The sequence below is a fragment of the Pinus tabuliformis genome, chromosome 8 (genome assembly GCF_031772625.1).
Source record: "Pinus tabuliformis cultivar Carrire ecotype Pingquan chromosome 8, CPIR1, whole genome shotgun sequence".
Lineage (NCBI taxonomy): Eukaryota > Viridiplantae > Streptophyta > Pinopsida > Pinales > Pinaceae > Pinus > Pinus tabuliformis.
In genome coordinates this window covers 1875550370-1875622458 of record NC_142294.1, presented here as the reverse complement: position 1 = coordinate 1875622458, position 72089 = coordinate 1875550370, and the positions used below count along the sequence as shown (strand labels likewise).

General features: G+C 38.4%; 1 long non-coding RNA gene and 2 pseudogenes across 1 annotated transcript; 2 read left to right on the top strand and 1 right to left on the bottom strand.

Annotated features, from left to right (window-relative positions):
- Positions 1-18863: 18863 nt before the first annotated feature.
- Positions 18864-21583, bottom strand: LOC149243862 (cinnamoyl-CoA reductase-like SNL6; annotated as a pseudogene).
- A 240-nt stretch (positions 21584-21823) lies between these two features.
- LOC149243861 (GTP-binding nuclear protein Ran1B-like) lies at positions 21824-29444 on the top strand (annotated as a pseudogene).
- A 7171-nt stretch (positions 29445-36615) lies between these two features.
- On the top strand, positions 36616-38060 carry LOC149243860 (uncharacterized). Its single transcript, XR_016245811.1, has 4 exons — positions 36616-36977; positions 37205-37276; positions 37395-37463; positions 37988-38060. It is a non-coding gene; the product is annotated as an uncharacterized LOC149243860 (long non-coding RNA).
- The last annotated feature ends 34029 nt before the right edge of the window (positions 38061-72089 follow it).

The following is a 72089-nucleotide window of genomic DNA, read 5'->3' as shown; positions in this document are numbered from 1 at the left end:
ATAAGCAAATGTCCCCCATGGACAAATGAATGCCGTTTTTGGTTGGTCGGCAGGTAGAATATTGATTTGATTATAGCCCGAAAAACCATCCATGAAGGAAAACATTTCACTTCCGGCACAATCATCAATAATTTGATCGATATAAGGCGTAGGATAGTTGTCTTTTGGACAAGCTCGATTGATATCCCTATAGTCGATACAGATTCTTATTGTTCCTTGTTTCTTGTTGACCGGAACAATATTCGATACCCAATCCGTTAACGGGATCGGATAAATGAAACCTGCTTTCAACAGCTTTTCGACTTCTGCTTTAATCGCAGCCGCTTTTCGAGGGTGAATCTGACGCAACCGTTGCCGGATGGGTTTAGCATCCGGGTAGGTTTTTATTTCATGAACAACAATGGCAGGATCGATTCCCGGCATTTCCTCGTAAGACCAGGCAAACACATCGCGGAATTCTTGGAATAGGGCCTTGTAAGTTTGGATTTCTTCTTCTGTACATGCGGCACCTATATGAATGTTCTCCTCAATTCCGGGCTTCACTGAAATATCAATGGGAATAGTACGAGAAATATTCCCTAAATTCAACTCTGAATCAGAATGTTTCGTTGGATCCTGAGCGTCTTTGACATATTCAGCGGTAAAGATAGATGAAAAATCATTTTCAAATGCATCATCCTTAGGTAAAAACGAAGATCTGTGATGGAGATCTTCCCATGGTAGATCGTCTACACTTAGGATTTCGCGAAGTTGTTCGTCAGATGACACGACTTCGGGAAACGCTATCCGTTCTAAGGTTGAGGTGAAAAGTGATTCTTCACTGACCACATTCATTTGGTCGACCTCGGTTGAATGAAAGTCGGTAAAAGACATGAGAGCTTCATAAGCAATTTCATATGGACTCAAGGGCATAGCATTACCGAATGAGTCTATCTCAGAGTCAGATGGGACATACCAAGGATCATCATAAATAATGTTTTCTGATGTAATCATATGAATTGTTGCAAATGAAGGTTCTACGCTGAGTGGAGGGAGAGGAAAAGTTCCCAGTAAACCGGAATCCTTAACTAAACCTACACCAACGTCCCTATAAGGGATTGTCGTCTTACCGACATGCTGGATACTCTCTGAAGAGGCTGGGTCGGATGAAAAGTATGTCAGCTGATCAATAGTCACGATCTTACCGTTATGTGGAAACTTAATTACTCTGAAGACCGATGAAACGACCGCTGTCATAGCATATGACCAACTTCGACCCAAAAGAAGGTTGTAGTCTAGAGGGGCATCAACCACTTCCACATCCAGACTAACGGTTTTACCTTCTACCCCTATAGGCAATTCCTGTAGAATACCAAACGGACGGAACCCACGGCCATCAAAGGCCTTAAGGATGGTGGGGGATTGGTTCAACGAAGGAGAACCAAGGGATCTCCAACATTGAATCGACATAATACACGTAGAAGCTCCCTCATCAATCACAGTTCTATGAATAGGCCTGTTTTTTACTATCACTGGAATTTGGAAAGCCATTTGATGGGGGAGACGTGGTGTACTATTTTCTAGATCGAAGATCATTAGATTCGGATCCTGAACATCAACAGCTCCTATAGCCGACAAAAGCAATTTTCGTTGTGCTGGGCATGATTGCAGCACTTCTAACGCCGACATTGCTGAGGGTGAAACAGCTAAGTCCTCAACAATGTTGTAATTCTGGGCCGCTCTCGCATGTGGATTGAAAGCAGACCTTCGAAGTACACCCTTGGCGGGCGGTTTAATTACTAAGTCTGGGTTAGGTTTCTCGATCTGTAGTGGATCGGAACCAGGAGCTGAGGTTGATGGGTTAGAGTGAGAAGATTCTGCTTCCTTACCATCAACAGGATTCTTACTACCATAATCTTGCGATCGAGTCGCAATCCTCACATGAGACATCATCAAAATGGGTTCTTCACTGGCATTCGAGGAAGAACCTATCATCTTATTCTCCTGCTCCGGAAATGGATTTTTTAACACAGCAGGAGTGGGAGAACCTTTGACTATTTTCACTACCTCGGCCCGATGAGGGCAATCTCTCGTAAAATGATCCTCTTCACAAATAAGACAAGGATATCGAGGTTTGCGCTTTTCGTCATTGGTTTCCGACTTTTCAGTTTTCTCCTTCGGAGCCTTGTCTGCTTTAGCCTTCTTCTTTCCTTTCTTCTTTCCACCGTTTTTTGATTTGGCCGTAGATGACTCTACAGCGTGAATATCGGCGGTAAGTTCAGGAGAAGACTCTCCTGTCGGGGAATCGGGCAAAGTGATAATAGGAGTAGTTGAAGCCTTGGAAGACTTCTTCTTGCTCTTTGTATTCACGATACCAATCATACCATCAGCGGCATGAGATCCCGAAGGAGCAGCAGCGATTTGATTCGACTTTGGAAGATCCGGAATCTTCTCGTGTAATGTACCCGACTGAGTGTAAACTAAGTCAAGGTATTGCGCCTGAGCAATGACTTGCTCCTCAGTAACTACTCCGGCCTTAGCTACATCTTCAGTAATCCTTGGTAATAATGATTTAACAAACCATTCAGCTAAGATTTGGTCCGGGATAAAAACTTTCACTAGCCTTCTTCGACGTCTCCACTCATGAATGTGATCTGAAATATACGTGGAGGTTGATTGTTTTAGTGAAGTTAATAACTCCGTACCGTTATCGTATCTGACCGGTAACTGAAAGTGAGTTAAGAACGAGGTAGCTAACTGGCTAAAATTGTAAAAAGAGGCCCGTGGTAACTCAATGTACCACTTGGCCGCGAGACCAATGAGTGTACGCTGGAAAAGACGTAAGCGGATCGAATCATCCGAGATAGAATTTGAAGCACACCAGAGGTGGTAAGTCATCACGTGATTGGACGGATCCTCTCCAGACTTACCTTCGAACTTGGGTATATCGCTGGGCAACTTATTTGGCATTGGCGGCCAGAACGGAAGATATTGAATTGGATCGTTCGTTAGGCGCGTCAAGTCTGGTAAATCCAAAGTTGCGATAAACGGTAACTGCCGGTTAGGATCTCTAAAACTCTGGGTCACAATACCGGCCCCAGGAGGAGGATATCCAGGATAACTAGGAACAGGAGTTGCATTTGGGATATTATATCCTCCTGGAAAACCAGGATTAACCGGACCGTACTGGGGTTGCTGAGGTTGTTGATAAGTGTACCCAGGATACGGTTGATACTGGTAAACCGGTTGTTGGACAGCTTGCCCAGGTTGATACTGTCCCTGGTACGGAGGTTGAACAAATTGAGGTTGAGTAGTGACAACCGTACTTATACCAGGCTGGCCTACAGGCATCTGGACTGTGGTTTGAATCGTAGATCCAGACAACGGTACAGATGTCTGAGGAGTGGTTACAGAGACAGTAGAAACCGGAGCCGTCGATACTCCAGAAGTAAGTATGGTAGATGTGGCGGTAGTTGCAGCAGCCGTTTGAGATGGAGTACTAGGTGCAATTGGCGGCTGAGTAACTACCGAAGTTACAGAGGTTTGAACACTTGACTGGACAGGTTGCGGTTGCTGGGGTGGACCAGAAACTACAGGTTGTCCCGCTTGAGGTACCGACTGTATACTTGGCTGCAACATCTGTTGACCCTGTGACGGATCCCACACTAACATTCCAGGGTATTGACCCATAACAGGTTGAGGGTACTGAGATCCATAGCCGGATTGAGGATAGGATTGATAACTGTAAGGTGCAGTTCCCATACCTTGACCATATGATTGACCTTGAGGTGGTTGATAACCTTGACCTGAGTATTGACCTTGAGGTTGATAACCTTGAGGTAAATACGAGTACTGGGGTTGACCTTGGGGTACATATTGAGGCTGGGGTTGACCCTGAGGTATGTATTGCCCTATAGGAGCGTACTGACCTTGAGGTTGCCCCCCAGACACGAATGAAGTACCTTGAGGTTGCCCCCCAGGCATTAACGGAGGCTGCCCCCCAGGCGGTAATTGGCCACCTTGAGGTTGGGAAACGGGAACTGAACCTGACATCATGTAAATGTCTCCTACACCCAATGGTACATTACCACTGTTTCCAACTAATAACCCATGATCAATGGGTTGAGGAGATGCTCCCGCAAAGGTACCAGAAAGAGATTGATACCCAGTAGGAACAGAAGGACCGCCATGTAAAAAAGATTCAGGACTTTGTGTAAACACAGACGACTGACCAGACATATTTACAGGAGTATGAATACCTCCAGGTGGAAAAGGAGTACGAGGTGTGGAAAAACCTAGCCCAAAGTTGTCTAAATAATTGGTTAACGAAAGGTACCAAGTAGTACTTCTAGGAGGACTGTAAAAGATAGATTCACGCTCCCTTAGATCAAGGGTAATTTGATCTTCAGGATCAGAGACGCCTATTTCTTCCTCTGGAACAAGTTCTTCAATAGCAATCAAACCAACAGGAAGATTTTCGGTGATAATTCTTTCTATTCTCGGTGAATCAGGAACACTAGGAGTCGGAGTAACAGGTTCAGATATTTCTGGTTCTTCGCCTGTATCACTAGCAGACGAAAAACTACCAACAAGCTCAGAAACTGTAACAGCTTCGGGATTATAACCTGTCTCTAAACTTTGGTAATCTGGATGGACTACCAAGGAAGATTCTCCTTCTTCAGGTGAACCTACTCTACTGCCACTAGGAGGAGTTACAAGGACCTTTAAACCTTCTAAATGACTGGACTCGTCTTGAGGAGGTTCACCCCTAAGTCTACGGGATCTTCTCAACAATTCGGCCACAGAAACAACTTCAGGAGACTGGCCCCGAAGTCTACGGGACTGTCTCGGTAATTCCGCCACAGCTAAAAACTTTTAACTACTACACACGAAAACAAAATAAAATTTCAAATCAAACCACCTAAAGTCTCTAAAGAACCAAACAAATTTGAATCACACGCCTAAAGAATCTAGGGCGTCAAACCAAACACAAACAGTATTCTTCCAGACCAAAAGCGCTAGTTGGTGATGAAGCCCAACCTCGCTGGATTCAGTACAGAAATGGCGGGTGGAACAGTTACCCCGACAACCTGCTTAATGAATAGACTGGACCAAGTTCCTCCACTTTAACCGTCTCGAGTGAAGTGAACCCCCCAGAAAATCCAAGTGAGTATAGCCGACGTCTGCTCCAGGTACAGTGGGACCTTCCCTCCACCGTCACCTTGGTAGAATCCTAAAGATAATGGCCACTAAGGTTACCAACCGCAACAAATGCACCTGGGGGAACAGTCTAAACTCCGACAGCACGCAAGGGCAGAGTAGCAAGCTCAATCCCCTTGCCGGCTCCTTGACAATAATCCAAGGTTTACCGACAAGTGACCCCTGGCTCCTCGACAATGGTTAATCCGAGGTTTACTGTTTGTAATACGTGCATGTCTGGCGTCGTTCCCAACGAGGGGGGAATGATCCCCTCACTGGTTCGGACACGAGCTCGTGCTTCTCCTTTAAGAGGAGCTTTCCCAGAGTACAAGTGAGACAATTGGATTTATTCTATCACAAGATAAGCTACTTGTTTGGTTTTGTTGTCTTGGAGAGTTAATTACTCACCTACTCCAAGACACTAGCCTGATCTAAATTGGTGCTTCAGAGCCCTAGTAAATAAAAGTTACTATTTCAATTTTACTTTAAGCGTTACTTTTATGGTTGTTCTTTAAAGTCACAAGGTAGTGGAAGTGAAACCAATGGTGTGTAGACTCGACTCCAACCACTACAAAGATGCACCTAAGATGATTTATGCTACTTTGCTTTTTCAATGAAATTCTTAACTAAGAGAGTTGAGAGAATGCAAATTTTAGAGAAAACAACTTCCTTAGAAAAGACAATCAAAGAAACAATTCTCTTTTTCTTTTCAAGCACACAAACATGACCACTCTTTACTTGCACGAAAAACTCTTTTTCTTTCAAAACTTTCAAAGCTACTTGAAACAAAACTTTTCAAAGGAGATGTTTTTGTATTTTCTCTTTTTAATAAAGCATATAAACCTATCTTAACAAAAAACAATCTCAAAAGCTACAAAACTATGAAAACTTGACTCACAAGCAAATCAAAAGAGAGATTACTCTAAGCAAACCTAACAAGGCAAAAGCTCACAAAGGTGATTCTAGGTTGTTTTACTTGATCAAAATCAAATCAAGGACCAGCTAATGCAGAATCAAAAGACTAGTCAAAACAAAACTCAAATCTTTTTGTTCTTTTGTAAAATGGAATTCAAGACTTAAACAACAAGCACTTCGAAATTGGCCCAAAAGACAACTCGATGGTAAGTTGCTCTCACAGGTAGACTTTATGACAGGTCTGACTTCTTAGAATGTTGACAAAACCAGAGATATCTAAGGCTTGACAACTCCTACCGCCAAAGTCACTACAAGACCTACTTAAAATCAAACCCTAGGGTTTACACTTCGATGAAATCCACTAAAACACTCAATGCTATCGAAACAAGTTCAGGTGAAGATTCTGGGCAAGAGACTAATGAATCTGGGCAAAAAAAACTAAGAAAAAACAAAATCTAAGAGCAAAAAAGGCAAAAAATGGAAATTTCTCAAATTTTGGCAGGGGACGCAGGCAACCCGTTAGCACAGGTGCGGGCCCGCTCTGTGCACACAGCAAAAGTGCGTCCAAGGACGCACTGTGCAGCACTCAGAGGGTGCGTCCTACTGAAAAACTCAAGAAAAACCAAAATAAAACTGATCCTAAGCTAACCCACCCAGAGACAAGGTCACAAAGCCAAAACCAGAAAAATAAACCAATTTTCTCAAAGCAAAGTTCACACAAAAGAAAAGACTCTTCTCATCAATGGAATCTATCCCCAGTGGAGTCGCCAATTTGTCACACGGAATCAGTCAAAAGTGCGGACACAACCGACCTTCCTAGAAGTCTAAGACGTTCTAATGACAAACAAAACAAACTGGAGCTATCCTTCTCTAAACATACATTATGATATGAGAAATCAAGTGTTTCGTTCTTACCTTTGTCCAAACGCTGTTGTAGAAGTCCAAGCTTTGTTGATCTAGATGAGCTCCTCCTTTTCTCCAAAACCTGCAATCACCAACAGTCAAACAATTAAATAGCACCTAATTATAACATAAAACAAAGCATTTTCAACATATAGACCAAGGAGTACATGAAATAACCCATAAACAACAAGTTATTGAGAAGAATGGACCAATTTGCATTAAAGGTAATCAAAAGGAACCATTACAACCTGAGCCTTGGTGTTGTGCAAGCTCCTTCCAGGGTCCACAAGAATCTTCCTCTACTTTGACAAAGCTCACCCACTTCCAAATAGAACAAGCAAAGATGACAATCTCTCCTCACAAGCTTCCAAATGGGAGTCCTAATTCCTGCAGCATTTACCCTTAGAAATCTATAGCTTTCAACCTCCCTCCTTCTGGCCCAATGCCTGTATTTATAGTGCTCAAGAGGAAGTTAATCAGGTCCACCATCAATGAGATAGTCCCCTCTTTGGATGGGATCACTCCCTTATTGATGGGATAAGTTCCTCTTTGGTAGGAGTGCATGAACCATCTGGAGGCGCTCAATACACGTCAAACAACCTTCTAGAATGCTCTAGAAATGACCACAAGTAAGTTTTTGAAGATAAAACTTGTGCATTTTAACCTTTTCAGAGGGACGCACCTGCCCCTTTAGATACAGAGCGTCCTTGGACGCAGACCTTATGAACAATAGGTGCGTACCCGCAGGCAAGGTTTGAGAGAACCTGCGTACCCAGAGATAAACATATTTATAAAGACTTTCTCTCTTTCTTGGAGTTTGACATGGATAGCAGAGGCATAAGACTTGCTTAAGAGGGTAGTATGACTGTTGATAGAGCCATACCAACTGTAAATAGCCATGGTGACATTTTTTAGTGTAACAGAGAGAGAGATTATACCAAACTGTGATGCACTCTATGTTCTTCCTCTCACACATGATGATGTTGCTTTTTGGATGTGGGTTGTGATATATGGTAATCATTGGTATAATATATACTGGCGCATAACACTTTAAATTCTTGTCTTTTACCATGTTGTACCATGGTTTGTTCATAATTTACCTCTAGATAATGTATCACCTTATGAATCAAGTTGAACTACTAGAAACCAAGGTAGGTGTTTTACATCATTTTCCCTACTCATTTTGCACATCCCATCACTTCATCAACATTTTCATGCATTATCATCACTTCTCCTTCCATGCTTGAGTTATCATATGTATTGTAGCAAGGTTCAAAATAAAAAGGAAAATTATTAGGTATAAGAATGTCTAAATAAAAATCAAAGAGCTAAAAAAATGCTCAAGGTAGAAGCAACTAAAGTCACATCATGCACATGAGACATGCTGCCTTGCTATAAAACCCAGGTTCTCCCAACCCCATTCTCAGATTAAAAAGTAGGAAAGAAAGAACTAAGCATATAAAAAGAGAAAAAGAAAAATAATGTCTAGCTCTTGAAACATCATTTCCCTTGTACCACATTCACCATCATCACTTGCACCCTATTTAGAATCCTAAGAAATACATCTTGTCTTAAGGGTTTTCACATGTAATTAAGGTTAACGATGTCCACACGATGGTCAAGTTAGGAAAGAGTTAAAGATTAAATTAGTCATGAGTATTAAGAGATTTCACTTTATTGTAATGAATCGAATTTATGAAGGGAACGATACATATTTATAACCAAAACACAGAGATATAGTGAAATTAAACTTCTATTAATAAATGGAAAATGTTGAAATTGTATCAATGGTATCTCTATCTTTGAATGAAAATTGATGCAAGTAAAAGGAAGTAATAGTTATGGCCCTGTTGTGGCCAACAACAACCCCTTTTTTATTTAGTTTTAGAAATAAAGCTAAATAAATGGGGACCCTTCTAAAAAATAAAAACTAGTGCTTATCTTTCCCTTAGTTTATTTTCAAGATATATGTGAAAAAATTAATCAATCCTATAAAAAAATATTTAACAAAGTAATATTTTCTTATATAGTTGAGATGTGAAATGTGAATTAGTTACTTTATGTAAATTTAATATTCTTGAAATTTAAAAGTTCAAATTTATGGAGAGATATTTGAAATTAAAAACTACTTATAGAAAGCAAGTAGACTCAATTAGTTTTTAAAAAAGTGAATTTATTTATATATTTAAAAATATATTTTTAAATATAATAAATTATTTAAAATATTGATAAATATAAAATAAAAATTAATAACTTTAAAATTATAAAAAAAAAAAAGTGAGAATGTTTGTAGAGTTTGTTTTAATCCCAACAAAAATTATTCATAAGATATATAAATAGTTTGTTTTTTATTTAATTAACAAGCTTTTCTTTCATGTTATAAAATATATTAATGAACCAAAACCCAAATATATTAGAAAAAGAAATGGAAATCTACCTTCCATTAGCTCCAAAAACCGAATCCATTCCATACTTTAAATAATAAAAAATTAAAAATAAAAGTTCGATCTTCCAAGGCAGAGCAGTATTCTATTTTTTATCTTGTAATTGAAGAATTTACCATCCCAATATATAAATATGGTATCAATTTATAAGAAAATATAGAGACAGACAAAAAAACAGCCCTTCTGTAACAAAATTACCACATATAAGCGAACATTACACACTCCATAAAATAGAAAAAGTGTAACTTCCCATTCCATTCATAACATAGCTGATGCTTAAAAAGTGTAACTACCCATAATGGTAAAACAAATCCAGAGTGTGAGGTATCCACTTTTTATTCACACACAAAACAGCCCATCAACAAAGCTTGCTTTCACTTTTCCTTGCAAGGAATCATGATTTTGATTTTACTTCAGAAATTAACCAAAAAAAATGCATATGGTAGAGAACCTTAGTCACATCCTTAAACTTCAATTCTGGTCGTTATGGAAATCAACTTAGGGCTATTTCCAACTATAAAATGAAGGCTGGTGCTCGCAGTGAAGGAAATCGACTTATTGCCAACTATCCAACAAACCTTGAAGTGAAAATTACATTACATTATGTACAAAAATGGATATAGTTTGAACATGTAAACTCCCCAAGTTTTCTTATGCCCCTCATTGATGGTTGTTGTTAAGTTATAACATGGGGAAAAGCTCCCCCGTTTGTTGTTGGGAAAAGTATCCGATACGGAATGGCCCTATCCCACTCTAAGGGTGATAGTACCTCAGCAACAACCGAATGCAAAGCTATTCAAGATTACTTCTTTATGAGATGTAAGAGAGAGGAGAAAGAGATCCACTAATCGTTATCTTCCGCTAATGATTGATCCAATCTTCCCTCTTTGCTGCTTGCTCCCAACTCCTTGCTCTTTCACTAGCCCAGCTACACAAAGATCCTGCAAAAGCACAAGAAAGGGAAACTACAAGAAGCATACATCCATAATTGATTCAAGGATTAGAATAAATCAAATATACAAGTATCAATACGCCACAAAGACACATGCATATAGAAGAACCTCAAACGCTTTATTAATGGAAGAAGTAAAGTTCTGAGAGTGTTACAACCATAAGAGGCCCAATCCAGCAACACCTCCCAGCAGAAAGAAATCTCCTCTTCACCTCCTTCAAAGCAATCACCCAATAGTTCTATACTCGAACCAACAGCACTTCCTTACTTGCACAAAATTCCAGCCTCCTTAGACCTCATGAGAGAGCTCTATATATAGGAGTTTTGGAGAAAGGATGAGTCAGCTTGAGGCTGGCATGAAGCTGACTAGTGTCCTCTCCCACTTCAGTTATACTTCAGTTCTTGAGTCCACTTGGAGTTCAAGTGGAGAACTGATTTTCAGTGCTGTGGTTTGTTGACCTTGTTCCTCTAGGGGTAGGAACAACATGTTTAGGGACTTTGGATCCCTCAGATTATCGACATTTCATGCTTCATGCTGTAAGGCACAAAAATGTCTATAACAGTTGCCCCCTAAAGTATGAGGTCGTTCATCGGGTGAAATGCTTTATCAGGAGGATCCGAAGTTCATTCAATCGCTGAGAAGTGCCCTGTAATAAATACAATACAATACATTATTTTTTCATTCTGCTTTCATGATCTAGATGAGGCGGGCATTCCATGCTCAGCTTTATAAATTCATTTTGGTACATATAACAGACGATCGTCTGATGGTAGACTGATAATTCTCTGCTGAAATTATCATCCTTTGAGTAGGATGATCATCTGCTGCAATGATGTACATATCAAATGTCTTTATATTTCCTGAATATATATCGCAGCCCGAATGGATGAAACTAGATCCGGGGTCTTCAAAACTCGTTCGATCTTCACTCTAAGTACAAGTTGATCCATGTGAGAATTGCGCTGAAGTCGAACATGGAAAGACATCGCTTGATTACCGGTCAATAATGTAAACCGTTAACAAGCGCGAGAGGAATCACCAATAATGACAATGACCCTCAAGGTACTGCAGTACAATTCACGTGGTGTGAAAAAAGGACTTGGCGTCGAACACCGCGCAAAATCTTCTGGTCGAAGGTCATTGATGTATACCTATCGCCGGAAGTGAGAAACTTGCCATTGAGGCATGCAAGCTTCAAAGTACTGGGGGGGTTCGTTCCTAGATCAACTTCTTGGATAATGAGCTGAAGTCGACAAGAAGCGATCTGTCAAAGGAGGGCCTTAATGAATCCCATATCAGTGACACGGAACGGAGCTAATGATTTTAGTGGAGGTGAAAACAATCTGTGAGATATGATTCAGGGTGGCGATCATGGGTGGATGAAGGATAATGTATGGCAGTGGATGGGACACGGTTGACTCTTTCTGAACGACATCTCTTGAACATATAACGACACTGATGTGATGGATCAGTAGCATTACCCCAAATGTGGATGGTTTGGCGAAGACCATGGTGATGAGACCGGTGAATGAAACAACCCAACCCGATGTGATACGGAGGACAAAGTGTCATGTTCAAGAGCGACTTGCTACCATTAAAGCTTTGAGGTTCTCCCAATTTTTCCCCAGTCATTTCTGACCAGTACCTCTTTATTTTTGTCAAGCTTGAGGAGGATAACATATGCTTGTTCTATAACCTGCCCTTCGGGCAAGCCCATCGCTATGTTTTAACGAGCCTAGCGATAGGGAAACTCGTTCTCGTCTAAAGACAAGTTTGTCGCTATTTAATCATTTTAACGAGTCTAACGACAAGGAAAACTCGGTCCTTTTCATTTTTAGAGAGTATGAAAAGGTACAGAAAGTTAACTCCAAAATTCCTTTTTCGTCATCTAATCCCTTAAGTCCGAAAAAGTATAAAACAATACAGAAGGGATGAGTTTTCGATAACTTTAACGAGTCGAATAAAACAAGCACTTGACCTTTTTGTGTAATAATCCCTCAGGTCCAAAAAGATTAAAATCTAGAGGAGGGATAGCTCTTCCGGTCACTTTAACGAGCTGGAAGGCCAAAACTCGGCAAACTTTTCATATTTTATGAGTCAGAAGAAAAGAGCTCAAAGAAGACTCGTCTTTTGAGGAACGAGTGATAAACAGGGATAGCAGCAGATTCCAGGTACAGGTTGGAATTTTCCAATCACGGCAGTGTCACAAGGATGGCTAAGTGAAATCACTCTTCGCAGCTGTTCCTCAAAATGGATAAACAATCATATGGAGGTGAACGATCGGCCAAATGAAAGTGGAGGTGGCAGGTGCAAACACGAACAAGGCTTTTTATGGCTAATAAATTTACAATCACAATGGTTATTTACCGGAATAGGTTCATTTTTTAATGAGCTTAAACTCTGGAGGAAACTCTTGCTCACGCTCTTCTATTTTTTAACGAGCATAGATTCCATGGTAAAACTGCTCGATCTTATGTTTATTTTTTAACGAGCAAGAACTATGTGCTAAAACTGCTCGAATCTCGCTTTTATTTTTTAACGAGCATGAACTTTATGCTAAAACTGCTCGATGATAAGTTTGCATGCCCCCAGCATAATAACGCAAATCGAGGTGCATGCCCCCCAAGCTTCATTGCATTCAACTCGGTGGTTGGAATGAAGGTTTACCTTTGAGATTTGGAAAGGGGATTGTTTCATTTTTTTTTTTAATGAGGTTGACACAGTGAAAGAATTATCCTCATGACTCCTTGTTTCATTTTTTAACGAGGTTGACATAAGATAAGAACCATCCTCGGAGTTTTAGATCCATTAGAAATAGAAGGTTTCATATTCCACTGCGGCCATTTCTGCCAGATTACTTGGAGGCGGTAAGGCAAAAGTACCCATTAAAGTAGGGTCTTTTAGGAAAATGACTCCAATATTTTGGAGAGGATGATTGCTTCTATGGATCTTTGGAATGCTTCTTGTAATGAATGGTGGCATAACTTCTGTCGAAGTTGTCGTCGAACTGCTTGGTTGATCTCTTCCTTTGCCGTTCGACAACTGCGGATTCCTGCAGTCTTTGCTTCTTGTCGAAATCAAAGCATCATCCTGTTGCTCAGAGGTCGACACCATTAGCACCTGGCACCCGGAAGTATTTCCACTATCAACCAGATTTTGACCTGGATTAGGAAACGGATCAGTCAACACAGCTGGATTTTTCGGACTCTTAAAGAATATCTTTATCTCAGCTTTGTATGGATAGTCTGCTGTCCAATGATCCTCGTCACATATAAAACATGGACTTTTTGGTTTTCCTTTCCTGGGAGAGTTCGAAGAATTCTTTCTAGGAGATGACTCACCCTGTTTCTTCTTCTTCTCTCTGTTTTGATTTTTCTTGCCTCCTGGTTGATTGGTTTCTTTGCCTTTATCTTCTGATATGGCATTTACTTCCGAAGCAAGAATTTCTTCTTTTGCATTTTGATCTGAATTCTTACGGGCTTTCTTTGACGAAGCCTTTATCGATTTCGCGTTTGCTGTGCCAATCACGCCATCACCGACATGAGAGTCACTATTTGATTTAGGAGGGGGAGGAATTGAAAATTCCGGTCTAGGGGCATCGGGTATTTTGTCATAGAGCGTGCCGGACTGAGTATAAACTAAGTCCAAATACTGCGCACGAGCAATGACTTGCTCCTCTGTTACGACTCCCCCCTTGGCCACATCTTCCGTAATAGCCGGAAGTAATGACTTTATAAACCATTCAGCTAATAGCTGATCGGGAACATATGTTTTCACCATCCTACGACGACGACGCCACTCATGTATATGATCAGATATATGGGTAGCAGTTATCTGCTTGAAGTTGGTTAATTTTTCTGTTCCCGTTTCATACCTTATCGGTAATTGAAAATGGGTTAAGAAAGTCGTGGCTAGGGAACTAAAATTGTCGAAAGAGGCTCTTGGCAATTCAATATACCATTTAGCCGCTGGACCTATCAATGTCCTCTGAAAAAGGCGAAGCCTTATCGAATCGTCGTTTAGGGTGTTCGACGAACACCACAGATGAAAAGTCATCACGTGATTCGACGGGTCTTCACCTGGATTTCCATTGAATTTAGGAATGTCAGATGGAAGTTTATGAGGAATCGCTGGCCACCAAGGGGCATAAGCAATCAGATCATTCGTTAACCGGTGTAAATCAGGTAACTCTAAAGTTGCCGCGAATGGTAACTGTTGATTCAGGTTAGGCGAAGCGTAACCAGGGTACGATGGAATCGCTTGAGCAGTGGGCCTTTGCATACCAGCATAATGTAATTGATGTTGGTATGATTGATACGGTTGGTGGACTTGACCACTGTAAAGTGGTTGGTTTTGACCGTTTTGGATATACGGTTGTCCACTGTTCGCAAAGATCTGCTGCTCAGAACCTTGGTACACTTGCTGGAATTGCGGTTGTTGGTATTGTACAAGCCATGGTTGTGACGCCATGTTCTGTTGTGCCATGCTAACCATTGGACCAAGGTGTGGGGTAATTGTACCCGTTTGTACTTGTGTCATCCCACCAGTTGGCGATTGTGGTTGTGACCCATGGTCAAGCGACTGTTGCATTACAACCTGAGAAATCTGAGGTTGACATGTAACAGGTATCACTTGAACTTGTGACATGGTTACAATAGCCGGTGTGGTTGGGATGTTTGTCACAGGTACACACTATTGCATAGAATATACAATCCTTGGTTGTTGAGGTAGCATAGGTACCCAACTACTTGATGCAATTCCAGTATAACCTGAATACTGTTGAGAACTGCCATATGGATATCCTCCCGGAGGAGGTAATGAAGGGGCATACTGCCCCCCATATGGTAGCAATCCGGAACTCAGAGGGATTGTCAGTCCTTGAGGACTAGATGGCCCAAATTGACCTCTATGAGGATCAATCTGTCGAGTTTCAATATAAGAATTACCGGGTATTACTCTGGATGAACAAACTGGAACAGACCATACTGTCGAAATAGTCCCTTGGTGGACTCCTTCTAGCTGTTGAGAGCTAGTTTGGACAGCTGGTATGCCGGAAAACATCGTTGGAGTGATGGCAGGGGCTTCTGCTGTCGCTGTGTCATTTGACACAGTCCTAGACGATGACGGTTGTTCAGACATTTTAAGTCTATCCAATAGATTGCCTAGCGATTCTACAGGAACTTCCACCTGTGGTGGATTAACTTCTGATGAAGGAAATAGAGTGACCCCGACTCCAAAATGAGTTGGAGTACTTGCTTGCGGATCCTCTGCAATTTCCTCTATCGCAATCAAACCCGGTGGAAGAGGAAGACCGTCAGGTCCGTAAAATATTTCTGGTGCCGAAGAAGTTGTTGCTTCGACAGCGACAGTTGTTTGAGGAACAAAACTTTCTGGACCGGTTACAGATGGAACTGGTTCAGTTACACAAGTATTTTCCCCCAGACTAGGATCAGTATTACTTTCCTTCTGTGGCCCTTGAACTTCTTCTATAGAGGCAGGGTTTCCAGAAATGTTAGGAGTAACAGGAACCTCAGATGCAGTTGGAACACTTGTTCTAACTTTCAAAGGAGATTTTGAACCGGTTAAACGAGTTCGCTTTGTCCGTACTGTTTTCGATTCCGGAGACAAAGACAGTTGACTCGTAAGCCTCCGCGAACGACGGGGTTTCAATTGACTTTCTTCCACGATTGCGGATTACTCAATCAACCAAAATATTAAAAGGGGAAATTTGTGTTTCTGAATTGAATGAATTTTATTAGACGCTTTTAGAAACAACTTGCTTTTTCACTTTTTAAGAGTCGAGAAAAAGCTAAAGATGACTCTAGTCTCCTTCGATGTATTAACGAGCCCGAAGTGACAAATGCTCGGTTAGACTTTTTCAGTTATAGAGTTTGAAAAAGGCCAAAAGAAACTGCTCTGGAGATCTAGGCAGAGGGTGTGCCAAACCTTTCGCAAAACCACATAATACGTTTTACGGTACGGGTGGTCGATCTTCGTGAATGCTGTGTTCACTGCATTGCGATCAGTAGGGCGGCCGACACGGCTTCCTAAGGATAAAAGATATATTCCTATAGGGGTCTCCCAATATATACGCGACGGTACGTGGGAGCACAAGTCCGTATTAGTGCCACCGACTCTCAGGAGGAATCACCCACCTTCGTCGAGATCGACAGTCACTACGTTTAACGACGCTGTAACACGTCTCTAGCTTAGACCTCTATGTGTTTGCATTATGTTTCAAAGCGTTGTTAGGTTCATTCAATATATTTTAAGTTGATCTTTTTAAAGTTTTCCTTTCAAGGTTCACCACGAGATGTATTGATACAAATTCCTAAATGCAGTCTAAGATGAGAAGCAAGCTTTTTCAATCTTTTCGACTTATGAAAATCTTAACTACTGAGGGAAAAGAGAGACAAAATCTTTTCACACAGATCAAAGAGCACTCGCTAATGCACTTTTTCCCTAAATCAACATACAAACTTATATGCAAAATGCAAAAATGCAGGTATTTCTTTTCTCTTTCTTAATGTTTGTGCGACACAAAAAGAAAGCTGTTGTATAATTTCGAATTCAATTTCAAGTGAAAGCAAACAAGCTTGTCCAAAATCAAAAGACACCTTAAGATTTACTTGTTTCGACACTAGAAATATATAAATTCAAACCATATGACGAAAGCAAAAGCTCAATCAGCTATGAACAACAAACAAACTAACTCTTAAGATCAAAACGACACTTAATCACAGGTCTAGATCTAAGAGGCCACAGCAAGACTAGTTCACTTTCGTTATGGGAAACTGTAAATGATACAAGAAATACACAAAGAACAAACACAGTTTCTTTATACAGCCGAGGCGGAATAGTGGCAAGGAAATTTGGTTTCAGATAGGCACATTGACTGGTAACAGGCAGCAAAACAAGAGTGAAAACAGGGCAAGAAACAGCAGGAAACCCCAGTAGCACAAGGCAAGACTGGTCCAGCGCAGGTGGTACACAGGCAGTTTTACCTTCAGCGCAGGTAGCCCCTTCGGGAACTGCGCTGAAATGCAGACAGCCTTCACACAACCTGCACTGAAGAACGAAACTTTCGTTTCTCTTGGTTTCCGGGTCACAGATTGCTAAAAAATTCATAGTTTTTGGCCAAATCAGAAGCTATCAGTCAAGGACACACTAAGGGATGACAAGGAGGATGAAAAGATATCACTAAGAGCTTATTAGAGTCCTTGTGGATCAGCTCTTCAAATCATAAACTTGCCCAGAAACTGAGCTAGAGTAGCTGCCCTCTACTTTGCATTTGAAAGATCCAAATGCAGTTCGATTCGGTACTCCCTTTGTTTATGAAATGAATAGCAAAAAAACACAAACAACCAACAAGATACGATCCCCAGCGGAGTCACCAATTTGTTGTTGGGAAAAGTATCCGATACGGAATGACCCTATCCCACTCTAAGGGTGATAGTACCTCAGCAACAACCGAATGCAAAGCTATTCAAGATTACTTCTTTATGAGATGTAAGAGAGAGGAGAAAGAGATCCACTAACCGTTATCTTCCGCTAATGATTGATCCAATCTTCCCTCTTTGCTGCTTGCTCCCAGCTCCTTGCTCTTTCACCGGCCCAGCTACACAAAGATCCTGCAAAAGCACAAGAAAGGGAAACTACAAGAAGCATACATCCATAACTGATTCAAGGATTAGAATAAATCAAATATACAAGTATCAATACGGCACAAAGACACATGCATATAAAAGAACCTCAAATGCTTTATTAATGGAAGAAGTAAAGTTCTGAGAGTGTTACAACCATAAGAGGCCCAATCCAGCAACACCTCCCAGCAGAAAGAAATCTCCTCTTCACCTCCTTCAAAGCAATCACCCAATAGTTCTATACTCGAACCAACAGCACTTCCTTACATTCACCAGATTCCAGCCTCCCTAGACCTCATGAGAGAGCTCTATATATAGGAGTTTTGGAGAAAGGATGAGTCAGCTTGAGGCTGACATGAAGCTGACTAGTGTCCTCTCCCACTTCAGTTATACTTCAGTTCTTGAGTCCACTTGGAGTTTCTTGCTTCCACTTGGAGATCTAGATCCTCCTACTCATCACAAGGCGAATTCCCTGATCCAAGTATCATTTTGGAAGCTTCCTGGGCATTTGACACCTTGCAGAATGACTGTGCCACTTGGCCAATCTCGCCCAGTGCAGGTAGCCTTCATTAGAGTTGACATTCAGCGCAGGTACAGAGTGGAGCAGTTGACATTCAGCGCAGATGCTCAGTGGAGTAGTTGACATGATCCAGAATTAGCTTGTTTTTGAGTGTTTTCAGGTGGAGAACTGATTTTCAGTGCTGTCGTTTGCTAACCTTGTTCCTCTAGGGGTAGGAACAACATGTTTAGGGACTTTGGATCCCTCGGATTATCGACATTTCATGCTTCATGCTGTAAGGCACAAAAATGTCTATAACACCCGTCCCTTACAGTTTGCTGCTTAGGGTTGCACGGTTTCCATATCCAACAATTAATCCAGTCAGCTTCTTATTACTCAGACGCTCTTGGCAAACTATTGAGTCTTCAGATCTATTACCAAATTATGAAAAAAATCAAATAAATAATGAGATCATGACTATATTTGGTCAATATCTATGTATGATTAATTTCATTGTGATATAGTAGCTAAGATAAAATATCACTAGGTAAGCAACCCAATTTAAATCTTGAAGATACAGAATCTTTAGTGATTTTAATATATGAAGAATAATTAATTGCTCTGTACCTATCAGGGAATGGTATCAGGTGTTGCAAACTCTATGCTAAATTGACAACATCTTTTGCATTACTAACTATTTGATTGAAACATATATATCTCCCATAGGCAGATGGATCTTCATAAGCACATATATGTGCATCCACTAGAAATCTTATGTCTACACTAGCTAAAGTGCCCTTCTCGTACATTTGTGCAGCCCCTGCAATCACAAAGACTAGCCACTGTAAATAAACTAGCTAACATTTTTCACTTCCATAGATTAGATCCTCTCCAAGGGATTACTATACCATATTTGTATGTTCTAGAGCAGAGTCTATTTGATATGCGGATCTCTCACCCTCGCCTTTAAGATATGCAATGGTAGATCCTGAGCTTTTGTATGTGATACCAGGTCCCACAATCAGAGATGAGTTGATTGTCACCATATTCAACCCCCTATCCATGGCCATCGCCCATGCAACCTTCTCTGATAGTGTCTTGGCTAATGCATACCACAACTGTGAACATGAAATATTGTGTAATTAGAACAAAATACCATAGATAACTGCAAGGTTCGGAATACTATTATTAAACTGTACATCTTTGAACTCCACAATCTTTGAGAAACACCCAAATTTTATACATATACCCCTTCAAAAAAATGATGAATACCGCACCACAATGTATTTAGGTTCTCTCTGTAAAAATATATATACTTAGCACAAATCCATTTTAGCCCTGATTCAGTATGCAACAAAGATTTAGACGAATGTTACATATCTAGACTTTCTCATTATTTGATGAATTTATAACCTGGGCAACTTCAAAGACAAAAATGAATTGGATATGGATTGTTGCATATAGAGAAGATATATGCACTCTGTTGTCTATGATGTGGTATCACTTCAGCAATCTTAAGAGGCAAAAGATCAATTGGATATGGGTTATTGCAGGGTTATCTGCAATATGTAACATGTATTATCATTTGAGCAATTTTAAAAAGCCAAAAGCTAATCAGATATGGATTCATGGACTGAAAGAAGCAAGATGAATATGTAGCATGTATTATCATTTGAGGAATTTCAAAAATCCAAAATATAATTGGATATGGATTCATGGACTGAGAGAACGCTGAAGCAAGATGCATTGTATAGCTCAGTAAAAGGATGGTGGACAAACTAAAATATGAAAGAGTAAATTGGATTAATTTCTTTAGATTGGAAGGAGAAATTATGCTTTTCCCCACCCAGATACAATTGTTACAAATGTCATGTTTATCTCATATTAAATATACTACTGTCATGGATTCCATCTCCTTGGAAAACTACTATTGTAGTTGGCCTTGAAAAACTGTAGATGCAAATTTTGAAGTTATTTATTAGATTAACTAATCTGATCAAAGAAGCTTTAGATGCAAACTTCTGAGTTACTTACTAGATTAAGCAACTAATCAGACCAACGCTGTCGAACATACCATTCCGTTAGATATCGTTAACAAGTTAAAAGGAAAAAGTGATAAATCAATCCACTTTACTTAGATTGTATACTAAACTTAAAATTTTGTCATTTAAAAATTATATATACAGACCTTCAATTTCCTACAAAGATTTGCATCACTCCAATGCCTCTCATCAAGGGCATTAACCTTGTAGTCTCCATCTTCTCTCCAAATTGCTGCAGCCACATAAGAAGTGAACACAACTTTCTCAATGGTCTAGGTCTGAGCACACGCTTCCAATGCATTGTGGGCTTCTTGTACTTCAAGTTCTGCCATCACTTCCTGTATTACACAAGTCCACATCTATCAATATTCAACCCTTCCAATACATATACCAAAATGCACACATCTTTAATTTAAAGGTTCACTAACTTACATCATAACCTGCAGCACTCTGAGGGTGTTCAAAGCTATAGAACAGACCAAAACAACCCTTGAGCACATCAGTAATGTTGTGATAATCCAAGGCGTATGCATAGAAGATCTACAATCAATCCCCATGCAATTTTCTGAGAGACTCAACTTCGCCTGCCACCATTTAAAATCATCAATGAAGAATGCCAGCATACTATAAGTTCAATAAAAAAGAAATGTGAAAACCTTCATCTCAATTTCAAGGTGACTGGGAATTCAAAATAGGGATGGGATGGCACAATTTTCCTATATTTATTCTTAGGGGTTTGAAAAAAAAGGTAATGCATCAAACTTGGGTTAAAATCTTAAATTCATAGATTCATCTTAACGTGAAATTTATCAAGAAACTACAAAATCTTGTTCTCTTTTCAATAAATAAACATACCAGCGTCTCTCTGCACAGTGGCGTGCACTGAATAGCCTCGTTGCAGAAGGCCCTGAACAATCCACAAGCCTACATAACTGGACGCATCCATGACACAGACGACCTTGCCATTTCCCTCAGAGGGGTTCAGACCAGAGGTAAACACCAGCATGGCTGCTCTCTCCACAAATCGTTTTTCCGAATGCAGGCCTGCAAGAGAGAGACATAAGTAAAAGAGTATGCGTGGTCGACCATGGCAGGAGCGTTCACTGGATTCATGGGATTGGCTTCTGTGTGAAGTTGAATGGCAGGGAGTAGTCTACCCAGGCAGAGGAATTGGTGAGGGAGCAGCCCGCGGGTTATTTCCGAATTCAAATTCCATGGTGAATTAACTTCCCGGCGGCAAGACACGATGGAAATCGGAATGTCTATCAAGAACCTGTCAGTCGTCAACATTAATGTGGAGGGTGGCGGAGCTGGGTGGAGGCCGCGGAGGGTGGTGGAGGGCGGAGGAATTTCCGGCGGCTGGAGCCGAAGGTTTTTCTGGGCGACAACGGAAACTGGGCAATTCCTTCGCCTGGGTAGAGTACTCCCATCTAATTTGTTGAACTTCAACCTTGGGAACTAAGACGGATGCTGACTCTTTTTGTTGTGTCGTTTGTTTATTCTTTCTAAATGTTGATGTTCCCAACCACATACTAGCACTTACAGTAATATATTCATCTAAATTTGTCATACGTTTGCTTAATATTTTGTGCACTGTACGGGCTGCGATAGCTTTTTAATTTTTGTACTCCTTAGACATTATTGCAAGGGGAATGTGATGGCCTTTTTATTTTTGTACTCTTAAACACTCTTGGTAGTGCCAAATGGTACTTTGAAATATTGTTGTTATAAAATAATAGCTACATTGCACAAGCATCTAGAATGTCGGACCATTGGGAAGGTGGATATGATTGTTTATAACATCAAAGTTTCTTCACATTGCACAAGTATCTAGAATACGAGTATCTAGAATGTAGGACATTGGGAATGTGGATATGAGGGTTTATAACAATGAAGTTCCTTCCAAATTTACAAGAAACGTCAGGTTGGGAGTGGCAATACTATAAATTAAATAATTATGAAAAAATATTCTAAATCACAATACATCTTATAGTGAGTAGTGCATTGATATATATCATATTTCAATTTATAAAATGTTTGAAGGTATTACTTACCAATGTTCAGATTACATTCATACAATGTTTGAAGGTATTACTTACCAGTGTTCAGATTACGTTCATACTCTGTTTGAAGGTATTACTTACCAATGTTCAGATTACATTCATACACTGTTTGAAGGCATTACTTACCAATGTTTAGATACATTCATTATAGATGAATATAATCCACGTATATTTGGTTAAATTCAAAACTGACTAAAATATAATGCCAATATTGGAATGTTATGCTTCTTATAAATGCGTATATTCTACTATTTATTTCAATCAAAATGTGGGCTATTTCTGAACTATTTTGTCTCCTAGGAATGCTTCAGATTTTAGTATTTAAATTTTATTTCAATCAAATGCCTCCTATCTGTTGGAAATGCAATATGGTATATACTATAGTATATCAGACTTTACTATGTTAGTATACTCAACTATTCAACAAGTTACAAGTAACAAAACTCAGCTACTGTTTTCTATAACTAAAGCCTGGAAAGTAAACTTCACATGTTAGTATACCTAACTATTCAACAGATAACAAGTAACAAAACTTAGCTACTGTTTTCTATATCTAAAGCCTTGAAAGTAAACTTCACACGTCATGTCATAAGCTATAATATTTTGGCTTTAGCAAACCATATAGGGAATTAGTAAAAACACAACAGAATTTAAGAAACCATGCAGTGTAACTTACAACACTACAGTGAATCACATAACAAACTTTAGTGGACAAGCATACCTGGGAAATGCTAATTTCAGAAAGTAACAAATATGTTGAGATGACCAAATGGTGGCAAAATTCCTCACACAGTTTCTCATGATGTACTACCAAAATGCTCTTCAATGCATCTTTCTTATCTATGACTCTTCAGTGTGCCTCATCCCTCAATCAATTGTGACTACTAAATACACCTTGGTCCTCCTCACACTAGATTCACAATGTTGCTTTACTTACACAATGACTCATAATACAACATGATGTGAAATGCCAAATAATACCTAACAAATGTGTATTCTCCATGATGAAGTAGCTAATTTATAGATAAAAACTAACACTTTAAAACTGTTTTATAGTTTTTTAGAAGCATCGTGAAATTGACATTGAAACAATGAGAAAACATCATCAAGAATGCAAAAATTTAGGGCCCATGAACTTGAAATCTTGTAGGTGATTTTGTCAGATTGAGAAAGCTTGTATTGGAAACTCGATTTAAAATGTTACCAAATTCCATTCCTCGGTCTCAAAGCTCGCAAGTTCTCTATTCTTCATGATGGAGTAGCAATAATCTCTGTTCTTCACGATGGAGTAGCTATTTTATAGATAGAAATTAAAACTTATAAAATTGTTTTGTAATTTTTTTTGGAAGCATCATGAAATTGACATTGAAACAGTGAGAAAACATTATCAAGAATGCAAAAATTTAGGGGCCATGAACTTGAAAGCTTGTGGGTGATTCCCGTCAGTTTGTATTGGAAACTCCATTTAAAAATGTTACCAAATTCCATTCCTGGGTCTTGAAGCTCCCAAGTTCTGTGCTGTAGTTTTTAAGGACATTTAATATCCTCATGGCTTATATTACTATTCCCTGAAGAAGGAATCTTCCATAATAATCCTCTATGCGTGTACGCATTCGTTTGAAACTTTGATGTTCAATCATGTTTCCCTTGTAAAATGTTACCAAATACCAAATTCCATTCCTAGGTCTTGAAGCTCCCAAGTTATGTGCTTTAGTTTTTAAGGACATTTAATATCCTCATGGCTTATATTACTATTCCCTGAAGAAGGAATCTTCCATAATAATCCTCTATGCGTGTACGCATTCGTTTTGTCTGGACAGCAAATTCCGAAATTTGACTGTGGGAGTGTTTAAATTGTCTTTGGATGGCGGAAATGGATTTAGCATCTGTCATGAATGCCTGGGTACCCAAAACACTAAAGCTTGACCGCTGTAATTGACATTTTCAAAAATATTAGCTGGATTTTTTCAAAATCATGATGTAATTTCTATCATTTTCTGTGCAAAATTAAGGCACTAAAAATTCTAAAACGTGACAACTATAATCCACATTTTCAAAAAATTTAGCTAAATTTTTTCAAAATCATGCTGGAATTTTTATTATTATCATGATGGCTCCAACAATTTTTCATGCATTTTCAAATATGGAACGACGACCATGATGTTATTCATAATGTCGTATCACAAAACTAATCATTTCAAGTATAACTCATTATCATCCACCCTAGCTTTCAACAATGTCCATTCACATGTTGCTATTTTTCCACACACTACTATTATTTACAAAATATCCAAATTCAAAATACACATAACTAATACTTTCAACTCTAACTCATTATCATCCACCCTTTCTTTCAACAATCTCCATTCACATGTCGCTATTCTTCTACAAACTATTATTATTTACAAAATATCCATTTTGAGAATACACATAACTAACTATTGCAATTGTAACTCATTATCATCCACCGTTTCTTTCAACAATGTCCATTCACATGTCCCTATTCTTCCTGATTCTATGCTAATCTTCCCCACTCTATACATGTCCCTATTCTTCCCCACTCTATGCTATTCTTCCCCACTCTATGCCTTACGATGTTTCCTTTGCAACATAAGGTGCAAATGCTAGTAATTATAACCTCAACCCATTATATACTTTATGTTAACAAGTTATATGAATTACATGGTGTCCATTATATTGTTTTAATATTAGTGTATATGTATATTATCACTTCCGTTAAATATAAGCACTAACTTTAATAACCTTAATGCATTAAGGTTAAAACATGCAACCTATTAAGTTTTTTTCTTTAAAAACTCGTCTTGCCTTAAAGCAACCTCTCCGTCTCTTGTCTTTCACATTCTCCTGTGTGCCTGACACCTCTTTTCTCTCTGCCTTATTATCATATATCTCTTAATGACATCAACGTTGTGATGTTTATTACTTGTATCGTTCTACGTGGAGAATTCACCAATATGGCAGATAAATAATTTGGCATTTAGCAAATTAGCGGGGTTTATAAAAAAACAAAAAAAAATTATCACTAGTTTTGTCTCTCTTATTTACTTTTTCTTAGCAAATTCCTACAAGTGGTTTTGTTGAGTCTATTTTTGACGCTCACGGCAGTTTTGATTCAGCTTTTGGAAGTACTATGGACTTTGACTAAATCGCATTTTGGGGCTCGTCTTAGCATAAACATCATGCATATGATGCTTCTGAGGTTTTGTCGATCTTGAGGATGCGACAATGTTCACCGTTGATTGCTTTAAGCATATGGAGGAGGATTAACTAGATTTGCCTTCATATGTGAATATTTGCCACTAATGCAACCAATGTTTTCGCCAATGTAATAAACACAACACTCCAAGAGAGGGTATAAGGATTATTTCCACGTAGAAAATCTTAGTCAGCACAATATGAATTATGTAATTCCCCAACGCCACAACCTGAACAACGAGTGACGATACATAGCAAAACATGTATTGCAATAAAATTTATTATGAAAGCATAAACTCCCTACAAAAATATCATATAGAAGTAGGATAAAGCATTTAATGTTGACGTTTCCTTATCCGCATTGGCTTTTGGAAAACCTACAGTCAAGGTGTTTGGATTCATTTTCTGCCCTCTAAAGTAGTTATGAGGCAAACGAGCCTCTGGCCTCGCCAGACATCTGGTTAAGACCACAATCTCATGATGTACTGTCATAACCCCATTTCTCAAGAATAAATTATATATATATATATATAGATATATATATATATATTCATAAGGTTTTACATACGCAGGATTACCCTTTGGAATTATATATACAATTTCCTATGATTCATTTACCTTATGTCACTTTATGCACATCAATTTTCATACGAGTATGGTTTAAGGGATTGGTGTACTACGTTTTAACTTTAATAAAAATCTCTGTAATATGGTTTGGATGCATGTTAACCACGCGGCAATGGTTCTGGGGGTAGCTTTACGTTTTCCCTTTAGCCATCACGTGGCACCCCTTATCCATTACTGTGAGAATTATCTCCTGCTCTGCTTCATACTATACGAGGTCGGCAGGCTGTCCAGTCTTTTCGTCTTGCATCAACGATGGAGGGCACACTTCGTAATCCAACGGTGTCAGATCGTCTCCGCGGGCTACCGCCTAAACTAACGGTTGCCTTGGGTGATGGGATCATTTTTTTGGGAACTTTCTCTGTGGCTTTGCTCTGGTTCAGTCCATGCGTTCCGTATCGGAGATCCTAGCTCGCAGACCCTGTTCAAATGTCAGAGGATTCATTTTCAAACCCTTCAAGTAGATAATGCACAATGTTTTGTTCCTTCTGTAACCTTTTGGCTATGCGTTCTTTTCGATTTACTAATAAACTTCTCTATTATGCTCATGCATCATGCGTTTGCAGGGTTATTTGGTAATGGGGTCCTCTTAAAGCACTGGAACGAGTGTTGTTCATTCGTTGGCCGGAGTTCTCTTTAGTGGTAAGTGTCTTGGAAAGCACGAGGATAAATTCCTTGAGTTTTTGTTTTACTACGGTCTGCATTACTTATATTGTTGTCTAACATGTGCTATTCGGGTTGCTCCTTGTATAGATTAGGCACCCATTCCTCACACGACCTAAAGACTAAGGAAAACCCCACCCCCATTCTGTTTCGAGTTCCAAGTATGGGGAATCCTACCGGCCGCGGCTATGTCTGTTTTGCTTCATAGTTTTTCTTGTGTTTAGAGGAGGGTAAACCTCTAGGTCACCTTTATTTTTGATTGAACCAAGGTGGGGAGGGTTCTTCGTTCCCTCCAGGCTCCAGTTACCATGGACATGACAAATGTAATTTTAGACTCTTGAATTTGGATGTCCGACTGCAATTCCTCTACTCGGACAATTGTAACTGTATATATATTTTAACGCACACCTGTGCTTATTTTTCTCACAGCATATTAGGCTCCTTGTTTACTGGACTATAATTTATTGTGAGGGTATACTGCTTTTAACGACAAAATATTTTTTCCTCGTTTGTGCTTGTTTAAAGGTTACCGCACCGCGACCTTTCTGTACAGGAATTTGTACTCGTTTTTGTTTTATGAGTTCATAGTATTGCACAGCTTTTATCTATGTCATGTTTTTTGTTTGGTTTAGCTGCACATTCCTATACAGTTTATATGATGTTTTATGTAATTGACTGAAGAGGGTCTTATCCCCTAAGCTTACAACCTCCCTTGTTGAGAGGGTCCAAACCCTGCCCCTCAATTACAGTGTTCTTTTGAATTAATTCCTAATTACTTCTAGGTTATTAATACTTGTATGCTGGAAAGAGTTAAAACACGGACAAGATAATAACCCTACCAACCTGTTGTTCCATTCTATTCCAAACCCAGTTTTCCTTTTTGGGTGTTCCATTTGGCTTAGATAATGTCCACAAAGCGGGTCTATAGCTGCGCCACTCTGCTTTCTGGCCTTCCTTATTACAGAGGAAATGCTCTACTGCATCTTAACATAACCTGCAATAATATCTACCTTAGATTAGGGTCAATACAGTTTGCGGCAAGCAGACATTGTTGTTGTTGTTGTTTTTTTTTTTTTTTTTTTTTTTGATACACCTATGTCTCTTAAAGAAAGGGGCTCGGCCCAAAGGCTACAAGCCATTACTCAGTAATGCTGGTCTTGAGTTGATTCCATTCACTCGTCTAATTTCGGGTCTGCCTAAGCATTTATTTGTTTCCTTCTTATTTACTGATTGGGATTTTGTTTGTTGCAGTATTCATGGGCAATGTGAAGTTATCATGTTTGATGTTACTGCACGATTGACTTACAAGAATGTCCCAAAGTGGCACATAGATCTTTGCAGGTATCTCTTTTACATAGGGGTTGGGTCTCTAAGTAGAAATGAAGGTTGCTTAATTGTGTGGTGGCACAACTGCCTGAATTGATTAGCTAAATATCTTTGGGAATTTCAGGGTGTGTGAGAACATTCCTATTGTTCTTTATGGAAACAAGGTTGATGTGAAGAATAGGCAAGTGAAAGCTAAGCAAGTTACTTTTCATAGAAAGAAGAATCTTTAGTACTATGAGATATCTGCAAAAAGTAACTACAATTTTGAGAAGCCATTCCTGTACTTGGCACAGAAGCTCTTAGGGTGAGCCTTTAATCTAGTTTCTGATGCTCCCTAATATGAATGTTATATTAAAAAAATTTCATTGATTCTATAATGGGTTATTTTTATAGGTATCCAAACCTTCATTTTGTGTAGTCACCTACTCTTGCTCCTCCTGAGGTTCAGATAGACCTTGCAACCCAGCAGCAGTAAGTAGAATGCTATTTTCTTATTATTTTTTGTTAACTTTTATTGAAATAATTTGTTCCATTTCTAAAAGATTGAAACTTTGGCTTACAATATTTTATGTTGTCAGGTACGAGGCAGAACTTGTAGCAGCTGTGGCCCAACCCCTTCCAGATGACGATGATGATGCTTTTGAATAGCTTTGTTAAGATGCTTTTGCATATTTAGGGATTGGTGGATTCAATTAGTTTTGTATCATTGGAGTTTGCTCTTGAGTTCCGACATTTAATTCTGATTTGTATTTGGGGCTTAGAATAGCATTATCGCATCTCTCTATATGTGATTTGGGTACTGTGCAGATGTTTTCATCGGTGGAGTTGGCTAAGCTATCTTAGTTCAACTCCATTACAGAGCTATTTTTATATGCTAAGACAGTTTTTTCCGTTATATACTCTTGCACATTTTGCACAAGAACTTTTTGTACTCTTCAAATATTTCAAGAATGCTCAAGTGCCTTTCGTTGTGTACTGTTAGGGGAAATGCTAGTTGCGACAATTGTTGCTTGTAATATATTATGGCTTGTTAAAACTTTCTCTGAAAATTCTAGCTACGTCTGAGGATTTATTTTAACTCTGAAATTGGTTTACATAGTTGATAATTGTGGCTATCAAGCCTGCCTGGGTATTCTTGTGGGTATGTTGTCTGTCGAACACATAAAGGTATCGCCATTTCATTAATTGGGCTCTCGATTGATTTCTGCATAAGTATTCGTTTTGTCTAAATATAAAGTCGTTTCCATTCAACAGTCTATAGATTCTTCTTAAACTATAGTAAAACTGGGAGATGGAACGCTTATCAAAGCTAAGGTAGCATCTTAAATCCAAACTTCTGACTCCCATTTGAAGTAGATATTAAAGCTTTATAAGATGGCACGTTGTTGAAAAGTTGACAGTGATTAAATATGTTGGCTAGACATTGCATTTATATATGGGTGGCCATGTTAAGCTCATGTCATATATCCCGCTGCAATTTTTTTTTTTTAATATATACATATACACAGCTATATAATTACCAACACATAGATGTGCTTTATAAGGTTGACGGTCTTGTATCATGTGTACATAATTGTCAACACATGAGTTATTCTCTATACGGTTGATAGGTCTGTAATTCCTATTCTTATGTATGCTCACATAATGGCTCACTTTAAAACATGCATGAAACAAGTCTTATAGTTGTACAACTACCCAACCGGTTGGACAAGACTGCGATGATTCACACATAGTTCTCCATGACTCGAACCTGTTAGCAATTGACACGATCTCCACCCAATGATTCGTGTAATTCCCCAGGGATATGAAATTAGCGATGTTGTGGTTTTTTTGTTGTTTGATACACATTGATTTGGGTTAACATTAATTGATCATTAACTTGTCTGTCCCACCCCGGGTACGTGGCATGGGCAGTCTCCAGATGCCGCCTCAGGATCCTTCATGTATCAACAGCTACGAGACGAGAGAGGTGATCCTACGACTGCCATGGATGCTTGCCGACTTAGACTACTCTTGGCGCGAGGTTGTAGTCCCATTCTTCCGCGGGAAGACCTGGAACTTGTTTCGCCTCCTACCTTAGTTGAGCGCTTGACAGTCTCAGCTCTATGGTTTGGTTGTAGAGAACATGTCCGCGAGGTTTCAGAACCTAATCCCACCACTAGAATTTATCGACCAGGTAATTATTTAACAGTTTCCTTTCCTAGTTCATTGATTTACAATCGTTTGATTTGCAGATAGACCCATCATATATAGGATAAGTATGTACGATTCTTTAACCACAGTTTTTTTCTCGCACACAGGTACCCCCACTCCTTTTGTCTGGGTTGCGGATGGCATTGGACGGAGTGGTGAGTGGATAACCATCCTGGCTTCCACCGGTATGATGAAATTCCACTTGCTTTTGTTTGTAGGAATGGGATCTGGACCTAGTCTATAGGCTATTGTCCCTGATTTGTGTCTATCGCTTGCCAGAGCTCGCAGATAGGTGGCCTGGTCTCGGGTTCTGGTGAAGTTATCCCCGAGAGGGCTTCTATTGTTTTAGTTAAATGAATATGAGGCTTCATTCCTCGTGGTTTGCTTTCTCTTAGCCGTGCTGGCTGTGCATGCTGTTCTAATTGTTTACTTATACCAGGTCTGCCTGGAATTAACTTATGTCCCTGGGCAGCTTCTCCATTTTCATGGCCCAACTTTTGATAATGTAATATGTATTTTGCGCTCCATTCTTTTGTCTACTAGACTTGGAACTGAACATGGAAATTTTTGTTGAAATCTTGAACATGTATTATGGCTTCACTGAAACGATTTATCGCTCAAATTCTAGTTCTATTTGATTGTTTAAAGTTGTTTTCGACTCCCTAAATTTGTGGTTCTGTACAACAGTATATATATATTTATTCGGTTTCCAGCTTTACGTTTCATCCTGAAGAATTGATTTTCGGTGTTAACTATGTCATTTGTTGTGCTTTCCGCTTAATCCAACCAGATGTATTTACTGTTTTTAATCAGTTTAGGGGTTTGGCCCCACATGAGGGTTTTCGAGGGTTACGGCCATGCCACTCACAACCACTGTAACCTATCTTCCGGTTACCATGTATTAGTGCGGCCAAGACCTGAGACCCCCTGCCCATGAGTTCAACACTCTCCTAGACCTAGTGGTTTCTAATGTGGGTGCATGCAGTGTAAACCACAAAACTAGGACCTCACCCATTCCTGGTAGTGGAGATTTCCCTTTTTCGTTTCGAGGAATTGTTCCACTGGAATTCCGGATTATTAAACATCACTTATTTTGTAGGTAGAATGTTTACTACTCGTCCTAATTTGTAGAGGATTTATCTTTTTGTTTTACTCCCCATTCTTGCGGCTTATACTCTTAAAGTCAAAAAATTTCCAATCCAACACGTCTCACAAGGGTTCCAATGCTCAAGCTGTCAAACCCAGGGTAGATTCCATGAAGGAACCAACCTGACTTTCTTTCCTTTTTTTTTTGGAAACCTTAGTGCTTAACTCCATTTTCGTTCGCGGCAAGGAGATTATAGCATTCTATGAAACCTTTACTTCTATTAATTATTGCACTAAATCTTGCATGACTCGTTTTCTAATGGTGTTTAACAAGGACAATGTAACAATTCTTTTCCCAACATAACCTCTACTATACAGTCCCCCTATATTTAGGAATAGTCCGACAACAGTTGTCAACTACAACCGCTCGGTAGCGTCCATAGCACTTGCCATCTTCGTGGAGGTTTCGATTATCACTGCTACTATGATTTTTTTTTTAAAGAACAGGGGAATACATCCTATGTTCTTCCTCGGTGGCAGCAGCAAGTTCTTGAGTTTTCTAACAGTAGTTGTTAACTATATACAGTACATTTACCTTTTTCTAATGTCCTTACAGAATTACTTATAAATGTTTACTCACTTACCTGAACTACTGTAACTTACAAGTAATCCAGAGTCGGGCCTCCACTGTTTCTCCCGCTTCCAATATGCCACCCAATCTTGAGATTCGTCCTCCAGGACCAAAATCTCCCCTCTAGCTCCCTTGTCGGAGCACTGCCCTCAACAAGTTGTTGCACCTTCCTGCGTGGCTATCTAGTCCTCACCAGACTTAGCTTTTTTTTGTTTGTGTGTTTCTTTCCCTCTGCCTGTCCCTATAGCGCAAAACCCCCTTCTTACCTCCTTTCCTCCGGAAAAAACCCCGTTAGAAAAGAAGTTAGGGTATATCAGGACACACAGTAACCACCTTCTTGGGAAGTTGCTAGCTTTTCAAGAAACATTTTCTTTTTAAGAAAAAGGAACCACAAGAAATATTATTAAATCAAACAGATAATAATAGTCAATTCAGTTTACCAATTACCACAGTAAAATCAAATATTTAAATTTATCCCGTGGCATCACAGCTCACGTGGTCTTGGAGGAAGGCATTTTCTGCTTTGTATTATTGTTGGCATGATTTAGATTTTATAGGAGTGTTCCGACATCAATTTTCAGTCCTCACTTTTATATATTTATCACTTATATTCATGCCAATTGTAATGTATCCACGGTAAATCTACGTAATATATATATATATATATATATATATATATATATATATATATATATAACTTTAATCACATCTAAGATACTATTGCATGCACCTTATTCGTAAAAAGACTAACCCCATTAACACCTACACACGGAATTCACATTCACGAAGGTCATGGATTGGATATCTTGTCCTTATGTGAGCAAATAGGAAGTATTTCGTGGGTGCAGAGCGTTATCTGCCGTATTAATTGCTGGATGCACTGGTTCGATACACCTAGCTCTAGGCATTTACTCCTACCGGCGTTGTCACGTGATGGAGGTAAGGTTTTGGTATCCTCTGCTTCCACGCCCTCGGGTGTCTCCCCGCATCGACGATGGAAAAGAGGGAATTCCCATCCGAGGGTAGAGCTATCTCGGTGCGCACCATACTCGATGAAACATTTTTTCAGGAAAACCATACTCGATGAAACATACTATCAATGGTTCTATATACATTCCCCCCTTGGACCTGTTACAGTTCCCTCCTCCTTTGAGCACCGCAATCATACCAAACCTTCTCTGGTTGAAGCATGGTCGTGGTTCTGATGCCTACTACTGATTCAGAGCGAGCTGGACTGAGCCTTTTACAGTGGCTACCTTGCAGTAAAGCTTAATGTGCTATCTATAAGGTTTATATGTTATGTTTTTTTTTTCTTCTATGCCCTTGCCATATTCAGACGTGTTATGAACAATCTGAAGTTTCTAACTTACCCTCGGTGTATTTTTGTTGTCTGTGGTGAGGTATGAAGGTCTCTTCCCAAAGTACGCTATGCACAGGCCCGGTGAAGCTGCCTGTCTTCAGGGTCTTGCCTTCTCAGAGATGTAGTGAACAGGTGAGTTCACACCCGATTGTATCCGCTTACTATTCTTCAACATAAGTGTGTTACTACAGGAATTGATGATTTAATCGCTCTGAGTATAAGTTTCTATTGGTTTTTTTTTTTACTCTTCTGAGTTTAATGACAGATAGATTCGGCCCTCTGGCCCAGACCCCTTACGGATTCTCCTCTTGGTTACTGTACAGGGGTTTTGGCAGGGTTTAAGCCTGACAAGTCAGCCCAGCCAACGCAAGGATTGAAAATCCTTAGCGCGATGTGGCTGTGAACTGATAACTCTGTTTTCCTTTGTTGAATTTGTCGGGCCTTCGAGCTCGCTGATTCATGCATTTATGTAATTTATTTCCACGGTTATCAAACTAAATTGGTTGTATCCCCGAACTGTTTTATTGTGACTTCCTACAGTTTTCCGAGGCTGTCTGAGTACAATTTGTATATTCATTCTTTTTTTCTTCTATGGAGGGTCAGGGTCTTTTCGACCCGAGCTCGGCTGGTTTGAAGAGGTGAGCGCCTCCCTTACGGCACCTGATTGTATGGCTTAATCACTCTTTTTCATTTGCCCTGGTTAGGGTTCATGAACTGTGGAGGGAGTCACTTATAATCATGACAATGTTTTTCCATAATTTTATATGAATATATATACTACTTTGCACAATGCTCAGTTTGCCTGTTCATTTTCTTATCACCATTATACAGTAAGATGCTTACCGCATGTTAATTACGATTTTTATGCCTTACTATTTTAAGTATTTGGGCAAAGAATATTCGTCTCACATCTCACTACAGGGTTATTGTTCACATGAGTCACAGGGGTACTACCTGAACTTGATTCCACGTCCACACTTGTATGTATTCTTTGTTTTTCTTGTTCCCTTGTGGAGTCGTGACTTCTGTATAACTGCCTGGCTATGTTATATATATAAATATTTATGGTTACAGTGCCGACTTAAAGATTCTTTTACCTACATGCTAATATGAATGTGTAACTCTGGTCCTCGCAGTTACGGCTTTGTTCCTTAGTGTTTTTCTTTGAGACTGTCTATAATTTTGACTCTGTAAATGTTTTGGGTTCGAGTTTCCGGAAATGAGCTTTCTTGTTTTGCTACGTTTCACGGCTTATATAGGAATTGGACATAGAACAGATAACTATTGAACTCTCTGATGATTTATGAAATATAATCGTTTTCATTGCAATGACATTTTAGTTCCAAGAATTATGTAATTATAATGAGTCCCTGCATTAACTATTTTCTGTTTTCCGTAATCTTTGAAAGGGTTTTCCCAGTAGCCCTTGCTCACACTTAACTTCCCGAACCATATGTATTTTTTTTTTAAGAGAAAAGGAAAATGAAAGACAGAAATAAAATCTTGCCCTCCCTGTTATACCTTTGCACAGTCCAATTCCCTCTAAGAATTCTCTCACCCTCCTTTCATAATATAACAAGAAAGAGGAAAACTAATAATAACCTTATAAAATTACCAAGTTAGTATCAATTCTAGGGATTACTTCGTACCTGAAATTCTTCTGGTTGAAATGTCGTTTCTGGCTCACTCCCGAAACAAAACACGAGGTCTGGAGTTCCTTGGATAGAATGTCATCTTCTAACAGTCACCCAAAACTGGGTCTGTCGTCTGTCAAACCGCCCAACCACGAGATTCGCCCTTCAAGACCAGAATCTCCCCCTTGCTTCTTGCCAGACCTCAGTCTTGTGCAAGTTGCTTGTACAACGAGCAGGGCTATCTGGTCATCACCAGACTTAGCCATTTTTTTTCCCAGAGTCTCTTATTCTTCCTATCACTACAACACATAATTTTTCCTCCCTTCTCCCCTTTTCCCTGGAAACCCTCCAGTTAAGGAAGGTAGTTAGGGTTGCTTCCTCAGCAGCCGATTTTTTTCCCACCTCAAGAGGACAACTTCCTCCTTGAGGATTTACTTTCTTTCAGGGAACACTTTTACATTTTCACAATTCACCAAATTATATTTAAATTCTAATCAAATACTAATAACAAGTTCAGTTTGTTTCTACCACAGTAATTCAAATATTTACATCATTTTCCTGGGGCATTACACCAATGCTGGGTAAATTTGGCTTTGAAGGAAATAGTTCTATGCCGTTTTATTTCTTAAGTATCACATTTTATCTATTGTTGGTTTGACATGTTTAATGCTCGAGCAATATTTTCTGAAGTGTTTCTTGTCTTCATGTCTGTTGGAAGGAAACCACGTTAGGCATGGAATGCTGCATTGTGATGTTGGTAATTACTGGTGTGGAAATGTGAATGCTGGACTGAGTGCTCCACACACACAGCTTGTTATTATTTAATTGGCAGAGTAAACCTACAGATTTACAGGGGTGCCAGGTTTTGTTGAAACACAAAGTAAAACTTTGGCGTAAATTTAGTAATGAATTGAATCCCCTCTTGCTAAACAAAGGTAATATTTAGGCCGATAGGCCTTCCTATGCATCAACAATCGTCAACACTTTTATACTACTCCGTTGGATCAGGTGAGACACTTTCAACTGTTGATTTGAAGTGTGACTACTTTTTCTCATTCTTTTATGTCACTCTTGAAGATATTTTCACTGCTTTTTCCTTGCCAATTGTTGTTGCTGTTCTTCTTCCCTGCCTTTTGGCAAGCACTGTTCTTCTTCCCTGGCTTTTGGCTGTTGGATTCTACTCTCTTTGCTGCCCTTTACTTGTCAAAGCACTGCATAGGATGTGTAAACTCTGGATTCTGGAGGAGTATCATTTAACAATGCTTTTGCATTTTTTAGGGATTTTGCAGACAATCAATTAAGTGGGGAGATCCCCAGGCTTATCTATTGGAATGAAGTTTTGCAATATTTGTAAGAGTCTGGGTTCTTTATGAGTTTTCCTGGGCTTATCGTTCTCTCACTAAGAAAAATTTGTTTTTATTTTCCTCTTAAGGTTTGGAAGAAGCATTTGTGTTAATAGTACTGTTCTTAGGTTTGAAAACTAAATTTGGCGCCCATTCTTTTTGAAATGGGCATATTGTTATCGTTTCCAGGGGGCTGCGCAACAACTTCTTACTTGGGACTCTTTCCCCTGACATGTGTCAATTGACAGGATTGTGGTTCTTGTAAGTCACAATACTTCTGTCTTGTGGAGTAGATGCAGAATTTTTTTGAAGCTTTCTTTCTTCGAATTAATTCTGCATATGAAACCCATCAAAACTCGCGGTCACAGAGCATTTATCTTTGAATTTATGTATCTCGATGCAGCATTTTCAGTGCATTAACGAATTTTACCTGAAGTATTCTTCGTGGTACCTTAAATGTTTCTAAATAGTTGATCTCTGTTATGCAGTGATGTGCAAGGCAACAACTTGTCGGGGACCATTCCTGAGAATATTGGCAACTGTACAAGCTATGCAGTTTTGTATGTTTTGTGATTTTCCTAACTGGATTTTAAATGAACAAACGGGTGTAAATGTATGGTTTGATGCAAGACTCGTGATCTCAATTACTTACGGAATTGGGGCTGGTATTCTTATCAGGGACTTATCATACAATCAACTTACCGGAGAGATCCCCTTCAATATTGGGTTTCTACAAGTGGCTACTCTGTAAGTGGAGATATTTCCAGGTTTGAACTATGTTCTAGTATCAGGAATTTTGTGTTGAATAGGCAGGGATATGAGATTATGCAGGTTGTCTAAGTAATGCAATTCATTGCATGGTATGCATTATTCAACCGACATCATTAATTTGGTTGCTTTAGTTGTCCTACCCTAATTTTAAAGCGGTTATCCTAGGTCGTTACAAGGAAACAAGCTGACCGGAAGGATACCTAAAGTAAATGGTCTCACGCAGGCTCTTACTGTTCTGTAAGTACAGTGTTTTCTGGATCTCAACTTGTCCAAAATTTTCCTGTGATCGGATTAAAGTATAATCTCTTACATTTAATTGCATGGAAGCTTGGATCAATAAGAATCCATAATGATTTTGGATATTGTCAATATATTTCTTATGCAAAATCAATCAATATTCCTTCATTCATTGATAAATGTTTTGTGACCTTTGGCAAAAACTTGATTATGTAATTATGGTGTAAGCTTTAGTGTACTGATACAATTAATATTTATTACAGGGATTTGAGTGATAATCATCTTTACTGGAACAATTCCTTCGATTCTAGGCAACTTGACTTACACTGATAAACTGTGAGTTGCTTGCATAGTTAATGCTCGAATTGTTCCCTTCTGGGTTTGTGAAAGTCCATTACTTTTTGACTCTAAATTTCTTTTATGTTCAATTTTCAAGAAGTTGATTCTCTTGTTCTTTCTTTTGCACTACTCAGATATTTACAAAGTAATAATCTCACGGGATCTATTCCGCCAGAATTGGGGAACATGACAAAGCTGGGATACCTGTAAGAGATTCCAATCACATATTTTGTGATGATTGATATGTAAGAAATGGATACTAGACGTGCATGATAAGAAATATCTCTTTGATAGTCAACGGTTGTATGCATATGCAGGCAGCTAAATGACAATTAGCTGAATGGGAAAATTCCACCTACACTGGGGAATTTGGAACAGCTGTTCAAATTGTAAGTTTGTGTCCAAAACTTTTTCTATAAAGTGGACATAAAAATGATAGAAATATCTTGAATCCTCCCATACACTAAACATTAATCTATGATATCTTTTGGATTCTCGCTGTAAGTATTTAACATTCCAAGGTTGTATTTTTTTTGAGACAGAAATCTTGCCAGAAATCAACTTGAAGGTCCGATCCCAGAGAATATTAGTTCATGTGTTGCTCTCATTTTCTTGTAAGTGATATAATCTTCAAGCCAAATGATGAATTTGCGGAGCATAATTTCCCACTGGCTAACAATATTAACGTTGTTCCTTCATTGTCCTTTGTCCTGTAGCAATATGCATGGCAACTGTTTGAATGGAACTATTCCTTTGGAATTTCAAAAACTTAACAGGCTAACTTATCTATAAGTAATCCTGGGCCATATTCTAAATTGACCTATAACATAATGAGCTGTTGAACTGCATTAAGCATATTCAATGTGAATAACGGTACAGAAATCTGTCCTCCAACAATATCACTGGAACAATTCCTGTAGAGTTGGGGCATATTATAAATTTAGACAGATTGTGAGTTTTAGTTATTCTAGTGTCTTGGTACATTCATATTGATGGCCAGATGTGTAGTGAGAAGACCGTTGGTCGCCGAGATGATGCCTTAAACACTTTCTTCAGTAAAACTAGAGTCGAAAGCATGTTCCCCCTGCTGTATTTGTAGATCTGGAGCCAGTTTTCATTGACGAGTAACCTATAAGCTGGCCAGCAGATGCCAACAGATGTTCACCTTGTTGGAACCAGTTGAACATCGTAATAGAGATGGTGAACAATCGCGGACGGTTCGGCCAGTGGAATATTTGTCACATCATCATCAAGGGGGTATGAATTCCAAAGAACCTGTTGATGGAAATTCCCAAGCAAAATTATGTGAAATGAAAAATTTATTGAGACTATTGGGCACGTCTATTTATGACGGAAGTATGTGACTCGAACAAGAATTTTTAGACCATGAACTCAAATTCATTGAAATGCAGTAGCATAATAGTGAATTGTAAAAATTAAAGATTCAATGTGGGTAGTCACTAATCTAATTTAATTAGGTTAATGAAGTAAATTATTCCAGGATTGGATTAACTGATGAACTGGTGGAGTTCTTGGGATTGGTGGAGTTCTTGGGATTAGCGTAGCCCTAAAAGCATGCCACGAGTTTTAGGAAATGGTGTTCTTATTAATTATATTTAGGCATGAGAAGGATGCATTGTTTAATAGGGTTCCAGAGCTGATCGTGATCATTTGAGGGAAATTCCTCTTTTACTTGCCTCTATGTTACATTTCAACTTTCTCTGTGGAGTGAAATCTTGTAACAACAGTCTGATCCTCAACAATGAAGCTCCAGGTATTTTCGTTCTTTTCCATGGATAAGCAAACACAACTTTTCCTCATGAATAATATGCTCTTCATTAATTTGTTCATAGCTTATCTTCTATTGTCTGAAATATCCGCCATGAATGACCAAAATGTAGAAGAGTTGTGTCCCATACAAAATAATACTCAGTAATTTGATTTTGTATTTGAAATCTATGGAAATTTGAAAACAATATTCTGATTATTTTATCAAATGACAAAGAGCGTTTAGAAGGGTAATTGCACAATGATCCAGTCCAAGAAAACAAGGTTTTCCACAAACGAATTAACTCTTTTAGAAAAATTCAACAATTCCAATTTAATAATCCTATCGGCCTCTCTTTGTACCTTTTGGGACAATTGCTAGTAATAACCCATATGCGCTGGTTTCCATCAGACAACGATTTCTGTGGTGTTTTCTCTCATACACGAGTACTATTTGTGAACTTTGAATGTGAAACTACTTTGAAAGAACATTCAAAATGATTTTATTTATTTATTTTTTAAATAATTTTTTATATTGTCTCTAGAGAGACAATAGTTTGAATTATGGACATTTATTTTTTTTAAATAATTTTTTATATTGTCTCTAGAGAGACAATTATGGACATTTATTTTTTTTAAATAATTTTTTATATTGTCTCTAGAGAGACAATAGTTTGAATTATGGACATTTATTTTTTTTTAAATAATTTTTTATATTGTCTTTAGAGAAACAATAGTTTGAATTATGGACTTTTTTTTTTTTAAATAATTTTTTATATTCTCTCTAGAGAGACAATTATGGACATATTTTTTTTAAATAATTTTTTATATTCTCTCTACAGAGACAATAGTTTGAATTATGGACATTTATTTTTTTTTAAATAATTTTTTATATTGTCTCTAGAGAGACAATTATGAACATTTATTTTTTTTTAAATAATTTTTTATATTGTCTCTAGAGAGACAATAGTTTGAATTATGGACATATTGTCTCTATAGAGACAATATGTTTTTAATCTCAGCGATTGTCTCTAAAAAGACAAAAATGTAATTGTCTCTAAAGAGACACAAATGAAGTTGTCTCTAGAGAGACAAATGAAATTCTCTAGAGAGACAAATCAAATTGTCTCTTAATAGACAATAATTCTTGTCTTTATAGAGACAATAATAATATGTGTTCTATATTGTCTTAATAGAGACAAATTTTTGAGACATTATATTTTTGAGACATTATATTTTGACAATGGATAAGTGAGCAGGGAGGCTTTCTCAACTTATATTTTTTACACTATATGTGCCACTTGGAAACAATTGGGTAAATAAGAAGAAATTGAAGAGATGACCAGATCCAACAAAAACATAACATTACTCTGATTATCTCATATGAAGAATCAAGATGCTCTTTACAAAAAGCATTTCATTTACCAAACCATTTTAGCTATATATATAAAAAATTATTAATAATTAATTAAAAAAAAATTATTTATCAAATTCAATAATAATAACAGAGACTTGAATGTCAATGAGCATGACAAAGAAAAATTCATTCCCAAGAATATGAAACACTTACGGATGCGAATGAAAAAAATTAACAAAATATAAACATAAATAAAATTTGATGAAAACGATAATGCACAAATAAAAGCGGAAAATGATGTATTATTAAAATAAATAAAAATGTAATTAAAATAAGTGAAAAACTTAGGTGTTGAAGCTCATGAATATAAATGAAAAAACATACCCAACCTCCACACTCACAAATTAATGTCAAGATTGACACAGGGAAGTCTATGAAAAAAAACAAGCAGAGCGTGCAAAGAGAAAACGGTTGTGTAAGCTCATGCTTACCGTGGAGTTTTCCATTCTGATTCCATGGTCTGCTATTGCCACTGGATTTGCTTCGCAATGGTGTCAGATCTAACACCTGAAATTTTGTTGTAAATGCACAATGGGGTTCTTGCTTTATATAGAAATTGGAAGGAGACCAGTAATATCCTGGAAATATAGAAAATGGAAGGAACTGAGTAATATCGTGGAAATACAGAGGAAAAAGGACTCCAAGATTTTTAATGGGTGGCTCCCGAGTTATATTGAATTAGTCCACATATTTTCAGGACTCCAAGATTTTTAATGGGCAGGTCCCGAGTTAAATTGAATTAGTCCACATATTTTCAGGACGCGGAAATTTGCTGGAATTGGAAGCCTCAGAGAAATTTAATGAGTAAGGAGTTGCTGGGCAATTGTGAATAGAGTGTCATCTTAGATTATTATAAATTGAAAGACCTGTGCACACGTCGTGAAAGTAGTGAATGGGTGGAACGTGGACGGAAAAATTTATTCACTAATGGCAACCCAAAAGCTGAGGGAATTATTAGGAATTATGTTGGAAGTTTTGTGATGGTAATTTGTTGTTTATTATTGACTTCACTCACTCTAAGATGTTCATTCATAATTTTGTCTATTTCATATAGAAAATCAAGGATAAAATAATTATATTTTATTCGAAGATAGCAATATTTGATATAGAGAATCAATAATAAAATAATTATATTTTATTTGAAGATAGCGACATGTAATATTTTTTTTTTTATATTTAAATACTTCTGACACACAATCAATGACCAAAAAAATCGGTCAAACATATAAATTTAATTTTACAATATGAAAGAAGGTTTGGTTTAATTGTTTAGTTCTATAATTATATTATTGTGAATTGTTTTGTTAAGTAAAAATTAAATTTATTTTAATTTTAAATTTATTAAGCATTAAATCAAATCAAATTTCAACTTAAATCTTAAATTATATATATAGATATAGATTTTATTTTTTTTATAAATTATTTTCTCATATATATATATTATATAATTTTTGATAGTAATTTGTTTATTATTATTGACTTCACTCCAAGATGTTCATTCATAATTTTGTCTATTTCATATAGAGAATCAATGATAAAATAATTATATTTTATTGGAAGGTAGCGATATTTGATATAGAGAATCAATAATAAAATAATTATCTTTTATTTGAAGATAGATATGTAATATTTTTTCATATTTAAATACTTCTAACACAGAATCAATGACAAAAAAATCGGTCATACATATAAATTTAATTTTACAATATGAAAGAAGGTTTTGTTTAATTGTTTAATTCTATAATTATATTATTGTGAGTTGTTTTGTTAAGTAAAAATTAAATTTATTTTAATTTTACATATGGCTATCTTCAAATAAAATATAATTACTTTATTATTCATTCTCTATATCAAATATCGCTATCTTCGAATAAAATATAATTATTTTATCATTGGTTCTCTATATGAATTAGACAAAATTATGAATGAACATCTTGGAGTGAAGTCAATAATAATAATATTTTACCATCACAAATAATTTATAAAAAAAAAAAATTAATATATGTGTGTGTGAGAGAGAAAATAATTTATAAAAGAATAATATATATATATATATATATATATATATATATATATATATATAGATATATAATTAATTTATTAGTTGAAATTTGATTTGATTTAATGCTTAATAAATTTAAAATTAAAATAAATTTAATTTTTACTTAACAAAACAATTCACAATAATATAATTATAGAATTAAACCATTAAACAAAACCTTCTTTCATATTGTAAAATTAAATTTATATGTTTGACTGAATATTTTGTGTCATTGTTCTGTGCTAGAAGTATTTAAATATAGAAAAGATATTACATATCGCTATCTTCAAATAAAATATAATTATTTTATTATTGATTCTCTATATCAAATATCGCTATCTTCGAATAAAGTATAATTATTTTATCATTGATTCTCTATATGAAATAGACAAAATTATGAATGAACATCTTGGAGTGAAGTCAATAATAATAAACAAATTACCATCACAAATAATTAAAAAAAAAAAAATTAATATATATATATATATATATTAGAAGGGCAATTTATGGGGCCCCACCTTGAGCCTTGAGCCTTTGGCCCACCTTGATGGGACACCCATCCTTGATGGGGCCCCTCCTTGAACCACCCAACCTTGACCCTTGAGCCTTTGGCCCAGAGGGGGTCTCCTGATACGGGTCCCATTGGTGGGCCCCTCCTCTCCTTGAACCTTGAACCTTGAGCCTTGAGCCTTTAGGCTTGATGGGGATATTAACCCCTGCATAATGGACCAAAAACTCCTCATATAACCCCTCATATATTGTACCAAAAGGGCGAAGGGTGCCCTCATAGATTGTGTGAATGTGACCTGATTGTAGGTGCTAGTGTGACAAAAAGGGCAAAGGGTGCCCTCATAGATTGTGTTAACCTCCAGACCTAAGCTTAGATGGAACACTAGCTAAGGCACAAAGCCCTGTTTGGCTAACCTGGGCACCTAGCACATTGCCACTTAACTATACAGCTGGGGTAGAGATCCCTCATTAATGATAGCCCACCTTGACTCAGTTCCATTAGTGATTCCAAGGCAAGGCATAGGGTGTTGAGGTCCTTTTTAAAGGTGTGGCATACTATTATTGGCACCCAATGGCTGACAACATACTCTTTGTATTGCCTGCATTGAGTGAGCTGCATACGAGTATAACGAATTTCATTCCTGAGATGGCGTCAAACTCAAGAACACCATGCCTTGTAGGAAAAAGATGAACCATCCTCGCTAGGATACCATCACAAGTTCGACACTAGGATACCAACAGATTCACAGATGATGTTAGGGAACCAAGGGACTACCTTGCCTCATTCATAGTGGTGCCACCGACGTTAGAGAGTGGGCCTGAGGGGGCAGACATTACTTGCAGCCAATAGCTCTGGGGTGTCCATCATTTGGTTAGGGTGAAAGGGAATCCTTGCCTGAGGTTAAGTGGTGCCACCGAGGCTAGTGAGTGGTCCATCAGGGGGAAACTCAGTGGTTATCACCCAGCCTCCTACTTTTGGTAGTGGTTTTCCCGTTGTCATTCATCTTTTCTTCTTATCTAAAGGGTAGTACCAATAAGCAGTCAACAGTGACAGTGAGCATCAGAGCAACTTAACACTCAATTTGACATGAAGCCATGAAACCCATCATTTGATCCCTCAACAATAGTCATAACCTCAGCACCAGTTTGGGTGAGATTGCCAATCCTACCCTTACATCTCTAGAATCTCTCCTTGCTAAAAGCCATTGGAAATGCAATTGGGAAATTTTACTGCAGGTTCCCAGAAACAGAGGAATATGTGAAACAGAGAACCATACACCAACATGCAAATCCATGCATGTCCAAACAAACTAGGAAATCACACATGCAAAAGGTTACCTGCAGGTATCCTTGTTGAAGCTGCTTGATCCCACTTTTTCCTTTCTTTTCCTTCCTTGATCCAAAACTAGAGCATTCCAAGAAAACTCTAAATGACCAAGAATGTGTGTGTGTGTGTGAGAGAGAGAGAGAGAGAGAATAACGAGAGAGCTCCAAACTTGAATTGACAAAAGGTTAGAAAAATCTTGCTCAATGATCCTCAAAAACCTTTTTATGAATGAGGTCTCTATTTTCTTCATTTTCCATTATTTTCCTTCAATTTCCTCTTCACATGCAACCTGTGACCTTTCACCTTAATTTTCTCCTATTTTATTATCATCTCTTTTATTTTGAGCTCCCATTGATTTATTCGCATTGTTTTGGTTTTTCACATATTGAGAGAGAAGCTCGATTACTGAAGCATTAAGGACATCACATGAACCATCCCATGGAGGGGGATTTACAAACCCTTTTTGTAGATCACATTCATGAGGTGTATCAAAAAAGAATTTCTTCAATTAAATTCTTTCCATTTGGGTTATTGCATTGGATATGTTTACTGTTGTTTTCTATTCTGGACCATATATGTTTTTTGCTGGTTTTTCCATTTTTATTACAAATTTGAATCATAAGAGGCCATCAAATTGTTGTTAGGGTCACTTGTCACCTAGTGACTTAAGTGAAGTTTTTTTGGTACACCTTCCAAGAAATTTCACACTAACAAATTACAACTCCGCTGGGGATTTAGTTACAATTGTGATAAAAAAATGCCGACTCCATTGTTGTAATAAAAACATTCTTGGGTGACTCAAGTTTCATCAAATTTCAGGGTTTTCTACAACTATTTTTAGCCTCTCAATTTATATTTATAGTATTATTTTATTTTTGTCAAATTTTTGGATTATGGTTCTTTCTGCAGGTCACAACTACTAGACGAGTAGGAGATGGAAAAATATGTGCTAGATCTGTGGATGGAGAGTCCTGGGATAAAAACGCACTTTTCATTCCCTTATCTGCATTCGAGAGCACATTATTTGGCCCAGAAGTTGTGTTTTCCACTATTCGAGGTCAATACTTGCGTTTTGGTATTTTTCCTAAAAATTTTCAATTTTTTTCAGAATTGCCAAGAGTGTTGTCTACAGACTGGGTAGGGTAGTTCACCTCTGTTTCCAGTCTCCCCTAAGATGATATACACTTACATTTTTTCTTCAAGGAAGGGAAAGTCCCCCTAAGGTTTAAAGTACACCTCCACATTGTTAGGAAGAGATTAGCTAAGTGAGGATTCTAGGGTTTCAACATTTTCAACCATTGATTTTCATAGTCTAATCCATTAATTTTCAGTGCTTTTGGATAAGTTTTTTTTTACCTTTTCTTCCTTTAGAGTTTGGGCTTGCCATTTCCCCCTTAGGATCCCCTTGAGCACCCTAGGTATTATAGCTTCACACCTATCCTTTGCAGCATTTTTCAACTTTGAATTTTGTTGTTTTTCTACACCATTTACATGAGATTAGTGCCTCAAGATCTCTTTCCCTTAACATTAGATGTTTTAGGCATTTTTATGTGTCTTTGAGTAGATTATTTTCCCTCTCTTTCTTAGCTTCTTGGTAACCCTTGTGGGTATGGTTTCGTGTGCTTGATTGGCTGTTTATTTTCTGCCATTTTCAAATTTATTTACATTATTTCAACACTTTATTTTCAGTACCGCATGGAATCATAAAACATCCTCAATTAACTCATCCACTTGACACATTATTTTCACACACTCACACCATAAGAGAACGTGAGATTAGTTAACACCCCCAAGCCAAGACTTGAAACACTACACCTTAATAACTCGACACACATATATTAAATCCACTTGGACACCAAGGCAAAACAATCTTTGTAATGTAGCTGTAGGATCAATGGGATAGGCTTCCAATAACACCCATCGATTGCTTTCATTGAGACATATAAGTTTGTTGGGTGTGGAGCCTGATTATCTTCTTTATTCAGAGGTATCGTTGCATTGGACCTCAGTTCATAATGGGGTGGCAACACCGCCCATAATATTTGCGCTACAGGGGAAGTCCAATGGGGGGGCGACTGTGACCTTTGGGAGTTCCCCCTATTGGGGGGATCGAGGGTAGTGCCCCCGAAGCTAAATATAGATGTAAAATTGCCTTGTAAAATTTTTTAATTTCATAGTCAATCTAGGTCATTCATTAGGCGGAGAACTGATGGTAGAAGTTATGTTTAATTTAGGGTTTTTTGCCCTAGAAGGCAACCCCTCGCTATATATGAGGGAATTGTATTGCGTTTATGTAGATATGTATTTTGAGTGAGAAGAGAGAGGATATTGAGCGAGTAAGAAGAGGGAATTACATCGAATCTGTTGTAGGTTCTATCTCTTCAGTTTGTTGGATAATATAAAAGGAAGGATTGGTTGTTTCTCCGTGGACGTAGCCCAAATTGGGTGAACCACTTATATCTTTGTCTCTCTTGTTTTATGTGTTTTCTGTGTTTGTACTTCTGCAATATATTTTATGTGTTCCGTTGCTCTATAATATATAATTTTATAAAAAAAGTTGACATATTAGGGATCTTAAAATCCTTTACCATCCCATGCTCCAAAGTTGGAGTGTATCGTCAACTTCATTCAGAGGGGGTTAGGCAAGGTCATCATGTGAGCGATTCTCCTCAAGGCTACCCAACCTGTGGTAGGGAATCCAGTGCATTGGGTGACTACTAAGAAGCTCAATAATCGACCACTCCCATAGGACGAAGGTAACCATAGTGACCAATATTAGGAAAACACCATATAGGACTGGTTATGGGAAGAAATTAGTTCCATACCCCACCTTCCTCTGGACAACTCTGCTTGCGGGGATGAGATTTCGTCAAGTAAGAAGTTCTTTGGAAGGCAATCTAAAATGAGGATTTATATCACCTATAGGCTAGACGTCTTTTACTTGGATAGGACTTGTTTTCTTGTATTAGAGTAACATCATTAATATAGTTAGTTTACACTTCGCACCACTGCACTAAGTGTTTTCTTGTTGTTTGTTTCTCTTTTATTCCTATCATCACCCTTTAGTCCTTAGATCATTAGTTTCTTGTCATCATTTCATCCCCTAGGCATTTGTCATAGAGAGTTTGAGGTCTTCACCCTAATCTCCCATTAGGACATATTACTCCTCCCCGTCGAGTTAGAGTACATCCTCCCAGTCCTTCATCGAGTCATCATTCTAATTCTGATTCTGCTGATTCATCTAGTTCCTCCTTTGATTTTGCATATTATAAACCTTGTATCACCACTATGTTGTTGGGGTGAGGTGCTTAGACCCAGGTTTAGAGTTAGTTGTGCTAACCAACCAAAACCATTTATCATTGACCCTTTCAGCAACGATCTTCTTGCAAAGACCACAGTCTCACCCGAGGCGATATTGGTGAATGATGGAACTAGGTTTTTGCATCTAGAAGGATTATGGAGTATGGATCGTGACTTAGTATGACTCACCTACAAATCTATTACTATGCTACGCGATATTACTTAACATTATTAGAAAATTATATATTACGGAGCAATGGAACACATAAAATATTGCAGAAATATAAACACAGAAAACACATAAAACAAGAGAGACACAGATATACGTGGTTCACCCAGTTTGGTCTACGTCCACAGAAACAACAAGTGCTTCCTTTTATATTATCCAGCAAACTAAAGAGATACAACCTACAGCAGATCCGCTGTAACAAACTGTTTGCTCTCAATCTCCTCTCTCTTTCTCACTCAGAATACAGATCTACATAGATGCAATATAATTCCTTCATATATAGTGAGGGGTTGCCTTCTAGGGCAAAAAACCCTAAATTAAACATAACTTCTACTGTCGGATCTCCGCCTAATTAATGGTCCAGATTAACTAGAAATTACTATACTTTTAGAAGGCAATTTTACATCTATTCTTAGGTCCGGGGGCGCTGCCCCTGAAACCCCCCGCCGGGGGGGGTCTCCCCAAAGGTTGTAGCCGCCACCCCCTGGACCCCCCTGCAACGAATATTTTACAGGTGGCGTTGCTACCCCATTTCGAACTGGGGTCAAATGTGGCAATACCTTTGAATACAGAAGATAATTAGGCTCCACACCCAACAATCTCCCACTTGGAGACTGATTATAGCAACTCCACCCCTGCTTCATTTGTTAGACAATGACTCCTCCTTGGACCTGGCTATTTCTCATCTTCTTCATCATACTTGAAGACCAATTGAAACTGAGCATATTCTCAGTTTCTCCCTGGTTACAACTTTTGTTAGCATATCTGCAGGATTCTGGCTAGTGTGTATCTTTTCCAGCATCAACTCTCCATCTTCCAACACTGATCGTATGAAATGGTACTTGAGCTGTATGTGTTTAGTCCTAGAATGAAATGCTGAGTTCTTTGCAAGATGAATGGCACTTTGGCTATCACTGTATAACGTGCCCATATAATTCTCTTTACCCAATTCACCCATAAACCTTTGTAACAAAATCATTTCTTTACTAGCCTCTATAACAACAACATACTCTGCTTCTGTTGTTGAAAGTGCAACAACACTTTGGATTTTTGAAACACAACTGGTAGTTGTTCCACCTACAGTAAATACATATCCTGTAGTGCTCCTCCTGTTATCTCTATCACCTGCCATATCTGCATCAACATATCCCTGTAAAGAAATGTTTGAACCACCAAAGCATAATGCTTGATTTGTGGTACCTTTCAAATATCTGAGAATCCATTTCACTGCCATCCAATGTTCCTTTCCTAGATTGTTCATGTACCTGCTTACAACTCCCACTGCATGTGCAATTTTAGGCCTTGTGCAGACCATTGCATACATTAAGATTCCAACTGCTGATGCATATGGAACTTTAGACATATAATCCATGTCTTCTTGGGTATTTGGGCACATTTCCTTACTAAGTTTAAAATGGCTAGCAAAAGGTGTACTAACTAGTTTTGCATTGTGCATATTAAATATTTTCAACACCTTTTGTATGTACTCATTCTGAGACAATGTTAGTTTGCGATTTTTTCTGTCTCTAGTTATTCTCATACCAAGGATTTGTTTTGCAGCTCCCAAATCCTTCATTGCAAATGAATTTGCCAATTTTCTTTTGAGCACATTTATTTCCTGCATGTTAGACCCTGCAACAAGAATGTCATCTACATACAATAACAATATAATATAGCTGCTATCATTTTGCTTTTTTAGATAAACACAATGATTAGAGTGACATCTATTATAACGTTGTTCAGACATAAACTTGTAAAATTTTAGATACCACTGTCTTAGAGCCTGTTTTAAGCCATACAAGCTCTTCTTCAACCTGCACACTAGTTTCTCCTTCCCTTTTACCTCATATCCTTATGGCTACTGCATATATATCTCTTCCTCCAAATCCCCATGGAGAAAGGTTGTCTTTACATCTAACTGCTCAAGATGCAAATCTTCAGCTGCTACTAGACTTAGAATAGTTCTGATTGAAGTCATTTTAACAACAGGAGAAAATATTTCATCAAAATCAATACCTTTCTTCTGTGCAAACCCCTTCACCACAAGTCTAGCTTTGTACCTCTGTTTTCCTCCATCTTCCTTCAGCCTATAAACCCATTTATTCTACAATGTGGTTTTACCTACAGGCAACTTGACTAAGTCCCAAGTCTGGTTATGCATTAAGGAGTCCATCTCTTATTCCATGGCTAGCTCCCACTTCTTCCTGCTTTCAACCTGCATTGCTTCTTCATAACATTCGGGTTCACCAGAATCAGTTAACAATAAATAATATAATGAAGGAGAGTATCGTTCAAGGGGTCTACTTATCTCGGTAGATCTTCTAACAACACTTTCAGGTGTTTGGGGTGCCTGTTATTATGGTGGTTGTTGTTGTTGTGGTTGCTGATTAGTATTATTTTCAGGCACCTTTACTTTTTCAGTGATCTCATCAAGGACTATGTATTCCTTGTTTTCTTTTTCCTGTTTCTTTTCCTGCAACTGATTCTTATACAAGACCTTTTCATTGAATATTACATCTTTTCTCCCAATGATTTTGTGATTTTCATAATCATATAAGCGATAACCAAAATCATTAACACCATATCCAATAAAGGTACATTTCTTTGATTTTGCCTCAATATTTGTTCTATTTTCTTTATTATTATGGACAAAGGCCTCACAACCAAAAGGCTTTAAAAAGGAGTAGTTTACCTTTTTACCTGTCCATGCTTCCTCTGGAACACCACCATCCAAGGAACTTGAAGGCCCTCTATTTATTAGATAAACAACAGTATCTACAGCATCTACCCAAAATTGTAAAGGCAATCCTGCATGCAATCTCATGCACCTTGCACGCTCGATGATTGTTCTATTCATCCTTTCTGACACACCATTTTCTTGTGGTGTTCTTGCAACTGTCTTCTCTCTGCGAATTCCGTGCTCTGAACAGTACCTATCAAACTCGTTGCTGCAATATTCACCTCCATTGTCTGATCTGAGACACTTCAATTTCTTTCCTGTCTCAATCTCAACCAAAGCTTTCCATTTCTTGAAAGTATCAAATACATTAAATTTATTCTTAATACAATAAATCCAAGTTTTTCTAGTTGCATCATCAATAAAAGTAACATAATAACAAGAGCCAATGGGAGATGATACCTGAGCAGGTCCCCATACATCTGTATGCACAAGCTCTAATTTTTCTCTCTTCTTTTCTTTCCCAACTCTGAGAAATCTGACTCTCTTATGTTTTCCATAAATTCAATTCTCAGAGAAGTCCAAATCAACATTCTTCAAACCCGGCAAAAAATTCCTTGAGTGAAGGATCTTCATCCCCTTCTCACTCGTGTCCGAGCCTATGATGCCATAATGTTGCATCTGCGTCTTTGGAAGTTAAAGCATTAAAAGAGTTAGAAATACCATTGCATAAATACAATGTACCAACCTTTTCGCCTTTTGCTATTACTAGGGCTCCTTTGGTGACCTTCCAAGCTTTATCTGTGAAAGTTGTCACACAACCTTCACCGCCTCACTACCCTGTTGAAATCAGATTTTTCTTCAGATCTGGAACATGACTTACCTCCTTTAGTAGCCATTGGTTTCCATTTTGTTGTTTTACAAGAACCTTACCCATTCCAACAATTTTACAGGGTTTATCATCACCCAAACGGACTTGTCCAAAATCTCCTTGAACATAGTCATGAAAGTATTTCTTATCAGGTGTGGCATGGAATGAGGCCCCTGAATCTACCACCCAGGAATCAGTAATATTTTCGAAAGAAAGAATCAAAGCATATTGTAACACCTCACTTGTCACATTTGCTTCATGATTGTTTTCTTGCTATGCATCTCCTTCTTTTCCCTTCCGATATCTACAGTCTTTCTTTAGGTGTCCTTTCTTTCTGCATTTCCAGCAGACTATCACTGATATAGACTTGGATCTGCCTTTCCTTAATTTACTGCGATATCCTGAGCTCTTTCCTCTTTCCATTTTTCTTCCCCTAGACTCTACACTCAAAGCATTACCCGATGTCTCACTGGATCTTTTGCGTCACATTTCCTCGCTAAGGATAGCACCGACAACATCATCAAACGTTAAGGTACTAGATCCAGAAACAGAGTTACTAATGGCCATTACTAAACCATTCCGACTTTCTGGCAATGAGCATAAGAATAATAGAGCTCTAACTTCATCATCAAAGTTTACCCCTACAGAACTTAACTGACTTGTAACAGTATTAAAATCATTTAAATGGTCTGCAACAGATCCACATTCTAACATCTTCATATTAAATAAATGCTTCATAAGAAATACCTTATTTGAGGCCGAGAGTTTTTCATATAGTTTCGCCAACGCCTTAATCAAACCCTCCGTCGTTGTTTCCTTTGAAATGTTGAAGGCGAACAACGCTGTGAGGCACAACCGTGCTGTTCCAAGTGCCTTTCTATCGAGAAGGTTCCATTCTTCATCTGTCATACTCGTTGGCATCTTTGTTTTTCCGCCCAATGGTAGGTACAGATCTTTCTGATAGAGATAATATTCCATTTGCATGTTCCACAGTGAGAAGTTTTGGCCCTTAAATTTCTCGACCCTAAACTTACCATCTTCCGCCATTGCTCCCACTCGAACTAGGAATCCTTCTCTCCTGCGAGTTTGTCAACCAAAAATACCTTCAGCTCTGATACCAGTTGTTAGAAAATTATATATTACAAAGAAATGGAACACATAAAATATTGCAGAAATATAAACACAGAAAACGCATAAAACAAGAGAGACACAGATATACGTGGTTCATCCAGTTTGGGATACGTCCACGGAGAAACAACCAGTCTTTCCTTTTATATTATCCAGCAAACTGAAGAGATACAACCTACAGTAGATCCACTATAACACCCTCTTCGCTCTCAATCTCCTCTCTCTTTCTCACTCAGAATACAAATCTACATAGACACAGTAAAATTCCCTCATATATAGTGAGGGGTTGCCTTCTAGGGCAAAAAACCCTAAATTAAGCATAACTTCTACCATCAGATCTCCGCCTAATGAACAGCCCAGATTGACTAGAAATTACTATACTTTTACAAGGAAAGTTTACATCTATTCTTAGCTTTGGGGGCGCTGCCCCCGAAACCCCCCGCTAGGGGGGGGGTGGGGGGGGGGGGGGGGGCTCCCCAAAGGTTGCAGCCACCCCCCCCAGACCCCCCTGCAGCAAATATTTTACGGGCGGTATTTCCACCCCATTTCGAACTGGGTCCAATGTGGCAATAAATCAATGGACTTTGATTGTAATTAACTATACCAACATTCATATATTAATTTTGATCTTATATTTTAATGCACAACACTAAAGAAAAAAATAATTGCATAAAGTAAAGTACAAAATGTAAGTACACAGGTCTACCCTCAAAATATTTTTTATTATCTTTAGATCTTCGCAATTACAATCCTTCTTACCCCGCACACATAACTGTAGGGGCCTGCGCACACAATTGTAGGGGCTTGCGACATAGCTGCAGACTTACCAAGGTTTTCGCGCACACAGCTGCAGGAGCCTTCCCCTTTGCTTTAACACAGAAATATATGACAACTACAAAGTCAAAAACATCAAAACATGTACATGCCTTTGAATTACTAAGACAACCCTTTATATATCTTTTTCTTTTGCAATGCCATGGTCCAAAAACCATGAGTGGAGCTCAAAAAATAAAAATTGATCCCATCCTTTTACAAAATAAGGGTCTCTGACATGACCTAAAGCCCCTATGACTCCTAAAACATTGCACTAAGTGTGCTCTGCTCCTAAAAATGTGGGCCATTTACAAAAAATTGACAAAACTTTGACCTAGGGGGACCGTACCCAATAGGCCTCCAACACAATGATGTGACCCATCCCGAGTCACTCTGCTAGTATGTCCTGAATCTTCACTTTGAGATTGTTGTATGCATCCCTCAAATGTTGAATTGCCTCTATGCACTGTGTGGCAGCTTGTCGTACTTTCTCTATTAGCTTCTCTGTTGTGGGCCCTGTTATCATGAGACTGACGGTTCTTTGTGTCTGCCTTATGATCTTCACCTTTCTCTCCACTGTTTATGAGAGATGAAAGGCTTCATCACCCCATGGTTGCATATGCACTAAAATGATATGCTCCTTTCACTGTAGCTTATCGATCTATCCCTACAAAAAATTTCCCTCCTATAGACGGGAATACTGTTGCGCAAGTGCTAGGGTCTACACCGTCACTTTGATTTCATCAAACTGTTGCTAGTTGCAAATCTCTACTGTTATCTTCTGTACATGTGGATCCTACTGCAACAAGGCCCATATCTCCATAATGTCTTCGAAGATCTGGCTACAACCCTTGACCGTAGTAGCTATATTCTCCATATCAGCCTAGATATCCGCTTCGCGCTACTTGTGAACCTCTGGTGGAGTTTCCAGTTGTAGCCTCATCTGCAACTCCACAATCTGTACTTCCATCTCAAATTTTACTTTGTCAACTTATTCCTTTGATTCTTTTACTACTGCTACAAGATTATGAAGCTTCTCTTTGGGTGTTTCCTCTGTCTAGATCTGGAGCTCTGGTAGCTTGCTACAAGCTTTGGTGATGGCCTCTTCTGGTTGCTGCCTTTGCGCAACTACCTCATCAAGATCCTTAATGGCCTGATTCTTGTCCTTGAACATTTGTCGGTTGGCATTTTTAACTTATTTAATTACCAACAGAGTGCACTACTCATGCATCTTTAGTTCATCGGTGACTCCCTAATGTGACTTGTGCTAGGTCTGAATGGGGAGCATTGCAAGATTGATACTCATATTTTTCCAGCATTGTGCGCACTCCCAATATTCGGCAGTCTCAAAATGTAGAGCATCGCATGGCAGTTCCACAGCTTAGAGCTCAGATGTTATTACTCTTTGTGCACTGCCTGTAGTTGTGCTTAATGATGTCGTGCATGCTTGAGCCACGCTCGCTTGAACCGTGCTCGCCTGAACCTGAATCTCCTTGAGGCCCTATTGGACCTTAGTCAAAAGTGCTTTATATTAGTCTTCAACGTTCCCCCATATGTCCTCCATCACAGCTTGCACTATGTCTTCAATCTCGTCGATGTCCCCCTCAGTGAGGACCACTAGTTCTATGCCAACAAATTTGTCTGACTTGTGCTTCTTCCATGCGCCTCCAGAAGTTGGTTTCTACCTTTTAACAATGAATATGGTATCTACCTCCTCAGTGTCAACAAAAGGGACTTCAACACCCTAATCACTGCCTTCATTGCCTGTTGCTCCTGCTCGGCTTCGCACTCTGTCTCTAGCGTAGTGTCCTTCTCTAGTTCGATTGTGAGTTTCTTAGTCACCTTCTTTTTGCCCTTCTTGGTTGGTTCCTTCTCAGTCCATGCACTTGAAATATTTTTCATTGTTCAACTGGTGCATGCTTGTTCTGTCTCTGCTCCTTCAATGGGTGGAGTTAGCCAATCACTTGTCTATTTTCTCACCACTTATATGATGTCATCATTAGTGACCAAGTATGGCATCTCATACCATACCTCCTCCAGGTCCTTATTGGCACGAATGTGTACATGGTGAAAGTCCACCTTGAAGTCTGCAATCTCTCAGTATTTTTCAAATAAAACTGGTGGCAGCCTCAACCTTTGGCTGATCACCGTGTGCAAATCCATTTAAGGAAAGACCAAGAACAATTTGTTCTCTATAACAATGGTTAGCTCCTTGGAATCCCATAGGGAGGCATACCTCGTAGCCTGGCAAACATCAAGGTCCATAGTGGGGAATTGTGATATCAAGAGAAATAACCACACGTAGTGGAATTTCTTTCCCTCTTCCTGTGTTGCTCGGTAGTCATCCAAAAATTCTTGGCACAAATATCCATCCCAGTTAAACTGGATGCCCTTTTTGCACTCTGTATCTAATGATATGATCTGTGTGGGTACCTTATCTTCCCAACACTTCCTTACTATTTTCCCAACCAAAATATGTGTGAAAAAGCACAAAGCTTGGTCATTAATGGAGTTGATGAGAAATCCCCAATACTTCCTAATCAGATCATAATCATTCTTCATCTTCTAGGCTATCGTTTTCTCCTGAGATTTTCTGACAAATGCATCAGTTTGGTTTTCTCCTTGGTAGGAAGCGGAGTTATTATTCGAATCCACATATCATCAATGGGGATTTTCGTCCCCAACAATAGACATCCATCATGCACCAACACCGAAATCTAGTGCACACAGATTGTGTTGATATTGTTACGCCTTAAATGTGGAATATATAGCATATTCAACAGCCCATCTCACTGAATTCCTACTTCCCACTGCATCGGTTCGACCCTTGTTACTCCAGCTTCTTCACAGTAAACTGATTTCAGGTGCTTGTTGGGCTTGAACTCAGGATACTTCCTTTGATCGTTAATATTGCAATTGTGGAACCTTTGCCAACAACTATCCCTCAATCGACACCTCATCCAGCAACAGTGGTGTAAATAATTTGAATTTGCTAGCATCTTTGTCCCTAGTAACATTTTAGGTTAGCTTTCATGGTGGCATATAGAGTAGAAACATGGAGATTGGATCCACATCTTTTGCATCGATATATTTTACTTCGTCGACCACTTCAACCTCATATAAACCTTGGGGCTCCATCAACTACTTCTAATTGTCCAACCTCTCCTTAGTTCTATGCTCCTTAGTGATTTTTCTTGGTGATTCCTAACTAGAGACTCCTATGGCTGCTTCTTCTTCAGCACATTTGCACCAATAGTTTGCTTCCTTAGGGACCTCCACTTAGTGAAATGCACTGGTGGTGTAGAAATCATGATGAATCCTAGCCCTCGTCTAAGAATTTAGTGTTCAATCTCCTCCCAATTCTTACCATATATGTATCAAAATGCTCGGCTCACACTTAAGCGAAAAATCACCAATCAAAATCTTAGTGAGCAAAGTGTTCAAATGTGGAGGGGGTTGCCATATTTATAACCTTTTTGAATTTAAAACTCCATGATATCCAGCAGATGCACCTCATAAATGCAAATTTGGCGGTAGATTTGCCTAGGTATGCCCATTAAATGCGTTCCACCTGCTCCTTTTAAGGACATTTTCCCTTTAAAATCAACTATATCAACCCCAACAGTCATATTCTGGATGAACTACGTCAGACCCTTCCCTGTAGCGTGGTTACTCCTTCTTTGCCACAACTTCCTCCATTTGCGCCATCCTCCTAAATTCCGCACAACACTTCCTCCTCGATGAAGTCCTTCTTTGGAAGAGTAGTTTAAAGTCTCATGCTTACTTCCAATAGCATGTAGCACTAAGAATTTTCTCCATTCATATAGTCATTGTGCAGTCCTAGGGATGGAATTATCCCTGTATATTTTCAAGCTACTATCATTTACTCGCCTAGGAAAGAATTCTCCATCCATCTTCGCGAGCTAAATTGCACCACCAACTGTGATATCCCTAACAATGTATGGTGTTAACCAATGCATTTTGAAATTTCTAGGGAACCTTGCGAACTTACTATTGTACAACAGAATCAAGTCTCCATTCTTGAAAATTTTCTTCTTAACATGTTCGTCGTTCTAGGCCTTTTCCCTTGCTTTTTGCACTTGTTGGTGAAATCCCGCAATAAAGTGATCTTCCTCGAGTGTTCGTATTTGTTACAATCTCTCCTCCAAAATTTCGTTGTCTGCCATGTCTGTGACTATGGTGATTCTAAGACTCGATACTATGCATTCCATAAGCATTACAGCTTCATGTCCATAAACCAATCTAAATGGATTCTACCCCATCAACTTCTTGTAGGTAGTCCTGTATTACCATAAAACTATTTGTATGCACACATCCCAATCGTTTTTGTTGATGTTGGATACTTTATTCAGATCATTCTCCAAATTTTTTTTGAAAGCCTCAATTGTGTCATTCGCCTGAGGATGATAAGGTATGTTCTTCTAATGATGTACATGGAATTCCTCTATAAATGCTTTAATAGTGCTATGTATGAAGTCTGATCCTCGATCGCTCATCAAGATCTTTAGACACCCAAATCTCAATAAGGTATATTCAAAGATGAATTGCGAAATAGTGTTTGCGCTACAATCCTTTACTGGTTTTGCTTCAACCCACCTAGTCAAATAATCCATCACGTAATATTGTATCACACACCAGTCTTCTTTCCCAGTGGATTGATTCACCCAACAAAATCAATTGCCCACTTATCAAAATCCTACAAGCTAACTTGTGGATTCAGCCGCAGTTCGTCCCTTCTCGATAGCCTTTTGGTCCTCTAGAAAACATCACAAGCACTACAATATTCTTTTTAATCCTTATGCACCATGGGCCACCATAGTCCATCTCTTAAAATATTTTGTGCGATGGTTTTTTCTGCATATTGTCCTCCCACGACACCACCATGTTATTCTTCCAAAGTATTATGTCTTTCGTGCTCAGGGACATATCTATGAACTATCTCATCGGGATCCATTTTATACAAAGGTCTAGCAATCAGTGAAAAATCTGTAGCTCTGATTAGGAGTTATTTATTCTCTTGAGTCATATACTCTACAGGGGCTACTCTAGTAGACAAAAATTAAATGATATTGGTAACAATAATTAACAACCCTTACTGTAAAGAGATGTGCATCAGGAATTCCTTCTTCAATGTTCGTTACTTCTTTGTCGGTCTCAATTATGGATAGATGATTAGGCCCAACATTCAATCATTTTGGCTTGGGTATTACTTCAAAATCGTACTCGAGGAAAAACAATAGCCACTTGTAGATCTTCCCCCCCAACACAGGCTTTTTCACCAAGTAGTTCAGTGTAAAATGGTCTATAAACATCTTGAAGTGTCCACCTAATAAGTAATGCCTAGATTTTTACAGTGCGTACACCATAGCCAAGCCTTCTCATTCCATTGTGGAATAATTTCTTTCTTCCTTAGATAATTTTCAACTCGCAAATGCGATGGGATGATCAAGATCCCCTTCTCCTAGATGCATTAAGACAACACCCAAAGCTATGCACATCACATCTATATGAACATGGAACTCCTTCTACCAATCTGAAAACACTAGGATCGATGCAATGACAATTTTTTCCTTTAAGCTATCGAGGCTCTTTTGACGTTCATCGCCCCTACAAAAGGTGACATCTTTCTTCAGTAATTTTTCCATCTATGCAGTGATCTATGCGTAGGCCTTTATGAACTTTCGATAATAACCAATATTCCCTAGATTCATGCGTAGCTGCTTCATGTTCTTCGACGAATCAAGATTGATAATAACAACAATTTTTGCAAGGTCCACCATCAGCCCTTGCTTGAAAACGACATATCCCAATAATATTCCATATGGTACACAAAAAATACACCTTTTCAAGTTCAACAAGATTTGATATTTCCTGTGGGTATCCAACATCAAGCACAGGCTCGAAACATGCTTCTTTAACAGTCCAAATATTGTCCAATCATCAAAGTAAACCTCTAGAAATTTGTGGATACATTCTTTAAATGCTGCGATGACAACTCTGGAGAATATCGCAATTGCATTCTTCAACCCAAACAGAATGACTGTATACTGAAATGATCCCCATTTAGTAGAAAAAGTGACCTTACTCCTATCTTCTGGTGCGATCTTAATTTAATGGTATCTTGAAAACCCATCTGTAAAGGAGTAGGCCTCATATCCTCCTGCAATATCGAAAATTTCATCAGTGAACAATGTTGGGAATGGGTCATGTACACATGTGTTGTTCAACTTTCTTAAATCGACACAAATCCTTATGTCTCCCTTATTATTTTTCTCTTACACTACCATCGGGCTCACTAATTCGAATTCTTCCACATGTTCAATTATTCCAGCTACGACCATCTTCTCAAGCTCCTCCTTCACCTCATTTGTATTTTTGGTTTAGCTTATATGGTAGTTTTACGGGTTTCACATTTAGCTTGAAAGTGATCCTTATTATGCCTAGATCACCTATAATGGATTTTAAATCAATGAAATTTGTTAGAAACAAATCTTGGTACTCATGCAATAATTCAATGACCTTACACACTGTATCCTCATCCTAGTAATCTTCAATGCACACGAATTTGGGCTCTGCCTTTGAGCCTATATTGACTTGCTTCATCTTAATAGGCCATGTTATGTCAGGTATCTCAACTTCTAGTCCCACAACCTTGCTTCATCCTTCTAATTCAGGGATGTTAATGTTGCACAAATCTTCCTCATCCTCTTCCATAGTCATATTATAGCATTATATTGCGTGCTGCAATTACGCGTTCCAATCAAGTTGTACCCACGTTGTTGGCTCATTTGCTGTCTAGAAAATTCTTACTCTTATTTCTTGAAGGGCATCATTGATACACTGAAAACCATCTTCAAAGCTAAAGGTTAATATGAAGCTTTCCTGCAGATCATATGAGTCGGTGGTGCCATGGCACAACTCTGTTTCGAGATACCAATTCATTGGTATCACATCCAAAGTGTGGTCAAGTATGTGTACCCATTCTGGTTGAGGTTCTTCACCCCATGTTGTAGTCTAATGAGACAAATGTTCGCGTGGATCATCCTTACCATTATACTTCTCTATGAACCTTGTGTTTGCATGACCGAACCTGAGCCTCATCAATTGGCGATACACCTTCCATTCTCCTACATTACCTTTATCCCCACCATCGCACATGTGTAGACCTCAAAGCTATAACCAAGGCTTGGAATAGTTGTTCTTTCAATACATCCCTTTCAAACTCATCAGGAAATAAGATGACAAAACCTATCCTATCATAGTAAGGTAAATTACTTAGCTTTGTTGAGATGCAGTGAAGAGATTTTGTAAGCTTTTAATAGCGCAGAGTAGAAACTTCGTGCAACTGGTTCTGCGAGTTCTCCAATTCCTCATCAGCGTTTGATACACATGAAATATCTATTTCCTAGCTCACCCTCCCATCTATGGTGGGGTTGATCCAATCCTCACCCCACATAGTTAACTTATAAATATTGTCAATATCTTCATTTCCATATTCGTCGCAGATAGGTTCTGTATATTATGCTCCTTTAGAGGGGTCCAAAGGAGCAAGGACCCTGGTACCATTCTTCTCGAATACCATACTTCTTCTTTATAGATTGATTATAGCGTCCATATCAAAATCCCAATCGATTCCAAGTAAATTCAGATACGGAATGTTGTTGTCCACAATCTCAATGAATTCAAATTCTTCCACCACGCTTACTCCTTCAATGACCACAACAACGCCATGCAATCGACCAATCAGGATGATTTTTTGTTGATTTTCCATGCGCAACTGAATCAGTGACCATTGTAGCTTTTGTTGCCCCATTCGCTCCCAGGTCTACTTCATAAATTCATTCGCATGTGATCCCAAGTTAAGAATTAATTGATCCATTTTGAACTCTCCGATCGACACAATTAATCGCATCTCTCGATCAGTGCTTTTCTTATTTTTGTATACTTTGTTTATTGTGCATTGTTCAGGTTGTGGCTTCTCTTTACTAACGTAGTTGTCGATTAATTCTTGCAATATTTCCACTACTTTTTGATCCCTTAGCAACTTCACACATGTCTATAGAAAGGACATCAGAATGGTCGGGTCATGGTTCGCTGTCAGAGTAACCACTTCAGGATTATTCTTCCATGGCACTAGTTATATCTGCATCTTCGACGTCAAAGCTCCAGGGTCCATGAATTTGTTCTTCGTTTCCATGAAGGTTTCTTTCTCCCTCACATATTGAACCTGATACTCTTTTCTCTAGCCTTCCTGACCCATGTATTCTCCATAGGTATTTGTTATGAAACCAGCTCACAAAAAGATGGAAAAGAGAGATCCATGCCTTAGAATTCAGCCTCTTCGAGGGGGCAACCTCCTTTACATTACATAAATGAACAATTCTTGGATGATACAAATGACAAAACCTCCTTTCTATATATAGGAGTCTAAGGAGTCACAATATAATCCAACCGACCTAACAATAATAATATAAAGCCACAAAAATAACAATAGAGGGATTCTATGGGGCACAGAAATAACAATATGGGGGTAATAGGGGCACAACAATATAAATAAGGGGTATAACTACAATAGTAATGGGGTAATCACTAGTATTATAGGGACCCAACATGCCCCTCTCCTTCAAAAAAGTGTTGTCCTCAACGCTTGAGTAGTTCTGGATACTTCTGCATAAAATTCTCATCCTCCCATGTGGAATCTTCAGCGGATAAGTTCTTCCACTTGATAAGATACTCTGAAATTGATCGATTTCGTAGCTGTCGAGTTCTTGTTTCTGTGACTGCTTCCGGTTCCAATATAATTTTTCCTTCCTCATCAAGTTCTGGCAATATTGTTTGAATTGGGAGCTTGTCACCTATAACCTTCTTTAAACATGAAACATGGAAAACTGGGTGCAATCGAGAAGCTGCAGGAAGCTCCAATTTGTATGCCATAGTACCAATCTTTTGCAACACCTTGTACGGACCATAATACTTTGGTGATAATTTATTATCCTTCTTAGCTTGCTTTAGGGACATTTGCTTATATGGTTGTAGCCGTAGGAATACCCAATCACCTACATCAAAACTTCTTTCACTGCGATGTTGATCTGCCTGTTGTTTCATTCTATTTTGTGCCAACACGAGGTTATCCTTTAAGAGTTGGAGGACTTGTTGTTGATGTTCGATGTGATGTTCCACTGCCTGAACCTTAGAATTTTCTCTTAAATATGATGTGATGGATGGTGGTTGATACCCATAAAGTGCCATAAATGGGGTCATTTTTGTTGCTGTATGGAAGGAAGTGTTATACCACCATTCAGCCAGAGGCAACCATTTGACCCATTGTGTCTGTTTATCAGATACAAAGCAACGAAGATATCCTTCCAAACATTTGTTTACTATCTCAGTTTTCCCATCAGATTGAGGATGATAAGATGAGCTATGAGCTAACTGAGTACCAAGACAAGAAAATAATTCTGTCCAAAAATTTCCAGTGAAAATGGGATCTCTGTCACTTACAATAATCTTTGGGTTTCCATGTAGCTTTTGAACTGTTTCCATAAATGCAGTAGAAACTGTACTGGCTTTAAATGGATGTGATAATGCACAAAAGTGTGCATACTTGGTAAGTCTGTCAACTACCACCATGATGACACTCTTTCCCTCAGACTTGGGTAAACCTGTGATAAAATCCATTGAAACCTCCTCCCAACGTTGGCTTGGAATGGATAAAGGTTGTAATAGACCCGGTGTCTTAATTGTTTCAACTTTATTTTGCTGGCAAACCAAACATTCCGCCACAAACTTTTGAATATCTGATTTAAGGCCATCCCAAAAAAATTCCTTCTTAACCCTGTGGTAAGTTTTTAAAAATCCTGAGTGCCCTCCTAAGGGAGAAGTGTGCAATTCCATAAGAATCTTTTGTTTTAGCTGGGAATTCTTACAGAGGTATAAGCGATCTTTGTACCATAACGAATCATTTTGCCAGCTAAATGTATCAGAAGTACTGGAATCTTGTTGTAGCTTTCGAATAAGTGCCCACACTTCTTCGTCATTCTTCCATTCCTCCCTTGCTTCGTTTATCCAATCTGGTTGGATAATAGAAATGGCACACAACAATGCTTCCACATCCTCATCCTTTCTTGAGAGTGCATCTGCCACCACATTTTGCTTCCCTTTTTTGTAGATGATTTCAAAGTCATAACCCAACATCTTTGTGACCCACTTTTGTTGCTCTTCAGAGGATAATCTTTGTTCTAAAAAGTATTTAAGGCTATCATGATCCGTTTTTACCTTGAAGTGTCTTCCCATTAGGTAGGGTCGCCATTTCTTAAGTGCATGGAGTATTGCCAACATTTCCTTCTCATAAATAGCTTTGCTTAAAAACTTTCCCTTGATTGGACGACTTTCAAAAGCAATGGGTCTTTCATCTTGCATTAGAACAACACCAATTCCATTTCCTGAAGCATCACATTCCACAATAAAGGTTTTTGTGAAGTCCGGTGTAGCTAAGACCGGTGCTTGGCACATTGCCTCTTTAAGATGTTCAAAGGCCTTTGTTGCTTCCGAAGTCCATGAAAATGAATCTTTCTTCAATAATGTTGTTAGAGGTGCTGCTATTCTCCCATAATTCTTAACAAACTTGCGATAATACCCTGTCAACCCAAGAAATCCTCGCAGATGCTTTATGGATGTGGGGATTTTCCATTCCTTAATGGCTTTAATTTTGCTAGGGTCTACCTTAACTCCTTCATGAGATACAATATGACCCAAATATTCCACCTCCTGGACTCCAAAGAAACATTTGGATCTTTTTGCATATAATTGTTTCTCCTCCAATAGTTGTAGCACCCTGTCAACATGTTCAACATGATCCTTCCAAGACTTGCTGTAGATTAGTATATCATCAAAAAATACTAACACAAATTTTCTAAGGAATGGTTTGAAAATTGAATTCATCAAACCTTGAAATGTTGAAGGTGCATTGGTAAGGCCAAAAGGCATGACCAAAAATTCATAATGACCCTCATGAGTTCTAAATGCCGTTTTTGGAATGTCTTCAATCTTCATTCTGATTTGATGATATCCCGAACGAAGATCCAACTTGGTGAAGTAAATTGATCCATGCAATTCATCCAGTAATTCATCAATAACAGGAATGGGGAACTTATCTTTAATAGTGAGCTTGTTGAGCTCCCTATAATCTGGACACATGCGCCATGATCCATCCTTCTTGTGCACCAATACTACTGGAGCTGAGAAAGAACTTTGACTCGGTTGAATTATACCAGCCTCTAGCATTTCTGCAACCATACGTTCAATTTCACTTTTTTGGACATAGGGATATCTGTACGGCCTGATGTTTGGAGGAACACTTCCTGGAATCAGATGAATAGCATGATCATGATCACGCATAGGTGGGAGACCCTTGGGAGTCTCAAATACCTTGGAATGATTGTCCAAGACTTTTTGGAGATCTGGAGAAATAGATGATTCCAATGTGGAAACATCTAGCGAACATAATTGTGCAATTACACCTCTTTGCTCCTTTTTTAGAAGCTTTGTCATACCATTAGAGCTGATTATCTTTCCTGGTTTCCCTGCAATACCCCTTAATTCAACTTCCTTTCCTTCCGAAGAAAATTTGATGAAAAGTTCTTGAAAATTAAAAGCTATTGTACCCAAGGATTGTAGCCATTGGACTCCTAGTACAACATCAGCACCTCCCATTGGAATGGAAAGCATTGGGCTAGTCAATACATATTCTCCCATGGATAGCTTGATATTATGGCACTTTCCAGAGAAATTTATTGTTCCTCCATTTGCAATCATCACTTGACACTCTGGTGCTGGATATAGGAAGCAATTCAATTCTTTTGCTACCCTACAATGAATAAAATTGTGGGTGCTTCCTGAATCAATCAACACTATTACCTTTTTCTTCTTGATTTGTCCTTCTATCTTGATGGTTTGAGGAGTGGTAATTCCCGCCAATGCATTACAAGATATGGTCGGATTTATTTGTTCTTCATCTAGGCTTTGTTCCTGGAATATATCCTCTTCTTTTGACCTTTCTTGCTCCTTTTCTTCTTCCTCTTCACAATCTATGTAGAATAATTTCTTCTCAGCACACTTATGACCTTTTGTGTATTTGCTATCACAATTGTAACAAAGCCCTTTTGCTCTTTTTTCTTCCAATTGTTGTGGTGTCAACCTTGTAGGTTGTGGAAGACTATGGGCAACAACACTTCCATCTTTATAGTTGTGAATGGTATGCTTCCTAGTTGCCATAATTTTGCTTTCCATTTTTCTTGCTAACCTGAATGCCTTCTCTAATGAATCAGGTTCCCAAAGGCGCACATCATGTTGGATATTATCCTTTAAAGACCCTATGAACACATCAATCCTATGCTCCTCTGGAATATCTTTTACCCTTATGTTCAATTTTTGGAACTCCTCAATGTGCTCCATTATTGAACCCTTTTGTTTGAGACTTATCAATTGGCTAAAAAAAGTGTTGCTTTTTGTATCCTCATAATGTGCTATCAATTCTTCCGTAAAAATTGCCCAAGTGATAAATTGTTTACGAGAACAAAGCCATTGATACCATACAAACTGATTTGGTTCCAAATATAAAGTTGCCATACGTACCTTTTGTGTGTTTTGCACATTATTGAGATCGAAGAATTGCTCCATCTGTAATATCCATGTGGCGGGATCCTTGCCATCAAACTTCCTCATATCGATTTTTGGAACATGGTGAGTCTTCGATCCAACATTAGAGTCTATGGAATCATGATTAACATTTCTTTTGTTCTCATCATGAGTTTCCTTTACTACCTTTTCACCATTAGTGACCCTTTCTTGTAGCAAGTTCTTCAATTCTTCCATGTCTGTCTTCAAATCTATCTTCAAATTTACCATCGAATCCTCCATCTTAGCTTTCATGCCCTTTATCTTAGATTCCACGCCATTTATCTTAGATTCCATGCCATTTATCTTAGATTCCACGCCACTTATCTTAGCTTCTGTTAGCTTTTGTGAGCGTGACATTTGTTGCACTTGTTCTTGTAATTTTGATATATCATGTAGCATTTCTTCCTCTTCTTCATGAGTCATGCTAGAGCTTTCAGGTTCCTTACTAGGTGTTTGCATTTTCTTTCCTCGGGGCATCAGTTACCGATAATAATGCTTTACTATGCCCTTTGAATTCCGTTAAACCAAGCTTAGATAAAAAATTAAAAAAAAACTACACACCTTTTTTCACTTTATAGAAGCCTGATATTGAATCTGATGTATCTCTGTAATTTCGGATCATCCAGTTCTGAAATTGCTACCTGTAGTAGCCTTCTGCGTCCTCTTTCCAATGCCACAAGTCTGAGCCAAATTGGATTCTCCAAGTAAGAGTTATGTGAAATCTCCCACAGTGACTTGCTTTTAGACTGGTTCAGTAGAGCGAACTTGTACGACGTGCCACGAGTCACTGTTTCAACCTTTGAATCTGAAACACACATACAAGAAACTACAGTCCGTCCTCTTTTTGTACCTTTTTACGAAATTTCAATCTGATCCTCAGAGAGAGAGTTATGACGATTTTCCCCAGGTCACCTGTTTTGAATGTAATTCAGGAGTCTGCAAAAAGGCCAACTTCCTCAGATCATATCTCCGAAAATATCGTGCGAAAAGCTCTGAAATTCGGACCCAAGTTTCAGCGCCAATTCTTCTCAAATGGTTTTTTTTTGCGACTTCTGAAACGTCACAGAAAAAACGTTATAGCGAAAATGCCACGATGACCTGTTTGGAGCAGCGAAACCCTAGAATCCAAAGCTCTGATACCAAATGTTATGAAACCAGCTCACAAAAATATGGAAAAGAGAGATCCACGCCTTAGAATTCAGCCTCTTCGAGGGGGAAACCTCCTTTACATTACATAAATGAACAATTCTTGGATGATACAAATGAAAAAACCTCCTTTCTATATATAGGAGTCTAAGGAGTCACAATATAATCCAGCCGACCTAACAATAATAATATAAAGCCACAAAAATAACAATAGAGGGATTCTATGGGGCACAGAAATAACAATATGGGGGTAATAGGGGCACAACAATATAAATAAGGGGTATAACTACAATAGTAATGGGGTAATCACTAGTATTATAGGGACCCAACAGTATTTTTCCCTCTGTTTTATCTCCTCTTGTAGTTGTGCCACTTCGTGTCACTATGTTAACACTTTGATCATCTTCACGCGGTTCAACCCTCATTATGTACAAGTTCTGTGTAGGCTGTCGATTCTTCTTCTCCTGCATATTAGCCATAAAAATAAGACAATCCTCTATTACATGGTTGAATTGTCTACAATAATTATAGGAAGGGGTAGTGGGGTTCTGACAATCTCATGCAAAATTTCTAGCTTTTCCATAGTCTTAACATATAATCTGACCCTGACCTCGTCCAATGCCCCCTTCTCGACCACATCCTCAACCTTGAAATCCTCCACGGGCTGCCAGTGAACCATAATCTTCCTATGCATGACCTTCATCTTGCATTTTCTACGTCACAATTTTCTCTATCATCAAATCATAACTGCGACAATTTATTTTGTCATGTCCTTTCGATCGGAAGAAGTTACAAAATAATTGTTTTGGCGACTACACATACTTCTGTAACAAATAATAGTGGTGAGTCAGGTTAGCCCACAATTTAGCAAATACCACACCAGACACTCGATCCGGTACTAGGTCCAACACTAGGCTCTGACTTCAAAGGATTAGAAGCTCCCACAACAAAATAATAATGATAAATAGGACACTTGTCCTTATAGTGACCTTCCTCTTTACACTTTATGCACCAAAATTTTGAGTGCATATCAAGACGGAGTTCTTTTCCCTTCTTCAAACCTTATATCTCCATATGTAAGCTTGCTAACTAGATCTATATCTGGTGAGCTCCTACGTGAGTATCCTTTACCAATGATGCTTCTAGCTTCATCACAATTTTGAATGCCTCGGCTTGTGATGTGATTTTTTGCTGCGATAGCAGTAATCTGAGATGCGGTAATAGCGCAGCTATATACCACTCTTTGTGTTGCTCATCGAAGATATGAAAGTTGACTTGTCCCAACAAAAATTTAATCTCTGGTCTAATTCCCATGCAGTCTCATTCACTACTTTCTTAATCTCTTTTATCTCAGTAATGCACTGCGACTGTGAATTTAGTTTCTTCAACTTTGTGTTTAGTGCTTTTTTTGTATCAGCTAGCGAAGTAGCTAGGTTTGTTGTATTATACTTAATATACCATGACAACGCTCTGTCCTATAGCGTTGTGACAAGATGAGATTTCTTCATAATCTTCATCAATGATTTTTTGTGATTTCCATACAGCTTCTGCGACAAACCGAAATTGCTCGGGATCGTTTGGTCCCTGACCCTTAAAAACAGGCATCTTTACTGCATTAGCCATATCAAAATGGGGGAAGTGGAGGTGGAGGTGGAGGTGGAGTGGTCAGATGGGGAATCCCATAAGTGCCTTGATTATTTGACTACGACGCAGCTCTAGGCATGCCAAGGTTGCTCCTTTCTTATTTGCTTTCTGATTCACCCAATAACATATTATAAATAGCTTCAACGAAATTATCACAGTTTATTCTAAATATATTTCCACTTCACGTAGATCTAGTCTTGCTTCCTTTAAACATCAATTTGTTTTCATGTGCAGTATGCCCTTCTCACATAACAACATTTTAATCCTGAGCTTTAAGGAATTCAAATACTTACCTCGTAGACCCTTAAAAAACTGGCACTCAGCTTCACTGTCATATATCGATGTGTCAATCTCGAACTCAGTAATAAAGCTTCCAAGAACACTATCGATCCAGTAATCAACATCTCTTGTGATCTTATTTTGGTCTCCTTGAGTCACTTAATCAGCTTTCAGGTCCACGTAGTAGGCTTGTCATGCTTCCAATAGGTCTTACTTTCAGCTAGTTTTGAAAACCACTCGTGCAACTTGTTAGCAAATGACATGAAAAAGATCTCATGTTGATATGTAAAGATATACTTCTGTAACCACCTTTCTATTAACAGACGTAAATTTCTATTATCTTGTGTTGCAAATTCACGCACCTTCATATCAACCCAATATTAAATCTTTTTTCTAGTTGGATGCCACATCACGTATCCCTCAGATAGATCCCGGTCCTGGCAACAGAACCATTTGTTGGGTTGAGGGGATTAGACCTAGGTTCAGAGTTAGTTGCGCTAACCAACAAAACCCTTTATCACCAGTCCTTTGGAAAACGGTCTTCTTGCGCAGGCCGCAATCTCACCTGAGGCAATACTGGGGGATGCTGGAACCAGGTTTCTGCATCCAGAAGGATTATAGAGTGTGGATCTTGACTTAGTCTGATTCATCTATAGATCTATTACTACGCTAAACGATATTAATTAAGATTATACCGAATCTGATCTATTCATACAAAAGGACTACTTCGCAGATCTAAAACTCTATCTACTGTGCATAAATGAATGAACCTTAATTGTAATTAACTGTAACAACATTCATATATTAATTTTTATCTTTTCTTTTATTGTGCAACACAAAACTAAACAATAATTTCATAAAATAAAGTACAAATGTAAGTACAGAGGTATGCCCTCAAAATCTTCTTTATTATCTTCAGATCTTCACAATTACAATCCTTCCTACCCTACGCACACAACTACAGGGGCCTGCGCACACAACTATAGAATTACCAAGGTCTCCACATACAAAGCTACAAGAGCCTTCCCCTTTTACTTAACACAAAAAGATATGACAATTACAGACTCAAAAACATCAAAACATATTCATGCCTTTGACTTATTAAGACAACCCTATATATATATTTTTTCTCTTATAATACCATGGTTTGCAAACCATGGACAAAGCTCAGAACATACAAATTGATCCCATCCTTTTACAAAATAAGGGGCTTTGACTCACCCTAAAGCCCCTATGACTCTTAAAACACTATGTGAAGCATGCTCTGCTCCTCGCAATGTGAGCTCTTTACAAAAATTTAACTTGGGGTGAACCCTACCCAACACATGTCAGGCACCAACATGGGTGTGGGAAACCAGGGTGGTAACCTAGGTACCAACCAGGGTAACCCCACAAGTGGAACCCCATGGGTGTGGCCAATCCTCCTCCGTTGATTCCTTTTATAGTTGGTTTGAGTCTCCCATATTTCCACCAGTTCATCAATGATCCTATTCTCCATTATCCCACTTGGTGAGTTATGCCTATTAAACTCCCTTCAGACATCCCAAAGCTTGAAGGTAATCTTAGAGAAGATCTCACTAATCATGTTCTCTCATCCCACATGTGGTGTTTATCAAATTCCACTACTGAAGACTCCATATGTCTTTGTTTGTTCCAACACACACTTACTGGAGCTGTTGTTATGCGGTATGTCGATGAACCCAACGCCACTCATTCCACATTCACGACTCTTGCCAAATATTTTCTTTCCTATTTCCAATTACCTCTCCATTATGACACTGGTACCGAACTATTGACTTATTTCCGTCAAAATTCTGCCACTCACCTATCTGACCATGTTCAGGAATGGCGTAGAAGGAGGAGCATTTATAGAGCTCTTGAATTCGAAGACCGCATCTATATGGATTGGTTCCTTAGATCGATTTTGGCCCCCATTGCTAAATATGTCGTGTCATGCTTCCCCCAGTTTGAGGAATATGTGTTCCAAGTAGCCTTAAAATTTGATCCAATCTACTCCTAGTCAGGTTATGTCTACATTATCATCCCTGATCTACCTTGGCCTAGTGCTGCTAATGCACCAAGCAAATCTCATGCCGCATATGACATAGTTGCAGCCATTTCACACCCTCAACCGTATGCTCCAACTCTAATGATTTACAGTCCACCTCAGGGAGGGAC